Genomic DNA, 71,625 nt, shown 5'->3' on the forward strand with positions numbered 1-71,625 from the left:
ACCAAACAAACTTAAATCGAATATATGGAAGTAAAACTTAACTGCCTCAGAAGCAAAATGACACAACGTCAGATGATTTGCACCAAACTTGGAACAGAAAAAAAAAAGGTTAAAAATGAAATCTATTGAAGTTTGGCAGCAGAAAGTTGTTTGTATGATCTATCATCCAGCTGTTATCAGAGCCAACAGCCATTTGTCTTCATCCCAGTTCAGCATTAACCATATAGAGTCTACATTCATCAGACTTGTTCTACCCAAATGGATTAAATCCAGGATTCATAGCGAGGCTATATTCACCTTATAAAGATGCTAAAACTGTCGAGTGTGTGTAGGCATTTCATTGCAGACATAACGTTACAGCCTTCTGAGTTACCCACAGTTTACAAACTGTCACAATCCTTTAGCTTCATTAAAAAATCATAGCGATGACAAAGTGATGTTTAGATATTTAACCAATCAGCGACAAAGTGGTGTCGGTGTACTGACAGTGGGTTAGAGCTGCGTTAAATCTGAGCTGTGGCAACATTGTAACTCCAAACCTTTCTGATACCCTCCGTAGTAGCTTCCCTAAAAAATATAACTACACGTCACTCTGATGTCACATACGTAGGCTAAATGAAGGCTGACTGTTGATGTTATGCGGTTTTTACAGTCTTAGTCTGGGTCACTGAACTCTTCTTGGTGGAGGCACCTTCACTAAATACAAATTCACAGGTTAGCTGTGTGAGGGTAGGACCTAAATGCACTCTGTCTCTATAGGTTTAATTCAGCTTTGGTTTCCCTCAGCTCAGGAGGGAAACACAAAAAGGATTTCGATCCTCGGTAAACTATTTTGTCAGTCAACCTGAAAATTTATAGGAAGTGAGAAACGGTTTTAAAGAATCGCCACAGTTCCTCGGTCCTGATGTGAATGGTTCCTCATTTTAGGAAACAAACCTGCCCGCATTTGTTTGTCAGCACAACTTTGGCTCGTCCTTCATGAAAACATTCAGTCAGACTTTGCCTCATGTGAAGATGTTAGATCTTCTGCTAGCAACGTAGGAAGAATAATTAAATGTAATTTCGATGCAATTCGGGACTTGCATGCACAGTATGATGCTATTTTCAATATGGAGGAAATGCAGTGATTTAGAGAAACTGTTATCAAGTTAAGCAGATGGTTTCACTGTTTTTCTCCCTTAATAAGCAGCATCTGGACTGGATTATATCAGTGCGGTGTGGGTGTGACTGAAGAGCTGTGTGAGCTGGGTTGGGGTTTGGTAGCGTGAACACCAGAGCCTTGAAGTGTGTTCTCTCCTCTCGTCCACAGCATGTGGGGCGTGGACAAACAGAGCAGCGAGCTGTCTAGCCAGGTGTCCAGTCTGGCTGCCAATCTGAGGTGAAAAGCCACTAATAGTGTGTGCGTGTGTGAAATGTCATGACCTTGTCTGTAGGGGGGGCTGTAGTCCACTTTGCACTTGAATGGGATTCTGTCTAAAACACAAACAACACTCAGTGCGTGCTGCCGTAGACAACGTTTCTTTTATTCTTTTTACTAACAACCGGCCTTAAAAATAAACTTTTTGAGCTTATTATTAATTTTGGGAAGACAGAGCAGGAAGAACTCTTCAATAAGAGCTTTCAAGAATATTTAGACTGTAAAAGAAAGGATTGCTCCGTCTATAATAAAGGCCTTGAAGCTACTCCTCATTTCTTTATGTTTTCTAGGAAATTTGGAAATACATGCAGCAGTTTATTGACACCCGAATGGGAAAAGAGTACATAAGGCAAAAAACTGCATGTTTTGTGTGTTCATCATCAATTTTGACATGATCCTCAACATCAAAGAAGGCCCAAACCACGACAGAGCATCCTCTGTGTTTCACTTAAGAAATCGGAACAAACTCTGTTTTTGTGACAGGCAGCTGGTAACGACGTCTCTAAAAAATACACTTCTAATTGGTTCTTTGCTTAGTTGTCTGTTATGCATAGAAAACATTTAGGGGCTTTCTTATGCTTGAATGATTCACAGGTCAGTGTTAAGTGGTTTAACAAACAAAACAAAACAAAAAATGCTCAGGTACAAGGATTGGACCGGTAATGAGTGAAAAAACAACCAATTTCCAAAGAAACACTTGGAAGGAACTTCAGAAATCCTGGAAAACTACTGTTCAAGATCAAAATACATTAATGTCTTTCTCCTTGGAAGCAAAATATAAAGAAATGAGGGGTGACATAGGTATTTTACCTAATTGTTTTCACAGTGTATTTCCAAATTAGGCCAATAGATATTTACTTAAATTGATCATTTATATATCTTTTTTTTTTTAAAATGTAAACATACGTGGATACGGTGGCCCTTAAGGATCAAACAAAAAGCTGCAAAAACTGAAACAGCAATTGGACAAAAGGCACAAACATTAAAAGTAATAATTTGTACCATGTGATTTACATGCCATCATGTTCGCCACTCTCAAGCTTTGAAGAAAAGAACTTTGTCCATGTCTTTGCATTCGATCTTGTACTCTGTTACTTCTTTAGGGCCACCGTCCACACTCAGGTGTTCCGATTAACACGTGAATTCCTGCATAAACGCTCCACACGTTGTGTATTGTGTATTTGTAGATCAGAAAACAAGATTTTCTTATGGGTTTTGTTGTGCTCTTGCTTCCAAAACATTATGAACATTATTGCTGTTGTTGAAAAGAAAACGTTGCCCGCAATAATGTTTCACACCTCTCTCCACACATGCCTTCTCGTCCACCTGTTCCCTTTGGTTTGGGCTCCAACATTTTGTTTTCTTCCCACAGTGTTGGCTCTCCGTCCAACCTGCTCTTGGGTAGAGATGAGTGGTTGGGCCGGTACTGTATCACACTTCCTTTTTCCTGTGTGTCTGTGCGCTTTTGGCTGCCTCGCTCTCTTAGCATGTCTGGTGCCGTCTGCAGTCAAACAGGAAAAGAGACTTAGTTCCGGCTTCCGCCATGTTCTCTAACCCGAGATTACTTTGTGTTTTCTCATTCTGGAGTTTCTACACCGTCACAGCTGACTCATTGCAAACCACCCTGTCACTTGAATCATTTCACGCTTCTTCGGCTGTTCTGTTGATCTTTTGGGAGCAGTTGGGATCTTAACTCCTGCTTTTAAAAGGCTCAGATTTGATTGTTTTTATGGAATAATGGAGTGTTGCTTTTCCCTGTTGGTGCTGTGCTTCGTAATGTGGGTTATGTCTTCACATGAGTGGTCTTCCAATTTTTCCATATTCTCTTTTGTCAAGTGGCTAATTATTTGTAAATTGTCTCTTGCTTTTCCTCTTTGTTCTGCCCTTTATCTTCCTTCCATTTTTCTTCCTCTGCCTCTGTGACCCCATTCTCAGGCCGGTGACCAACATCCCTCAAGGCGCCATGCTGACCGTCAACACAAACTCCGGCGTGAGCATCAAATCGGAGCCCATCTCGCCCGGCCGGGATCGCAGCACCCCTTGCCCTCCTCCGTCTACCACGCCATCCTCGACCTCAGGAGGTACCATCCTGACTGCTCCGCCTCAATACCCCGGCTCCCTGCTATGCCTGGAGCCCCCGACCGGCCGCTCGCCCGCAGACAGCGTAAGCAGCAACGCCAGCTCCTTCGAAGGCAGCGACCGCGACGACGCTGGAGCGGCCGGAGGTGGCACTGCAGGTGCGGGAGGAGGAGGCGGTGGGGCCGGCGGTGGAGGTGGAGGTGGCAGCTCGGCAGGTCCCACCAGCCGGTCCGTGCCGCCCGACTTCAGCCCGTCGGCCGAGCTCCTCAGGGCGTCGAACGAACAAGACCAGGAAGGAGGAAACATCAAGCGCATGAGATTGGATGCCTGGGTCACATAAAGGCACCAACACCTCCTCTCTGCACCCACAGTGAAGTTTTGGTGACTCCCACAACACGCACCCACACTCATTCTTAGTCCCACCACCACTGCCCCGACCCCACTGTCATGTGACACTATCATCACACACAGTTATATTACTCAGCTACGTCACCCAGAGGCTTTGCCAAAAACCCCATTAAAAACAAGCATAAAAATCCTGATGGACGGCTCCGAGCTCAGCTGGATATTTTAGCCCCTCGGATGGAGGGACAGTAGATTTTTAAAGCCTTCTTGCTTGAATGGACTCCCACATATTGATATTTTTCTTTTTCTTCTTTGGTAGAAATACGTTGTTTAAAGTGAAACCACGAAACAAACATTTCTCTTTCACACGGTTTCCGTATCGCCTCCATGTATTTACATCGACCTCCTTTCATTTTAATACAATGTGACTCGTGGCCTGTCGACATTACGGGACTAATGCCGCACGACTCGCCACTTCCTGCTCTCCAGAATCCAGCGTTTATTTAGGCTGCGTGCTGTCGATTCTCCTGTAAGGCACTTCCAAACTGCACTAAAGGAAATAACTTTATCTGGACAAAGACTGAGCAATTTTTGGCACTGACCAAAACAGACTCAAGCAAAGGTCTTTCTAGGTAACAATATTTCTGCGTCAAAGGATTTATTTTATTTTTATTTTTTTTTTGCCTCTGCTGCCACGACCTCATGCAACCAGGCAGGCCCCGAGCCCCTCAGGTGGCACTCTGCAGCTGTGTGAGTCGAGCACCTCGCCAGAGTGCCAATATCAACTTCTCTTTGAGATTTAAATAAAAGAAGAGAAACAAACAAAATGCCAAATGCCCCTGTTCTCTATAGGGACATGCTATCGCTCGCACTGTCGTGAAACATTGAATTGTATTGGCGGTCACTTTGTTCACAGACTGGGGTGCTCCTCCCGTCCTCTCACCTCATCTCCTCTGGAACTCGGATGGAAATCCAGCCGGTTACTCAGCTTATTAGCAGGAGTAGATGCCATCCAAGTGAAATTCAATAGTAAGAGTTTTTTGAGCCTCTGTTGGCTCTTTTTTTTTTTTTTTTTAATTTGATTTGATTTGATTTTTTTGGAGTAGGGAAGTATTTGGTTCTCTAAGTCCAAGTGTTCTCTATCTGTTGGTATTTTAAAACTCTGTTAGTCGTCCAGAAGTAGGAATTCCGACTTTGTATAAAAATCACTCCTTATACAAAAAAAAGCTTTGATGTCCTCTTTAGCTCTCTATAGCTCTCCTTAGCTCTTTGCCGTGTTTCGAAAAAGTGAAAGGAAAAAGACATTTTTCTATATTTCTACCGCTTCAGTTGGCGACAAAGTAAAAATAGCTTTTCGGCTTCAACGACGTGTATGTACATATGAATATATTTGCATAGACTTTGCTAGGTATCCCTAAAAACAAGCAATGTGTTGATTCTCAGTGGATCTGTTTGCATATATGAGTGTGCATTTGATATGTTTTGAGATACAGGTGCAGGGGTTACGCCACGCTGGGTGGTGCTGGCGGATCGGACGTGTTTCAAGTAAACCTATTTTATTCTAGTGTCGATGGTGTGTGCACTTTCCGTCTCTCACTCACAGAGGCCTGCTTGGTTGTGGTGTCATCATATTCGCTTGCCACAGTTCTTCTTCTTTCTTTCTTTTGAAGAAAAGAACCCACGATCAAAGAAAGAATCCTACACCGTGACATAAACTTATTATCAGGACACTGCCGTTCACTTCTAGCGTAGAGAGGTAAAATACACTTTGACGGACTCGTGTAAAATCTTTTCCACGTCACGGTAAGCTGACAATTTCTTTTTTTTCCCATCGGGAAAACCAAGTTTGACGTTTAAGTGTAGCTTTTCTTGAACAAATCTGTTTTTCGTTGAACCATTTCAAGTGTGTGTATTGGTGTGTGAACCCAGGCTGTTTTTCGCTCTCAATTACTTTACCTTTTTTTTCCCCTGGAGACGATGCTCAAAGTGCAGACCGGCTGTTATTTAAACAATCCTACACCTTTCCGTCAGTGTAGGTGAGCAGCGTTTGACGCCGACTCTGGGTTCATGCTGCGAGTCGGAAAAAGACATTGGGGCCGCGTGGGATTTTCTCCAAAAGACTGACGCGTCTAGCGGCGGCGTTGCTGAGGTATTTCATCGTCATCATCATCATCTTTCCTAGTATGTGTGGAGGGTAGTTTTTCACTCCACTGATTTCAGGTTAGCGCTGCTTTCCCCTCTCAGTCAGCCACGGTTAGCAATTTAACAGCCAACACTTTCAAAGAGCGCTTATTGGAGAAGTTTTTTTTAAAGGAATACTTATACAGTGAGTGGGAACGAGGAGATCTGTGCTTTTACTTATGTGGTCAGTATGTACACAAAACACCAGCCAACACGCCTGATGCTTACCTCTAATGCTGCATTTACATTATTTACAGCTGCAGATTCAAACGTTAAAATACAAATTTCCCAAAAATCACTAAAGAAAGTGAATAATGTGTGATTCCCTCCAGAGTTTGTCAGAGTTGGGAAGTGATGCAAGCATGAAAGCTGTCAGTTATCTTTAGTGTCTCTTAACCTTATAATGCCCTTAATACAGGAGTTTCTGAGACCTCTATCTCATTAACATGATCAATACTTGCCATAATTTTAAAAACTTATGGACAAAACTCTTTTTTTTGGTCTAAAATTAACATTGTTGTTAACAAAAAATTGCCAAAAACACCCAGTGCGTCAAATGCGATACAAAGAAATATATAGCAAGTATATAATCAAAATATATCATACACAACATGATATAGCAAAAACATTTTTTGTGGATTTTGCTATAAGGGTTAATGAACATCTCAGTTTGAAAAAAATCAGAATTTTCTGGCTGTTTTTTGATGGGTTGGGTCTTACAGGGTTAAAAAAGGGTGCCCATTTTTCTCCTTATACACAATATGAGTCTAGATTCGATTGTTTGGGGACAATTAGAGATGTCACCAATCAAAGCATTTTACGTGTATTATTTAAGCATCGGTCTAAAGTGCAGTAAATCCCTGCATCAGGACCCGGAGGAGATCAGGAATGATACAGATCCATCCGCCGTGGCGACACCTTACAATGAAAGGTTTGGTTTCCAGATGAACTTTGAGGCTCTCCAAAGGCATGATAGTTATTCATTTAGAATCCTAATATGTATGCAATATCACATTTCCATGCTGAAACGACTAAATGTGACCAGCTGTGGCAAATTCCGATGTCAGAGAGAAAAATTCCAAGTGAGAATCTTGAACCGTTTGCAGGCCTGTGTCACCATTTGGATAATTTTTACACTTAAAATCAATTCAATTAAATTTGTCGTTTTTATCCCCCGCTTGTATAAAATGTACATACATAAATTTGGATGTCTCCACCTGACACGTTTTGGTGTTAACGACCATAAAGTCAGCTCGAGCTCAGTTATGCGTCGTCTGCATCCATTTTCACAATACTATAAAAGTATCGAGCTCAGGCATTTACATTACACAACTACAAGCCGCGGCACATCTCAGAGTTGAGATGTAAGATCTCAAAATTAATGCAGCACTTTTTTAAAAAAATTTTTTTAGTTAAAATGACAGAGTGAGCTTTAGAGGTGCTGGCAGGCAGAGTGTGACCGCTGGACCGTCGTATCGAGCCTCTTCTCCGGCCCATCAAGAAATTTCAAGATGTCAAACTATTCCTTTTGAACACTCGGGATGCGTGTCCGCCTTCCTGCAGACAGAGCTAACGATCTCCTCTCGTACCACCCGCTCATTTCCACTTTTAGAAAAACTCACCTTCAGTGGCATCTCTTCGTTTCTGTGGGCGCTGATGTTTGACTGAAATGTGACACCACACCGATTGGCTTTGTTCATGTACAAAAGGGAAAAAAAAGGTTCTCTGTCCAATCTAGCAGTGTAGTCACAAGACAATCTATATGAGAAATGAAAACCTGCACCCCTGTTACTTGTTGTGTACAATGTTTTTTAGAATCTCACTATTTTTGGATTAATTTGTGCTGGTGACAGTTCCATTGTCTATTATTATTATTATTATTATTATTATAATGATATTATTATGGAGCTTTTATTTTATTGCTATTTTTTGTGTAGGATAGCCAACTGTTTTTAATTTCCTCTTTCTTATTTTTCTCTTCCGTATCATAAACATATAGTACTGGTTTCCTTTTTTGAGGCAACTTTGCTGACAATTGCACGATCAGTTATTGTGGTATTAGCAAATGCAATGAAGGAAATACCAGTTAAATGCTGCAGTTTTAATTAAGATACAGAATATATTTATAAAAACGGGAAACAACTGAAATTAGTAAAATCCTGAAATTTGAAACATGTAAATGCATGGGATACAGGTAACAACGACATATGTTACGTACAGTAATGATAAGGACATGCATCAGAGATGAGTTTTAAAGCAACTCAGAATAATGTAGCATATGAAATACTAAAGATGAAATTTATAGCTAATATATTGTGTTGAGCTGGTCTGCTTTGGGTTTTGTTGTAAAGAAAATATTTCTTTTTTTGTTGTTTTTTTTTGAGAATGATATACAGTTTGTGTATATTTTCATATACAAAGTATGCACTGATATGTTATTGAAATTCTATACCGCTTTTACAAAAAAGTGTTTGTTGTACCAAAGTATCCAAGTCCCTTGAAACCTTATCCTTTTTGCGTATGTTTTACCGTATTTTATATATTAAATAGACAAACTGAGTGAAATGAATTTGGATCTGTGATTCATTTTTTTGTTGTTCCTGCGTCGAGGTGGGGGCAAAAGTGCTTTTATAATGACTCATCCGGAACATGTGGCGGCACAGCAAGAGGTGCGAAATACCCAGAAATCTTTGTGAATTCAGTCCATTAGTGCATTCACGTGTCTCTTTCCTTTTTTCCTTCACCTCTTCATCCTCTGCTTATTGTCACAGTTACAAACACGTGAGACGGAGGTTCGATTCGCACATTCGACAATAACCAGACAGCCAAATTTAGCTCATCTCTCACAACCTCTAAGGAGGTGAGCAGCAACTGTGCATCAACAACATCTGAGATTTAAGAATGAATAATTGTAGTTTTTCTAAAAAGCCAATATTATCTTTTAAGGCGCTGTTATTGTATATGGACTTCACTCATTGTGATTTAAAGGGTTTGCATTGATGTTTCACAGGGGGGAAACTGGTAAAAGCAGAGAAATAAAAGCTGTTTTTAATGCAAACAAGTGTGGCATTAGATAAAAATTGAATTACTGTTGCAGGACTTTAGATCCAGACTATAATTTACACTCGACTTCTTGGTCATCAGTTTAAACAAAACGTAGCCACACCTGCGAACAAACAAACAAACATGTTTTTCACTGCAGGCTGTTGCTGCTGGATCAATCCTCAAAGTAACCACCTGACCAGACTACAGCCTTAGTAACATTTGTCGGTTCTAATAATTTACAAAAGAAAATAAATAAAATGCAGAGAGAGAAAACAAGTCGGCAAATGAAGGTGGCTCTAAACTCCCTTCAAGAGTAGTTTCCGATCAGATTGTGAGTTTACTGGGATTCCTGGACAGATCACAACAAGCCCAACATGGAAAAGTTTGATATGGAATAATGGGTGTGTACACGCACACGCATGACATGACAAAGGCTGGGGAAACTAAAGCAAACATACCAACCAAGACACATGTCTAAAGAGGCAAAGGTGTGTGTGTGTGGGAGAACATTCAGGCAGCTCATGTCCACCCTTCAATGCTGACAAGCCTTGTATTGTGATTAAGGAAAAGTACATTGTGCAATTTTATTGCAACTCACAAATTTTAGCTCGAAAATGAATCAATAAATGACTGCTTAAATAAAGTTACACAGATGTAAAGCAGCTTTGTGTTGGCACCACAGTTCTGGGATGTTTGAGGGACTCAGTTAGACAAGGACTGAATCTATTGATTTGAACACATCGTTACACTGATAATGTTAATGATTGATATTGGATGGGCAAGTGGAGGGTTCACGATCCCTCTGATAGCAGACGCAGTAATGGACTTCAACCCTGTGGCAGTGACTCAGAGTTCATTCGCGTCCGTCGTTTGCTGGTTTCGATACGCCGCTCCTCGAGCTTCGTCGGGTCACCGCGCTCGTGGCTCTGCAGTCTGCTTTTCAGGACTGGGGGCATTTTTCAGCTTTACATTCTGATGTTGCCAAAACTCAGAACATTGACTCACCCTTTCCCGGACAGAATTGATGAAATGAGGCATTTTAATCTGAATCATCAGCTGCACTGTTATCATGTTTCATAATGAAGATTTATTGAACTCATTCAGGGGCCCAAATATTGACATTTTCTTTACATATTTACCACTCACAGCAGGAGGGGGGGTAAACACAAAACATCCTTTGGACACAAAAAAAAAAAGACAATCCAAAAATAGCATTTCACTTTGTGCTGCTATCAACAAAGAAAAGCCTTTGATCAAAACAACAAAGGTGCATTTAACAGGCACAGTTATAAATATTAAGTTTAAAAAGCCACACAGCCTGCAGCAGCAGTGTGAAAATAAACAAATAAGTGAAAGACAATGATTTGAAAATCTTTTAATTCTCTTATGTCGAGAGTTCAGATATTTTGTTTTAGTTTGTGTATTTTAAAGTTTAAATCAGTAAATATGACCTAAAGTGAAAAAATAACAAGTAGATATACAAACATACAAAAAAGTACTACATCAGCACAAAACATGAGACCACAGAGTTGTAGCTCACTGAGAACGGATCGTCTCATGAGGGTGTCCAAAATGTTAAATCTATATAAACCAGATCGTCTACGTCAGTCTGCTCAAAGCGAAGTTCAAAAACAAGAAAAAAAAAAGACAACTGTACAGAGTCATGTTTTATGATTGGACGGTTGATTAAATGTTTCTGATTTTGATGATTTTGACGCTCCGGTTTTTAAAGTCACTTTCTTCACCCACAACATAACGAGCTCGTACGTTTGAATTCTTTGTAAACAGAAAAAGGTCCGAGGAAACATTTCGCACTAAGTCGTGATCCTTTAGCTTTTCATGAAGTCACTGATTAATAGCCCCGTATGATGAACTGCATCAGGGCTAAATTATACAAAAATATATATATTTTTACACAACACTGCTGATCAATGATCATAAAGCATATTTAATTCATCAGCAGATGACTTCTTTATTAAAACTTGGACCCACCAGGACAGAACGAGCTGTCTGTGAGTAAAAACTGTATCGTTATACTCCAAGTATTATATTACAGGTTTCATTGTCTCTTTCTGCTCCACGCCCTTTTAACCCCACCAGCGCTGCCTGGGTGGAGGAGCCGAGGTGGGCGGCGCCACGTCAAAGACGCCGTCTTGTCCCATCGACGAGCACACGAAGTAGAGGTTGGTGCCCAGCATGACCAGTATGGGGAAGAAGGAGAAGCCGAAGCCGAAGCCTCTGGCGCTGCTGCCCAGGGAGAGACAGAGCCAGTAGATCAGCCTGCAACGAGAGGGGGATGAGACTCATTTCTGTTTGAAGCACAGTCACCAGCAGCTGGACACAATACTGAGAGAAGATCTGATCACTGCCCGCATCAGCCCACACACCCACTCTCTCCTTTCAGCAGGAACATTAGACAGCGCAGCTCCTTTATGCTTTTCATCTGTTTTTGTATCGAGTGCTTGATGACTCAAAGCTGCACTAATGGCTTAATAGAGGCTTTTTTTTTTCTTTTTCTTTTTAAAGTGTCCTAATTTTCTGTCATCGTGTTTTCGAGACTGTCTGAGATCTTTTTCAGGGCACAATGTGATGGAGTACCGGAGATTTGAGGCCCTATTTTTCAGGATGTAGCTCAAAGTGCTGTGGTATAGGAAGAATTAATTATCGTCTCAGAGCTCTCAGCCCGAGTTGGAAATTAAATGTATTCATTGTTACAGCAGTTTTTAGAATCAGCTGCGGTGGAGGCAGCAGACTGCTTATGAAAAGCAGAACGTAGCCTCGAAGCTTGTCCACGTGTGTAGGTGACATCGTCAGCTCAACGAAGACTCGCTGCAGAAGTCTAAATCAGCTGTTACCTATTAAATCTGGTTTATAAAATGCTAAAATGGCAACTACAAAGACATTGCACTCTGCCTTTTTTTTTTAAAGTATATAATAAACTTAAATTTGCTGAATACAATCTAGAAATCTTTTGGCTACTTTGCTGACCTAGCTTCTTGGGACAAGTTTCCAGTATCATCAGTGGATACCAGGGCAAAGACTTCCTGATCTTTTCACCACCTGCTTATAACTGTGCATGGTTATAAAAGAAATGTAAAGGTGTTCCCTGGCTTTTATTCCAAACCGTCCATTTATGAATGCTCAGATGTAACAGGTTAACAGAACATTGGCTACAAATGGGAACCAGAGAGCTTCTGATGCCAAATACAGTGACTTGCAAAAGTATAACCTACCAAGACAAGGCCGTCCACCTAAACTCACAGGCCGAACAAGAAGAGCACTGATCAGAAATGCAGCCAAGAGGCCCATGGTGACTCTGGACGAGCTGCAGAGATCCACAGCTCAGGTGGGGGAATCTGTCCATAGGACAACTATTAGTCGTGCACTGCACAAAGTTGGCCTTTATGGAAGAGTGGCAAGAAGAAAGCCATTGTTAACAGAAAACCATAAGAAGTCCCGTTTGCAGTTTGCCACAAGCCATGTGGGAGACACAGCAAACATGTGGAAGAAGGTGCTCTGGTCAGATGAGACCAAAATGGAACTTTGTGGCCAAAATGCAAAACGCTATGTGTGGCAGAAAACTAACACTGCACATCACTCTGAACACACCATCCCCACTGTCACATATGGTGGTGGCAGCATCATGCTCTGGGGGTGCTTCTCTTCAGCAGGGACAGGGAAGTTGATGGGAAGATGGATGGAGCCAAATACAGGGCAATCTTGGAAGAAAACCTCTTGGAGTCTGCAAAAGACTTGAGACTGGGGCGGAGGTTCACCTTCCAGCAGGACAACAACCCTAAACATAAAGCCAGGGCAACAATGGAATGGTTTAACACAAAACATATCCATGTGTTAGAATGGCCGAGTCAAAGTCCAGATCTAAATCCAATCGAGAATCTGTGGCAAGATCTGAAAACTGCTGTTCACAAACGCTGTCCATCTAATCTGACTGGAGCTGTTTTGCAAAGAAGAATGGGCAAGGATTCCAGTCTGTAGATGTGCAAAGCTGGTAGAGACAAACCCTAAAAGACTGGCAGCTGTAATTGCACCAAAGGTGGTTCTACAAAGTATTGACTCAGGGGGCTGAATAATTACGCACACCCCACTTTTCAGTTATTTATTTGTAAAAAAATGCTTGGAATCATGTATGATTTTCGTTCCACTTCTCACGTGTACACCACTTTGTATTTGTCTTTCACGTAGAATTACAATAAAATTGATTCATGGTTGTGGCTGTAATGTGACAATGTGGCTTATCAGTAGTTTTCAGAGTCCCACAGCACACTCTTTGAACTAGGGATCGATACGATTGGCTCACTGTTTTTTGTAAGCAGTGATGTCCCCACTGCAGATGTTTTTCTTTTGCATGCAAGCATTAAACTGTGGATAAAGTAACTGCAGCAGTACGGGTGATCAGACAGGTTTAGGGCAAATCCCCAGTTGAACCAGATGATGAAAGCAGTTAGATGCATGACGAGTCCAACAGAGAAACAGCAGGAAGTAACAGGTTATATAACAAGTTATTCACCCTCTCTGTGGTTTAGATAATATATCTTGTTTTAATCGTGCTCGAGCATGCAAATAGTTTCACTGTATTCAATTTAGTAAAACTGATCGAGGGGGTCATGTTTGTTTGTTCAGCCACTGACTGAACAAAGAGTGAAACTTTATTTAAAAGGCTGTTAAAAAGGTTTCCCAGGTTTCACAGAGACAACTGTGACAGTCGAAGAGGTTTAAAACTTTATCACAGACAAAACTTTCATGGATTCAGATCATTGTATAGGGACAATCATAGCTAATGGAGGATAAATCGTACTGACGTACAACAGCTCCTGGATTTTAGTAGTAACTGCAACAGTGTTGTCATCAACCCTCCCCCTTAGCATGAACTGTAATAGGTTTGGTCATTATGACGTGCGGACATCTGGACAAACTTTTAGTTTTGTTTGTTTTTTTTAAACGATCCTTCAAAAACTGCTGATGATCCCCTTACTTGGCACCAATTATCAAAAGTTAATGCAATGCATGGTTAAACTTCAATCATACGAGCCTATTATGATCGACACACTGGTTGTGTCAAGCACAATGATGTGACCACCTATACTGGTACTGAGGACATGCAAAACTTGCACTAATTTCCTTAATTTCCTTTTGTGACTCAGACAAAACCTGCCCATCAACACATGTAGAAGACCAGAACTATAAGGTTATGTATATAACCCCGGTTCTCTGAGTACCATGAGTGAGCCTTTCACCAGACAGCCTCCTTGCTATAGAAGCAGGGAAGAGGTGTGACACCATGTCAGCTTATTATACCAGAGGTCCTAGTCCCTCCTGATATTAGTGTTGCTGAGGACATTCGAGCTTCTGATGAGGTCACACAGGAGTGACCATGTTGCACGCAAACAGTGACATCACCACGAACGTATAATTTATCTCAACTATACCTCTGCTGCAGCACTGGTACAGCGATGTAAGTATAGACCAGAAACAGAACATAATATTTTCATCACTGAACTACCAGTTGCTGACAACACGTACACAAACACATACCTGCCAAAAACAAACACGATGGTGAGCAGCGGCACCAGTTTGATGAGGTCCTGGCTGATGTAGGTTGCCATGACAGCAAGCTGCAGGAAGTAGAAGAGGAAGAGGCCGAGCGATTCATTGACGTAGTGCCAGTGCACGGCCACTTGTATGTTCAACAGGTTACTCTGAACGAGGGGCCTGACCGCGCTGTAACGCAGCCGGGCGAGGCCCTGCACCACCACGCCTGCAGAGAGAAAGATCATCGTCACCTCATTTTCTTATTTGCATGACAGATTTGCTTTGGTGCATTACAATTTAAACACAGGAAAACACTAAAGTCTCACCGAGCAGGATGGGCACGCTGGCAAAAAAGGCGCAGCGCAGTGTGTACACCACCCTGAGGGGGGCGCTTTCAAGCTTTGGCGAATCAAAAGGTATTAGGGCGTAACCACCCCACACCAGGAAGGGGAAAAGTATTGCTGCAGCTACCATCGCCAAAACCACCCTCAGTTTCTCCTTGCAGATATGCTCACACAGGTCTGAGGAGGAAGAACACAGTTACGGTTTATGATTAGCCAAAGTAACTCTGCAGGAAGGAGACTGTGCCAAAAAAGATGACACAACATATCCTGAAGCCACAGCATGATTCACCTAAAGACATAATTACGTGTCATTAATTCCAGTTAAGCACCAAAAAAAGGGAGATCTAGGCCGGGTCACCAATGACTTTCTCACTGGGGGAAAATGTGCTCCAGAAAACACGTTAACCTACTTGGAACAGAACCAACATGTGATTAGATCATCAAATTAAAGCGGACCTATTATCCTCAATTACTACTCCATATTTTTATTCTTTGACTTTAATAGAGTAACTTTGCATGATTCACACTTCCTGATTTCTCTCATACTTAGTCTTGATGCAGCTCCTCAGTTCACCCACTGTGTGAAACAAGCTCCTCTTCTGATTGGCAGCCCCTCATGAATAGAGGAGGTGGAGCTTCTGTGCTATCAAGTAGAGCCTCGAGTCTCAGGTAACCATATAAAGACAGATCCAAGAGTACTATATAGCACAATTCAAGATTTTATTGGTGTGAAATTAAAATACCGGTACTGTTCTTTTTGTAAGGTGTGCTAGGTGCGTAAAAGCCACAAATAGGCTGTTTCAGCCAGTTAGTAGGTTGTTAAGGAATGCGATGACATCGTAATACCTGATACCAATGATATCAAGGCGCCTAAGATGTGCCTGTGTGCCAACTTTGGCTGCTCACCTCATGACTGTGATGGAGTTTTAAATACTTTGAAAACAAAAATGAAACAACTTTTCAGAATAAGAGCACTAAGCACTAAGATTTCAGCGGTGCAAAGAGTAGGTCCTTATTAATGCTAATAAAAAAAGTGGACTGGGTGTAGCAGAGTCTGGGTTGGTCGGGATACTCACAGTACTTGTCGTCATTGGCTGTCCACTCCGGGTAAAACTCTACAACGGAGTCGTGCTCCATCTCCGGCTCCACCTCCTTCTCTCCGAGTGGCCTGCTCACCTCGGGAACCTCTTTCGTGGAGTGATTCAAAATCGTGACTTGTGGCGTGAAACCTGGAGATGATTTTTCCGAGACCCATGTTAATCCCCCTTCGTCTTCCTCTTCCTCATCCTCATCATCTGCGAGGGAGCCGTCCTCTTTATCACCCTGCTTCACCTTAATCTCATCGTCCCTCCACCTCTCCCCCTCAGGCATGCTCTCCCTCCATTTGGTCTTGCTCTTCACATCGCTCTCTTCCTGGCTCTGCTCCTCTGACAGGTCCTGGCTCCCTCTGCTGATTCCCGTGTCCCTCTCGTCAAGCTCTGATCCTCCTTTTTCTGACGAGATTCCCTCATCCTGCTCTGTAAGGGCTCTGCTGTTTCTGCCTGCCGACCACGGTAAAGTGCTTGGCTCCAGAAAAGCAGAGCTGGTCGCATCATCATCTTCTTCTTCTTCTTCCTCCTCCTCATCATCTGTAAGCTTTCTTTTGTCCTCCAAGCCGTTGTGTTCTTGTGGCTTTTTACTTACTGGTGTTTGTGGCTCTGCAGTTGAAGCAGCAGGTGAAAATGCCAGCTCCTCACTTGTGTTGTTGATTAGGTCAGCCATTCTTGGTGTTTCTTTACTTCCAGTCAATACCAGCTGCACTGCTGAGAATCTGTTGTTACCAGCTCCTAAAAGTCCTTTGTTCGCATTTCTCTGTGAGAGAGGGAACAAAACATTATAACGATGCTTGAAGCAGCAGCCTGCTTCAACTTGAGCTTCATAAAAACATCAAAGTTCACCGTTTATCATGGGCGTGTTACCAGATATGGCTCACTCTGTCGTCACACATACCAGCACTGTGCATACAACATGTTACTGCAGCTCTGATTTATGTGACAGGATTAATACATGAATCACTACGTGTCTGAGTCGCAAATGCAATAAACGCCTAATCCAGAGGGTGAACGGGAAAATTATTAGGAGATCACGATGTACACTCAAAGGCCACTTTGTTAGGTACGCTTGTTGAATTGATCTTTAATGCAAATATTTAATCAGCTAATCACATGGCAGCAACTTCACCAGCAACTACCGCACTGCTTTGAGCTGATAGGAAGGTAACAGTAACTCAAACAACCACTTGTTACAACCAAGACATGCAGAAGAGGATCTTTGAATACACAGCACAACACTTGAAGCAGATGGGCTACAGCAGCAGAAGACCACACCAGGTTCCACTGCTGGGAATGCCTTGGTGTTCCCAAGGACAAGCGGGAGGAGGTGGCAGGGTAGAGGGAGGTGCTGCCCCCGCCACCCGGCCCCGGATCAATCATGCAGGAGATTGATCTGTTCTGCTGATGTCTACCTTCAGAAATGTTGACGATCACTTTTTGCTCAGTTAACTGAGATACTGGGTGGGCGTATCGTGGCCTGGTTTGAAATGACTCTCATCACTTCTGCCTGAATGGTCCTTTCCCATGACTGCTTCCAAGTCTAGGTCCTATTCTCCTGCCTACGGTGTACCAGAAGGCTGTTTCCATCCCTCTTCAGCACAGCTTGAGCAACATTAAGTACTTTTTTGGATCATTCTATGCAGATGACGTTCATTTGTATGCCTCCTTTAAGCCCCAAGATTTTTCTAAGTTGTATAGTTACTCTTGGATTTAGAAAATATTAAAAGTTTGATGTTTGACAATTTTCTTCTACTTAATGAAGCAAAAACAGAAGCCTTTTTTTGTGCTTTGAAAAGATTTGTGTCTAAGGTTATGGAAATTTTTGATCCTCTGCTACGTTAGCTAAATCTTCTCTCAGGTGTAACTTCTGACTCGGCCTTTACTTTGAATGCTTACGTTAAATCTCTGGTTCACTCTTGGATTCTACTTCAGAAATATTACCAAGTTCAGTTTCATTGTGTCACACTCTGAAGGGAAAATCGTTATTCACACCTTTATTTCATCACATTTGGATTACTGCAATTCATTGTTCACTTGTCTTAAGAAAGCTTCCTTGAAACTTCTATAGGTTATCTTCTAAATCTCCTGAGTGCTCCCACTTCACAATATTGTTAATTCATTCACCTTGACTCCCCATTATCTTCAGAGTCTACTTTAAGGATCTGGCTTTGACTTTTAGAGCTCTGCACAGACAAACTTCAGGTTACATCAGTGAACTTTTACATCCTTGCATTCCCAGCAAGGTCCTGGAGGTCAAGTGATCAGAGCCCGCATCACACAAGGCTGAGAGCTTTTATAACAGTGGCCCCCAGATCTGCAATTACATCCTTCTGAGCCTCTGATCAATGGATTTGATCCCTTTTAACAAGCTAAAAATGCTTCTTTTTAAACTTGTATTTGATTCATTTTATTGTTGCTTGAGATTCTTCTGAAAATGTCCTATACAAATAACATTTTATTTTGAGTCTCAATTTCTACTGCAACATTCTGATTGTACGATCAGAATTTGGCAGAAATGTGAAAGCATGGCTCCATCCTGCCTTGTATCAGCATTTCAGGCTGCTTGTGATGTAACAATTTAGGGGACATTCTTGTGGTATATTTTGGACCCCTTACTACCAACCTGAGTACTGTTGCTAACCATCTCTCTTTGAGACCAGTGTACCCATCTGCTGATAGTTGCTTCTAGTAGGATAACGTGCCACGTCACAAAGCTGAAATCATCTCAAACTGGTTTCTTGAACATGATAATGAATTCACTGCACTCACAGTTACTAGATCTCAACCTAACAGAGCACCTCTGACATGTGGTGGAACAGCAGACCCATCATGGATGCGCAGCTCACAAATCTGCAGCAACTGTGTGATGCAATCATATCAACATGAAGCAACATCTCTAAAGAACGTTTCCAGCACCTCTTTGAATCTATGACATTGAGAACTAAAGCAGTTCTGATGGCATTTCACCACTTTGAGGCCTCAACCAAGAATCAGCTGCATCGTCCATTAATCTGATTTGAGCTGTTCAGGATTGAAAATATCGTGCAAAGTCGTTAGAAAAAAAATCTAATGTGTTATCAAATGTTTTGTTTTCTTAAACATTTAAGAAAATGAGATAGGAGTGCTCAAAGCTGTACACGCATTAAAATATGTGAGGCAGCCGCTGCGATTTCTCAGGAAATACTTCTGCTTCTGGACGACCGGTCCACATTATCGGTATTTCACTTTTTTAAAAAAAACAAAAAACAAAAAAAACAGGTCACTGTTGATCAAGTTTATTGTCTAGAGTTTGCTGTGAAGGCTTAAGGTGTCACAGAGACGTTTCTGGGCCTTTAAATGCACTGTAGAGTAACTTTAGAAGCCCGTGAAAGAAAAAGTAGCTTCAGCCAGAACTTGTTTAGCAACTCTATATTTAGTACGACTCAGCCCGTTGATTCTTCGCCGCACCGGGTTTTAAAATATATCTTTTAAAAAAAGTTAACGGTTGATTTACCTGTTTTTAAATCCGGTCACATCACTGAGACAATCCGTAACTTCGTTTAAAAGTCGCCAGTTTTGCCGTTTCCCGCAAGCGGAAACAAAGTTCCAGACAGGTGAGGCCAGGTGCTCTTCCACTGTTTAAACAGGGAAACGGAAACAGTGCAGAAGTATCACTCCGCCCGAGAAACGTCAACATCCCTGCCCTCTCTCAAAGCGTTATTGTATCGGGGTTCTGATCAAAGTTAGAGTATTTATCTTTATTATTAATCTTTACGGTCTCTACTAAAAAGTCACGTGTTCAGCTAATCAACTTTTATTCCAGAGCTGAAAAGCTGCAGTTCCTCTAGTGAACACTTGAGGAGCTGTCTTCAGAATAGTTCGATCTCTAAATGTTAACATGCCCAATTTTACAGCATAAAAAGCATGTTTACAGCCTCAAATTTACAACAAAAATTTTCCTTTTTCATAACAAACACATTTCCCTTCACAGGCTAATTTATTCACCTGAATACAGAGGCGTGGCCTGTACAGAAACAGAAGGCCAGGAGCCTCCTCTCCATGCCATACATCATAGCAGGTCTCGCTACCATCCTAGAAACGTCCATCTTCATTGTTGTAACTATTCTTCTGTCACAAATCACCACTGACACTCGTCTCCACGCACTCCACCCTAGCACTCGGCCCTTCACCTCTCTTGCAAGCTGTCCATTGCATTGCATTAAACCCAGATATTTAAACTGATCCACCTTCACTACTTCTGCTCCTCGCAGCTTCAGCTTTCCATCTGTCGCTTTTTCATGCACACACATGTTCTATCTTGCTTCTACTAACTTCATACCTCCATCTCTCTGGGCTCTCTCCCACCTTCCTCATGCAGTACCACAGTTCCTGTCTTGGCATCCTAATATAAGCTTTCTCCACAGTCCTCAAATACCAACACACGCTCTTTCTCAGCATTAAGTCATACTGCTCCTCATTGATCATCACCACCTTTTCTTAACTCTTTCTCATCTCTTCATGGCATGGGTTTTCATGCATCCTCTCACTCTCCAAGACTATTAAACAGACTAGTTAAAAATTCCACTGCCCTCTCTCCTAGACATCTCTACAGGTATGTCATCTCAACCGAGCGCTGTTCCACTCTCCTTCCTCTTCATAGCTGCCCTCTCCTTCTCCATAGTAATCCGCTGCACTTCCTTATTCACTAGCTCTCCTCTGCTTTCTACTCTCTCTCATCAGCACCTCACTGTTCCAGCACCTTCAATTATGCATAATATATGCATAATTGAACTGAATAATTATGCATTATTATGCATAATAATTATGACTGCATAATACTCACTGAGTCAATTTTTCATGTGCTGCAGTCTGATGTTGCTTCCAGCTGACAGTATGGAGATATTTGCTCAGAAACAAAAAAGTACCCGTCCTGCTACACACCCGTAACACAGCCATTTCCCCCCCTTTCTCATCCTCATCGTGTTCATGGTGCATATCTCAATAAAGTTGTAGTCCTGATAAATCAGCCTCTAGCTAATGTTTCAGAAATGTATCCAACTTCTTCAGTCTGAAAGGTTTTTTGGTTGCTTTGGTCAAAGGTTTAGGACCTCTGTGATGCTTTACACTATGGAAGATTGTCCCAAAAATCCTCTGTTTGGGTGTTTTTGTAAACTACAGCCTGGTTTCTATTCGTGAGTCTTGCAGTGAATTACCTCATCCCACAGCCATGAAGTCATCAGGTTGTTTTGCATTTTCTAGTTTAAAATCACAGCTGTTTTTTCATAATAGCCCCACCTGTTCATTATTACTGTATCCAAATGCACGCTCATCCCTTTGCTCCTCATATTAACAGACTCCACTGCTATCTTAACAGCATTTCTCTGTGTGTGTGTGTGTGTGTGTAAACTAATGTTGCAATGGCACACAGATGGAAACGAAAAACAATTTTTTTTAAACGCTGTCCTTTCTGTTAAAAAGGCTGTATGTCACAAATAAATCTGTTCTCTAAGCTAAGATTTTATTCTTAAAATGGCAGTAAAAAAGGCATAAATAATGCTCACGTATTTTTTTTTTTTTACCTTCAGATGGTCCATTTTTTGAGATATCGACTGTGGAAATATGTCTTTTCTTGAATTTAATGGATCTACACAACTATATATATGGATAGCTACCTGCTTAATCCAAAAATCCTTGTTGTACGATCAAAGAATTCCAAGGCACTTTTGTTTTTTTAAGTTTACCTTAAAAAAAAACCAAAAAAAACCCCAAAAAACCCTCAAGCACCTTTCAGCTTAAACAATGGCTCATTTGGTTGTCCTTTCACCAACAGGAATCTCCCACCTCGGGTGAGAGTGGAAAATTCCACCAGTGATTCTCCTAAAGTAGGAATTTTTAAAACCTGGACCAGGTGTAGGAGTCTGTCTGGGTCTGTAATTTATAAACATAAAAGCTTCCCTTTGGTTAACACGCCTTTGTCGTGTCACCTGTTTGTCTGTGTGTACGGAGAGATGACAGACAAAGGATTACTCTTATGAAAGTCAAAGGTTTGGACTCATCCACTCATTCATACAATCATAAATAAATAACTAGTAGAAACTGGAGTATCATTGTGAGTGATGGTGTACTGAGGCAGACTCTTCTTGAACCACCATTAATCAGTTTTCTGAGGTTCTCCACTCCTGTGCAGTCATCTTCAACCAGACACCCCAAAACACAATGAGGTCATAATTCCAGTGCAATCACTTTATAAGCTAAAGTTTCTATGGGAAGATTTTCCGCTGGGAGAACAAAAAGGTGTTTGCAAAATAGCAGAACACACAATTAACTATTTACTATTATTTTTAAAAAGAAAAAACCTCTTTCTAGAGAGGCATTCCTGTTATTTGTGATTGATCCTGTCGTGTGTTGCTTTTGTAATTTTGATTTAAATGTGATAAATATTGTGGGCTTTCTGTTAACATTCACAATTGAACATAGAAAACGTTTTGGGTTTTTTTGTTTTTTTTTTTGAATTGATGCCAGCAGCACATCTCAAAAAAGTTTGGACAGGGGAACGAAAGGCTAAAAAAGTAAGACTAACATTAACTAAACTATACCCAGTTGTCAGTAACACCGGGTATACGCAGAGCATCTGAAGTATACTCAGAAGTATAGATGGGCAGAGTTTCACCAGTCTGCACTAAACTGCACCTACAAGTTAGAATAATGTCCCCCAGTGTAAAACTGTAAAGACATAATAGCACAAAAAGTCTCTGTCTGCACAAGGCTGAAAATCAGCTTAGGATGTCTATAATATTCAGGCCGTTGGGCGGTATTGCATTAAAAAGCAGGCATGTCTGTGAACTCAGTTCTCCTCACCATCTACAAATGCAGGTTATAGCTCTATCGTGCAAAGAAGAAGCCAAATATGAACATGATCCAGAAATGCTGTCGCCTTCTGTGAGCCAAAGATAATTTAAACTAGACTGAGGCAAACTGGTCTGTTCTGTGGTCGGGAGAGTCGAAATTTTGGATTCCTTTTCAGAAAACATGAATCAGTGTTTAGTTCAAAAGCTGCATTTCCGATTGTATAAACCTCATACTGCATCTATTTTAACAGCATAGCTTTATAGTAGAAGCCTGCAGTCCAGACCTTTCACCTTCACAAACTGGAAACATTTGACACACCATGAAATAAGAAATACAACAAAGAAGACCCAGGACAGTCGAGCTTCTAGACTCCTACACCAATCAGTCAGTTCCCAGGTTTTTACAGACTGTAGTTAAAAGAAGAGAGGATGCTACAAAATCAAAAAAAAAAAAAAAAAGAAAAAAAAAAAAGCCGTGGGCCAATTTTTTGAGATTACCTCAAAACTACCTCATGTTTTCTTAAAAAGGTAAATTTTCTTAGTTTAAACATTTCTTGTTTTCTGGTGAACAAAATATGAGTTTATGAGATTACCAAACCATTCTGTTTGTATTTACATTTACACAGCTTCCCAACTTGTTTAAAAGTTGTGATTTTTAAGGTCAAACACAAAAATAATAAAAGCGCCATGGAGATCTTCCCTTTCAGAGATGAAGCAAAACAATTTGCATCCAGGAAGCGTTCCTTCCCCCAAAACATTCAAAGCCTTGTTGTTGCCAGTTTCACGCAGGAACTATTTTCTTTCCGTCTACATCTGCTGACAGCTGGCTAACAAAAGAGCTCAGCAAGGGGGAAGACCATTAATTTTTACATCCCGTGTATATAGTTTGCAGGTGTAGTTCGGTAGGGGGAAACGAATTGCTACAACAAACAGATCAAAATAAGCTCGCTGATATTTTTTCTTAGTAAACTGTCCCTTTAAATGTAGCGCCCATTGCTTTGTGCCAAGCTGAATATTCTAATGTCTGCTGGTATTGCTTCCATAGTTTGGAATGACTCAACTGTCACTACACATACTACCTTTGCTCCGGCATGACTCGGGTGCATAGTGCAGTCATAAACAGGACTGGTGAGAGTGGAGCAGCAGCATTCTGTAATGATGAATCTTCCTTTAGTCACGTAAACTGCCTGAAGGCGATGAACAGCCCCAAAATAAATAAATAAATAAAATAATGCTGATGGACAGAAAACAGACCAAAACATCACACCACGCTTTGGGAAATAAAACGGCAAGATCAACATTTTTATTTTAAACTCGACCATAATCTCACAAATTATTGGCTTCTTGTTTAAAACACACACACACACAAAATGCAAATTTCCACTTGAAATGATTCGACTTCACAAAGGCAGGTCAAATATTACTGGGATGTGTCTTTTTTTTTTGTTTTTAACCTCCTTCGTTCACGAAAAGCACAATCCAGCATTTAGAAACTTAAATTCTTATTTGACCCAAACAGAATCAGTATGAACGGCGTACATGTCACACAGCTTTATACAAGGTCGTCCAAAATAAGTCAGGCAGTGTTCGTGAAACCAACCCAACAGCTGGATTTTGATCTCACGACAGTTACAAAGATTAAACAAACAAACGAAAGGCTTCACAGCTACACTAACATTTTGAAAAATTAGTGAAATGATATCTGCAACAAGAGGAAAGTAAAAAAAAGGCTTAAAATGGTACATGTAGAGGAGGAATGCACGGGATGGTACATTCAAAGCTTTAGCGATTAAGGCAAAAGAAAGATGAAGCTACCGTCGACCGTGGACCTGCGTAGAGGACAAATCATGACATCATTTCAAACGTTAGTAACCTCCAGAGGCTGTAAACTCTCCTCTCGGATACACAGGGCCATGTTTGAGAACTTTTCAGTAAGGTTTTCCTGGTTTAATAAAACTTAAAATAAATAACAAGAAAATAAAGAAATCTTTAAAACAACATCAACATTTGCTTTTTGCAATGAGACAAATGGCTAATAATTCAATCTTACCAAATAGTTTCTGCTTTATTAAGCATTTCTGTTTGAATAATTTCATATAGAGTACAAGACAGTGTGGCTGAAACCTGCTACAGCTCATAGGTTTGACCAAAAAAAGGACAAAAAAGTAAAAAAGATCATTTTAATTTAAACTCATTACCAAATAACTTTTAATCATCAAGCACATTCTGAGCTGGATTTATAACCACCTTGCAAATATAAACCCATGACATGCTTTCTTTTACCTGTTAGCTGCTACAAGTGACTGGGTGACAAATTAAAGGAAAAAAACCTAAATAAAGTGCAGAAACAAGTGTTTTCACAGATGTGCGCTATTGCTATGTCCAGAGGTACTCGGATACTTTTTTAAACCAGGAACTTTCCGTTTTTTTGTTTTAAATCCCATCCACACGAGCATCGTTTAAAAACATCATGACACAGTAGCTCACAGATGAGCGTGAAATGACACGCTGACCTTGAGCAGAAATTAAGTGCAGACCCTTTAAAAGATTGTTGTATAATCTGCTAACAACATCCCCACAGGTGGAAATACAACCACAAACGCTAATAACCATCCTGAGCAAATAATAACACGGAGCACAAAAAATAATAATTTTTTGAAAAAAAAAAAAACAGGTGATAAGGGTGCAACACCTTTGAATTTGCAAGAAAAAAAATGTTTTCCACATGAAGTCATGAAAATTTACCTGGAAGGTTTTTTAAAACCTGTTTTCAGGGAGCTGACACGCCTTTTGTATGTGGACAAAAGACTCAGCTTGGACTGTGGGAAGAAACACGAGTACTCTGGGAGAACATGTAAACCCAGCCAGATGATGGACTCAAACCCAGGACCTACTGGTTTTGAGTCTACTGGTCCCATCACCCTTTGTGTGGGTCTCGTCTTTAATTTGTCACCCATCTTTGCATTAAGTTAGTTGCTAACGTTGGTGCAGGCAGTGAGACTGGGCCAAAGTTAACAACATTGGAGACTTTATAAGTCGAGTACGGCTGCAGATTCAGGTGATTTTTCACCTATAAACATTTCTGTTTTCACATCTTCAAACTGCTTTTTACAAAAATATCCGTCACAGCAACTTCAAGCACACAATAGGGGGGGAAATATGTATATAAATAAGTTTAAAATGTTTGGCAAATAGCTCACTGTTATCAGATTTATATTGATCTTACTGCATACATTTATCCAGTTAAATGAGATTTGGGGAAACAAACTAAAATCTGCCCGTCTTACAATCACACTTGGTCAGTCATTTGTGGGACTTGGACAGCAGAGCAGTATCAGTGTAGGAGGTGTGAGCGAGCACGCTTAGCTCTGCATTTTTGTGTCAGTTTATGGCATAAATATGGAAAACAAATCCCTTGAAAACATTTCTTTTCTTTAGGATGAAAGGCTTAATGAGAGACTGCATTGTCGTACAAAAGCTGTTTATAGTTCTTCTTCTCCTCCCTTTCATCGTCCTAACATTTATTTGGACTTTCATCCTGCCTCTAAGTTATTCCCCAGTAACAACAAAACAAACACTACATCTGAAAGCTGAATGTAAACTGGAACAATCGGTCTATAAGAATCACTTCCACATGTCGGCTTTAGTAAAAGATTATTAGTACTTTTGTTTACTTGGATGACGGAAATAAAGGTATTGAAGAAAAAAAAAAAGTAGCACGATAAAAACAAGATGGACACGTTAGTCAGAAAAACAGAGGAGCTGCTGGATATCTAGCCTAGCTGATGGCAAAATGTTAAAAACATGTTTCTGTCGATATGAATGGATTCTATGTTTTAAACAGCAATTACTACAGCAACTTTTCTTTTTGGTCACACCAGGATCGTTCATCAAGCCTGGCTGCTAACATCGAAGTTTACATCCTGATCAATCAGAGTTGCTTCTTCATCGCTTGCGTGCTCGATGGCCGGCGTCTCCGTGTTGTGCTCCATCTCCTCCTCTGCCAGCTCCGCTTCACTTTCCATCCTAACCACAGGCGAACCGCTCAACGCTTTCGAGTGGTTGGGGAAGGTTTCGCTTCTCGATTTATTTTTGTTGACCGAACCTTTAGGGCGACCCCTTTTCCGCGGGACCTCGCCTTGGCTTTTTGCAGTACTTGGAGGACGGCCCCTTTTTCTCGCAGGTTCATCGATGGGGTCTTGCGGTGTGAATGGAGCGGCAGGCAGACTCTTGCGTAAATGAGCGCCTTTCTTAGATTCTGACTTGCGAGGCCGACCACGGGCTCTGCGAGGGGGGGGCAGAGATCCCTCTGGGGGATCCACACGAGGGTATTTCCTCGGTCTTCCCAGCGGCTTCCACACTTTTGGCTTTTTCTTCTCCTCAGGCGATGGCAGGGGGTACTTCCTCGGCCTCCCCCTTTTGTTTGGTGGCTTTTGTCGCGGTTGACCACGTTTTCTTCCACTCACAGGCAGGATATGTACTTTCCGAGGCCGGCCCACTTTACCATGGACCCTATATGCTGGGGGTTTCTTGTTTAAAGACCCTTTAGGCCGGCCTCGGCCCCTCTTTACAGGCTGGGAGCCATCTGTGCCCAGTTTATTTTGTTCAATACTTTTTCTTGGCCTTCCCCTTCCTCTCTGAGGCGTATTTGAGATGCCATTCGACATATCTGCCGAGGTGTTATTCACCACCGCTTTCCTGAGTCGTCCTCTTCTGTCTGAGTTTAGGCTCTCATTTAGATCTAAGATCCCCACAATGCCAAGCTCGCTTTCCAGCCTTGATTTCTTATTAAGCGAGCCCTTCGGTCGACCTCTTTTCCTGGGCGTTACAGAGCTGCCTTCATCATCTTCCCCACTTGTTAAACTCTCTGACTTGCGCTTTACCGATCCTTTTGGACGTCCCCTTTTTTGCGTATCTGAGCCACCGTTCGGTAAGTCCTCAGCAGGAGCCTCCTCATCTGTTACAGACTTTCGTGGCCTGCCTCTTTTCTTAGGAGAATGCTCTGTCCTGTCTTCATCGCTGGCCTGACTCTTGGACCCTTTGGGCCGGCCTCGACCCCTGTGAATTTGGACCAAACTGTCAGCATGGTCATCTCCTGAGCCCCGCTGCTCTGTCTGTTTTGTGCCAGAGATCTTCGGACGCCCTCTTCCCCTCTGTGGTTGTGTGGACTCGCTGTTGGAAACGTTCAGCTTCTTGGAGCCTTGCGGCCTCCCTCTTCCCCTCTTCACTGGATTGCCTACACTGGCCTGCCTTTCATTGCTCACAGGATCTCCTTGTTCTTTAATTTCTTCTTCCATACTGCCGGCTTCAGCGTGGACTACTTCTGTTGGTGTGCACCTGCATATTTAACAAAGAAATTACAGTTATTATTTAATATTGTTTTCATTTTACTCATTATGATTCATTACATAACTGGACGTAATAACATAATAACTACGTGTAGGTACGTGGAGTCCAGACAGACCACAGATTGTGTATGGAAGATGATAACCCCTACCACTATTTAATCTTTTAATTTTTCTAATCAATTTTTTGGAGGGATAAATCCATAGTAAATGTCTCAGAGGTGGAGTGACTTAAGCAGCTGAGGCCTTTCTGTGTGGAGTTTGCCTGTTCTCCCTGTACCTACACGGGTTCTCTCCAAGTACTCCAGCTTACTCCCACAGTCCAAGGACATGTTTGTTTGTCAGTTAGTGATGCTAAATTGACAATAGGTGTTAATGGTTATGCCTATCACTATGACAACCCTGTGTCCACTGTGAAGCCTGCATATAGGCTCCACCCCCATTATTCTGAACTGGATAAGCAGCAGATAAAATTGACGTATAGATGAAATTAATATTAAAAATTTGTGTCCCTGACAAGTGGGCCTACCTTAAGCTCTTAAAATGCAGTTATAGATATAAATGTAAATAAATGCCTTTCTTGTCAATGACTGATAACCTCTCAAACTGAAATTCAGCTATTATGAGTTACTGGCTACTTTTACGATTACTTCTTGTACTGACACATGTGACAAAAGCAATAAAAATGCTGACTCTGTTCATAAAACTGCACATTACTTACGTTTAATAAGTACTGGGCCTTTTATTATTTTTTTAAAATTTACATCGTAGCTTCAAAACATTTCCCATCATCACCGAAAAGCGTGATTATACTCATATAACTTATGATTACACAAAGAAATTTGGTCTGCATTGTAAGACAGCATATATGAACATTGATTATATTTTTTATAATATCATTATGAAGCTAATAATGTAGTTTACTTAATTTTTGTTATTTAACTCACACTGCTCTGACACTGGCTTCTTATGGGGATTTCCAAGTCCACCTTAAAAAGGGCATAACACCTATAGAGGGCAGTATTCAGTCATTTTCATGTTGAGTCAGGGGGACATGTTTTCATCAAAACTTTACATACTGTGATATGGTAATACTGAAGACTGTTGAGGTCCTCTTTAATCATCATAATCATCAAATTACAGAGATCTTAGAGACCACCCAGATTTGCACATTTATACAGATTTAACACATTTACAGGGCAAAACTGGCCGATTTTATTTGCCTCAGCTAACCATCAAAGTGCTTATCCCTGTAAAACAGCAGTTCCGATACCTTTCAGTCAGGACTTTTCCCATTTTAATGAGAGCAGTCTAAGTGATGTGAGGTTGTCAGAGTCACAGTCGTGTTTTTATTGGATCTTAATGGCTCTACACCTGCAATGTATTAAGATTGGACGTATTTATCAACCATGGACAATAGGCTGAGTCTTTCAATGGTCGTTTTTACAGGAACGATTTATTGATGTATTTGCCCATGAGTAAGTTTGCTAATTGTGTTGGTTGAAACTAAAAGAAGCAGTCAACGGGAAAAAAATAATAGGGCTGTCTTAACGGCATCCTCTTCCAGCTGCGAGCAAATGCACCTTCATCAGAGTGCGCCCAAATGCAGCGAGTTGTTTACTCAAACAAGGACAGGCAGTAGCCTATGTTCAGAAAACAACGTCTGCACAAGCGGCACATCCCTTTGGTTACATCCTCAGGTTTACCTCTTTCATCTGGTTTAAAACCAAAGAAATCCCAAATTGGCGACTTACTTTTTTCTTTTTGCCAACTAGTTATTCCATGTTTGGACTTCTGTGTTCTAAATGTGCAAATCAGTCTGTGCATGATTACACCGCCCATCAAAAAGTCACCTGTGTGAATATATCTCCTATAGGCATTTACTGGACTGATGAATGTCGGTTGGAAAAATGTTCATATCACCCAACCTTACAATGTATTACTACACATGCTGATCAGAAATGACATGTTTAAGTCTACAAAACTTTCTTGGAGTTCCCCAAGGCTCCATTTTGGGTCCTCTCGCATTTACCATGTACTAACTCAAAAACACGAATAATATATAACCATGTAATTACTTAATTATATGCAACATTATGTAATAACTATATAACTGCATAGTTGATGGACATGGATTTGAATAATATGAGCAGAAAATGACATTCCTTTTAGTCTGAGTCTTAAATAACAACCACCACAAGACCACAGGCTGAAAGCCCTCAGAACTCCAACAAATTAATAGAAATACAAATAAGAAGCCTATCAATAAATGTGAGTTAAACCAGCTTGTGATAACAAGAAAAATTCTGAACAAAGGTGGCCTCTAACGTCTCCTGCCATATCTTCTACTGGGCTTAGAATAAAAACAGCGTAGTGATTTACACATTCAGCCCACAAGACAAAGATCCAAATAAAGAAGAAACAGAAAGTGAAAAAGAAAAAAAAGTGCGCACCAAAGAGGTTTGGGGCTTCCAACCAAGGAAAATCACCAGGACTGTGATAAATGTTTTATTATCAACGATCAAACAAAAACACAGGAAGTAGCATAAACTAGGATTAACTAAAATGTTACATTTTAAAAAGGCTTGTCTATTTGCAACCCCTGAAAAATCCAGCTTAGACCATAAAAACGTAATAGCTTAAAAATACAGAAAAATTATTTAAAATGCTTTATATTTTTAATAACGAAAAAAGCCAACTAAAGTAATCATTACAGTGAATTTGAATAGATTCACTTAACTCGTGCATCAATTTAAAACGACTAAACGAGTCCCTCTGCAGGCGATTTAGCACTTTTAAGGTGGACTGACGGGGAAAATAGGATGCCATGCTCAGCGTCTTATTTAGGAGATGGGGTCTGCACGGCTACGTCTATTTTCTGGGTTACAACCTTGCAACGGCGGGAAAGTGTAGCCGTGGTCTGCTGGTGTTGAGGTGTCCCATTAATGACGTGCACAATTAATATCCCTGCATGCAAAAATCTGTTATTTTGTGCTTTAATGGTGCAATTTTTACAGATTAAAACTTGTGCAACTTATCGAAAAAAATCACACAGAACCCGTGCATTCTCAGCAATAACTACAGGGTAATACATTTAATTGCATTTAAGGGCCTTTAGCAGATGCTATGACTGTGGAGCAGACTGTTTTTCAGGTAATAGCCTGTTTCAAAATCGACGGTGCTGAAAAGAGTAGCTAACGCTGTGAAGCGCACAAAACAATGCCGTCAACGGGCTGCGTAACTCACCTTACATAAATATCCTGTATGATTTTAGTTTAATTTTTCATAAAATATTGATTCAGCAGACATACCGTAAAGTGAAAGTGCGCGTTTATTGTTGCTGTGATGGCTGTTCAAATTTGCGACCGCTTCCGGCCGTACGTGACATCCACGCGGCTCCGGAGGAAACTACAGCGGAGAATTTCAGTTCCGCCCCAGCAATTCCTAGGGCCCTAGGGGGACCTGGATCCCACTTTTTGATTTGATTTTGTTGTTACTGCAAGATATACATTATCTTAAAGTCTGTCTTTTATTTAACATTAATAATTGAGTAAAATCCATAGACAGTATAAAAGGTTTATATTGTATCTTATCATGCACTTTATTTCATATATGGATAAATTACACAGACAATAAAAAAAGATGTTTTATTTTAATTTTACCTTATATATGGATGAAGTACATAGACAGTAAAAATAAAGAATTTTTATTGTATGATTGCCAAAATTTTAAATTGATGTAAAGATAGCAGCAGCAAATTTTTAACCACTGAAAACAATATTTTTATGTGTAAGTCAAAATTTTTGATTATCTCAAAAAGTTGATTTTTTTTACGTTATTTATTAACAAGTTATTAACCCACACTTCAGAGAAAATAACTGGAAATTTCAAGCTATTAAGTCAAATCTTTTAGCTTGAAATTATGACTTAGCTCTGCCTGGCTTTTGTTTTTTTCCCCTTGCATAAGGGAAGCCCTTTATCAATGTCTAGTGCAGGTTTATCTGTGGAAATATGAAAATCACCACAAAGGGATAAGCTGTGAAGATTCTGGCCAAATATGATGGAAACTAACATGAAGAAAAGAAAGTGAAACAGTGGAAATATTGAGAAACTACCTATAACCGGGTGAAGCTGGCAGAAGGTGATTCTCAGGAGGTTTTGTCTCTTTTGTTAGAGTCATATTTCAGTTTGGCACATTGGAAAATATAGTGTGAAGTGACACAGGAGGTGAGAGTGTCATAACTGATGCTGCAGGAAGCATCCCCAGGTTTACATTTGTGGTGCCAAAGACGAGCCAACTCTGACAGTGCTCAATCAATCAAGTCTTTATCTCAAACAAAAAACAAGTGTTCATACATTAAACGTGAAATCAAAGTCATCATTTTCACGTGGAAAAAATAAAAATGTTGACATTTGCTGTTTGAAAAGGAGGCGGCGAAAACAAATGCTTATGAATTCCTAACCCATATTTTATCTCGGTTTTAATTATACAATCTAAAATATGATATATGCTATAAATAAATATGCCTAACACACAGATTCATAAATACATTTTATATATAAATTCTACAATTATTTAACCACCATATTTCATATTTCCAGAAGTATTGCTTTTTACATTACACACAATTATTTTTTAATGCATCACCACATAAATATTCAATACGCTATCTCATCCCTATTGTTGAAGTTTTAGTTTCACTGTTAGTTTAGCATAGGTGGGAAGATTCAGAAAGTATTTCCATAAAAATAAAACTTTCGTCTTGTCAGTTGTCTAAACCCTATTTTTCACCCTTTCGAAGTCTTTTTTTTTTTTTTCGTACCAGCTAACCAAGTTGTTTTTTCCCCGTGACTAAAGTATAAAGAAGGGCTACTTTATTTAAAGCCTAGTTTTGCGTTTCATATTTTAGTTCTATACATTTCATAAATATTCACAAGTGCTGTTTTCATTATCTTCATTAGTAAATGATGGGTACGAGTGTGTTGTCTCAGTTTTAATTAAAGTATAAGAGTACTTCACCAGATGGATCCCGGTGAAGAGTGACTAACTCAGCTCTGCCCTCCAGAGGCTCATTTGCAGATTTTAGAAAATGTTAGCTGGTAATGGTGCACACAGGCATAAAACATGTTAAAGAAGGACTAAAATGCTTTCACATATTATAGTGTAAGACAAGTCACTTACTATTATTCATCGTGCCAAGCATTAAGCATGTGCAATGCATTTAATCAATGTAGCAAAATCTCTGCATCCAGCAACTCGAGTAAGAGGTTTAGAACAAAGTCCTTTATTTTTTGTGCCTCAAAACAAGATCCCTATAATAAAACACCTTTTCACTGGAGCTTAACGTTTGACACTTTATTCAACAACACAATGATATCTAAATGTTTTTAGTTTGCACAAAATGTTTAATTTCTTGTACCAAGTTTTTTTTTTTTTAAAAGGACTCTGTAGCTTTACAAGCGTCTTCAGCTAAAAGAGTTAGTCTCACATTTTATTTTTTACTCTTTGCATTACTTTACTTTGGATTGCAACACCTTGATTTTCTTTTTTAGGCATTCTGTAGATTTGCTCCAGTTCTTGGGATTATTATCATATTAAATGAACCAATTTCAGTCATCTTTTAGCTGTTTATAGACGATGTGAAGCCATCTGAGTGCACGGCCGACTCAGTGACTGCAACGTGCACATGTCCTGTTGCTGCAAAACAAGCTAAAATCACGACCCCTCCACCACTGTGCTTGACAGCTGGTATGAGGTGGTGAGTTGATATGCCACGTATGGTTCTCTCTGTTCTTCATGGACAAACATCTCTACTTTGGTCTCATCTGGCCAAAGGACATTGCTCCAGAGGTCGGGTGGTTTGTTCAAACCATGCTGCCATGTTCTTTTTAGAGAGAAGTCTCTTGAAACATTTCCAAACAAGTCGGTCCTTTTCCAAGCGAGCTGTTATGAACTTTAACATGCAGTGGCCTGTAGTCTTCAAAAGAAAAAATATAAAACAAACACTTCACACAGAAACCCCAGCACGCTACATTTCAAAGCTTTGCTGTCTAACCTCGAGGTAAATTTGCTAAGATGCCCACTCCAGGAAAGAATAGGGCATGTTAACACTCACCTGCATGCTCCAGAACAATAAAACCGCTGCTCTTATAGAAGCGCTCACGCGTGTATGAAATAAAGAAAAGACTCCTCTTAAATGTACAAAGTTTTATTCAGAAGTAACAAAGTGGACTCTTTATGTACTTACAGAAGTTTCCACAAAAAGAATCAAGGCCCACAAAAGAAAGGCTGAACTGTGATTTGAGGAGGGTGTGACGCACTTTAGATAAACTTTGATCCCATGCAGGAAGAAGTGTTAGAGCTGAAGCAGAACAGAAAAGTTACCTGCTACATGGACAATGATCAGCTACTTTGGTTGAAAATGAGAGGAAGGGGGGGGGGGAAGTAATTGTTCTACGAGCAGGAACCACATAGACAAAGAAAAAGGCATTTGGTGGGGAAAAAAAGTAAATTGGAGGCAGATTATGTTGTGCTGGGAAGTTGGATAAGGGGGTGGAGTATGAAGTAAGGGCAGATCGGTGAGGTCACCATCAATCAGAAGAATGTGAGGAGAAAAAGAAATATGCAAATGTGTTTATGTGTGAGGAGGGGAGCTGTCAGTTCAAAAGACGGAGAGAGGCTGAGAGAAAATGACAGACGTGGCCTGAGGAAAGGAAAGGCGCGTTTGAGAAAGACAACCCCTGGGAGGCTGCACGGTGAACCCACTGCCCCGTCTCAGCCCTCCTCCTCCTCCCCGCCTGTGTGCTTTGCCATGGTTACCAGACAGGGCTCCCAATGCAGCCAGTTAATGCGTTTTTCAGCAGCAGGAGCGAGCTGCGTACTAATGTGTCTCAGTCTGTCTCCTGCACAATCAATGTCAACTGTCCTGGGATGCACAAACACATGGAGGGCTGCGAGCCAGGGAACACAGAGCCACCCTGGCTGAGCGTCAGAGGCTGAAAGAAGGCTGCATCGCTTTCATTTTTAGTCACCTGGAAAGTTTTACTTGCATTATCTGCAGAAGCCTTGAGTCACATGTCGATCTTTCTTACACAGGTATGAAATGTTGAAAAAGTATCCCACAAGATAAAGGAACACAGCTTATTAGTTTGAAATGCTTTCAAGTGCTCTTATATTTATTGGATTCACAAGGCATTTAAATACAATAACACATCACATCCATAAAAATACTGGATGTACCAACATCTAACTTAAAATTTGCCAGTTTTCTGTTAACCTAAAGAGCTAATTTAGTCTTAAAGTGTAGAAAAGAAACATGAATAATTCCCTATCATTTTCAGGAATGTGTTAAAAGGGAACTCGCACAAATTTTCAGCTGCCATGAGGAGCTTAAAACTCTCCCTAAAGGTTCCAATGTTGTAGTTTTCCATCTCTGGAGTTAAAGAAGTCCTGTGCGAATCATATCGGGGTCACGACCATTGGCTGTCTTTATTAAAAGATGGCTGATACTCAGAGCACAAAGCCGGCCAAAAGGTTCTGCCCCCTGGAGAGAACCATGCTGTCTCTTCTCAGCTTTTCCAGGATGAGTGGGAAGGTTAGGAAACTCTCTGGAGATCATTCTGCACACTCTGGAGCTTTTACTTTTGCTGGTCTTTATTAAAGAACATTGTTTTTGGCATCCAGAAGCAAATGCATGCAGCTTTGTTCCCAAGGACCTCACCTGTGACCTTTCATATCATCACAGGTTAAGGGTCTCAGGGACAACGAAGCACACCAAGAGCTGCTCGCAGTCAGGTGTCCGTCAATTCTACGTAATGGACTGCAGTGACGTGTGCCATCTTTTTGTGGTTAATTCATAAGCATGTCATGTTTACGCCACTATTATGCAATTATGTTAGATACATGCCATCTTACATTACGGGGAAAGAAAAAAAATACTTTAAAATGACAATTGATGCGTCACATGAGACGTTACCATTGTTGGTTACCGATTCCGATGCAGTCCGATCGTCTCGTCCGACAGAACTGGATCAAATCCTGTGAAGAGAGACGGATTTGATTAGGACACGAGTCCGCATATAAACATCCGTTATCGGAATGTTACACGTCTACATTTTGTTTTCAGGGCCCCGTCTGGCTGCTTTTCCTCCTGATGTAGCCAGCGCCTGCTATTCAGTGCAGGTCTGTGCAGCAAGTCGTTGAAATAAAAACGCCCCCTGCTGGCAGACAGCATTAGTAGACAAGTACGCAAAGAAAAACCCGCAAATTTATCGTACAAGTCAGGCCTTATACGGACGAGTTAAACTCTAGAGCGGTCGTGCATTTCACATACGCAACGAATCTTTGTGCACATATATGTAACATCCACGGACAGCTGTGCCTGCAACCGCAGACACTGTCGTCTTACATTTCCTACAGGCCTTGTGATCTCACAGGATTATGCAATCACTCCCCCATGACAAAGATGTTCAGCCTTGAGGGAGTAGCACTGATTTACTCTTAGCCAGACAAAAAGTCACACAAGCCTGACACGGCAGATACCACACAAAGAATCGGGCAGAGTTCAAACAACTCATGCACAGCTGAGAAGCTCCATTTGCATCACACGCATGTTGTGTCCAGATGACTAAGCTGTCACCTGCCAACAATCCAGAGCATGTCCTTAATATACCAAAAACCAGCCTGTGGACAGGTGCACGCATGCAGACAAACATGCGACAGTGAGGTGCTCACAATATAAAGCCTTTTTGCAGTCTGTGTGAGAGTTTACACTGCCTCTCCCCATTTCCTCTTTGTCTCTGTGCTTGGAGATATTTTCCTCTGCCCCAGTTTTATGAGCTTCTCTGCTGCTCTCAAACATCGCATGACAGACAAAGAGCGGAGGATGTGAACCAAGGCTGGAGGGGAAATGAAGTGAAATATTCGAGGAAAAAAGAAAAAAAAAAAGACCCTATAACAGAATGAACATGAAGGTGGACATAATGAAGGAATATGGCGGGTGGATGTGGTCAGTCAAATCGCTCGATTTGTTAGACGGCCCGCTTGAGTCATTTCGAACTCACCATTTGTTTGCCTGGTGGTCCCTACATGAACACACTCATTCCCTGTGAACACGCATACAACAAGTGCATGTACACAGAACAGGTATAAGCGCACACACTCTTACGATGAGTTATTGATCCATTCTTGCCTCTTACAGAAAAAAAAAAAGCCAATTAATCCAGCGGTAAAGAACAGCGCTTGATAAAACCTATCCTGCCTCATCTTCAGTCTTCCTTTTCCTCTGAGTGCAGTACAGAGCGGCGACGGCGAACAGAAAAGCTATTCCCCTCTCGCTACCCCTCCATCTCTCGCTCTGCTCTTTTTTTGTCTCTCCTCTTCCTCTATCCCTCTCTCAGGCGCTGTCCCTGGCTCTGCTCTGTACCCGTTTCCCTCTGCCAAGTCACATCATTAATTCTCCAGGCGATTAGAGTCCGAACAGACTATGAGGCAGGTACACCACAGTAAAAAACAGACGATTGCATTGATTCCATTATCTGGTGCTGTACCAATAACCCCACTTCCCACCACCACCACCACCACCCAGTAACCACCAACAGCGCTATGACCCCCCCACCCCCTCCCCTTCATAAATCTGTGTCACCTACATACAAACATTCACTCTCTCACACACACACAGGCAGACACTTATGCAAGCATGCAGTATCTCCAGCTATCGCTCTCTTCTCCTGCTTGAACACCCTCTATCACTCTGTCCCCGCCTCCCCCTGCTTCATCTCAGCCCTACCCCTCATTTTCATCCTTCCCTCCTCATCTCTGCACCCTTGCTTCCTCGCTTTCCAACCCCCCCTTTCATTTTTTCCAGGCCTGACGTCCCGTCTCGCCTGAAAAGGGAAAAAAAACAACAAAAAAAACAAAACAAACAACAACCCCCCTCCCCCCAAAAAAACCCCAACTCTACGTTCACATGATGCAGTGTGTCTCTACGTGGGTGTCTAACTTCGTGTGCGTTTGAACTTGGGCTGCTGTGCTCGGTGCATCTGGAAGAGAGTCAATGTGTTCAGAGGGAGGGGCGTGTGTTTGAGGTGTGTGCGCACTTTTGTCCTCGTGCACGCATGCATCTATGTCAGAGTGTGTGCAGGATAGAGGGGAATGAAGGTGTGGGGGTGGAAGAGGCAGCGTAGGGAGCTCAGACCAAGGCTGTGGATTTTACACAGCGCGAGGATCAAAGCCACAGCAAGCCCAAAGGTGATTAACCTCCCAGCCGCTCTGACCACAACACTGCTGCTTCTCTTCTTCAGTCTTTCATCAACACAACCTGCCTGAACCATCTACGCATCAATTCAGCAGCTTTTATTCCACAACTCCTGAATATATATAATAATAAATATTATTATTAAAAAAGTGTCAGTAAACTCCTTTGACAGAAGAATCTCCGAAATTAGAAAACGAGTGAGAATTTGAAGTGGCAGACTAATAAAGTAACCAGAAAACAGATGTGTTAACGGGGAAAACAGTCACGGTGTGAAATGTGCTAAAAATTAAAGACAAATGGAGACTTGAGCCGCCCTTTTTGTAAAACAGCAGGTGGCAAACAGCTGAATTTGGAGTCAGAAGATGCTGGGGAGTAGTTTCTTTGTGTGCTCGTAGAAAAGAGCAACGATCGGCAGAGATTGCTGATATGTGCTCTTCCCCTCCTCTCCCCCCCTTCCTCGTTTGAGCACTGCAACGCAATGCGGATACTGGGTGTCTGAGCCACTAGCCAGACACACTGGGGGACAGAGCAGGGTGGGGGAAGGGGGTGGGGGTGTGAGGGAGCAGTAGGAAGGAGGCGGAGGCAGTAAGCAAGTTCACATACAGCCTTGTGCTCGAGGACACGCTGATAGGAACGTCTGGGCACACTGTCATTATCTGCCATGACTACAGAGAGCAGCGGGCACAGTTCATTTTGGAGACTTGTGTCAGCCGGATACACACAGCCACAGCTCTGCCATATTCACAAACTGTTCATATACTCAAACTGTTACAATAAGGGACTTAAGGCAAACTTGAATTACATCGTCACTACCAGACCATAAAATGTTTCTGACTCTCAACGAAATATTAAATTTCCACTTTTCCTGCATTTTAGGCTCCTCACATTCCAGCCCAAAGACATCAGGAAATATTCTGCGTTCCTGTGCATGGCGTGCTAACAAAAGCCCAGAAACAAACCGCTATTGATAGTTTGCTCTATACCCCGTTGGACTGCACCAAATAAACCAAAGAGCACTGCAGAGCAAGGTGGATATATTGATGTCTGGATTAGGTGGGTCTCGACAGCAAAACCCGATTAGTATTTCAGATGTATTAGATTTAAAGCGGTTTTGTAGCTTTTTTTCCCCCTCCACCCCCCTCCATGTTTCATTATAATTATTGGTGTGAAATTGAATTTGCTGAAGGAGAAATTATTTTAGATCTGATAACGGAGGCCATCTGTACAGCATGGAGCATTGGTGCATCTTTTTGTCATTGACTGAAAAGCCAATAGAAGTTTCGTCCAAAAGACCTTGAAAGAGATTTTAAAAATGTTGAAAGTGTTGAATATAAATATATAACTACAGCCCTGAAAACTCATTACCACTTTAAAAAAGGAAGTCACTTATTTTTTGTGCTCTTCTTCATACTTACCACATCAAGAGGCACGATGTGGATGCATTCAGGTGAAGTCTGGGTGACTCCGCAGGGAAAGCTAGAAGGTTGTACAGTTATCTCCAGGCTTTTTATTATGCGAAACCATACAACCAACTACCTCACACTGCAGAGCACAGGAGCAGGTCAGCACTGGAGTCTTCTTCCACACAGTCTTCTCATCTTTTGCTTCATTTATGATCTCAAAGCCATCAAAGCTTCAAATGTTTTACTGTACAATATTTCTAGTGACTTCTCTATTGCGAGGAATCAAATAAGCTTCTTGAAGTTTTTTTCCCCTCCCAGTCTCATTACAAGATCAAAGTTTAACACCAAAGTGGTTGAATTGAAATAACGCATTCTGCATTTTTGTGGACTTGTCTCCCTCTTGTGGGTAGACGCAGTATGTCGACAACCACCTCCCCCCACCAGAGGTGGAGGCAGACTTTCACCATCTATGAATACAAAGACAAGCACTTAACCTGCAGTTGCTCACTGTAGGCGTCTGCCTGACCTACTTCTGCAAGTGGAGCTGCTAGAATCTTCCACATCCTCAAAGATTCAATTCAGCACTACAGAGCACTATTCCACCATTTCTCAGAGGTTAAAGTCTAATAATCCTGTGCTGCTGTTTTTATTGTTGCTGAAGCCATACTTGTATTCCAGCACTGCAATCAGCTTTGAAGGTTATCACATATGACCTCCAAAGCTGATCGAAGGAACGTTTCTTTGTTCACTTCTACGGTGGGATGTCGAGACATAAATCCATAAGCATTCTTAAGCCTTTAGTATATACAAGCACACAATAAGATTGCGCACCCCCCGATTATATTTAAGCATTTTGCCTATAAAATTTGCATAGTTGGGGCATCATTGACAAAAGCCCAAAGGGGAATGTTGGAAAAGCTGAAACTGAAGTTTCCTGCAGAAAATAATGTTATTCAAGCGGTTTTGTTAACTGGGTTAAAAACAGGAAATACAGAGACAGGTTGAGCTCGACTAAAAGGGTATCGACTTGATTGTCAAAAGGAAATTGCCAGCTGTTTCAGTTAAATATAATCTTTTGCCTGGTCCCATAAGAGATCGTCATAGCAGATCACCTGCCTTCATCTCAGCCGCTCTTCACTTTTACTTATGTTAAAGATTGTACTTCAGTTTACTTTAAAAGGCATCTTTCAGAACTGCAGTCAATAAAAGACTGATCTCCATCTGTAGTAATTTATATTTGGCAGCATGGGCGTGTTGTGGGACTTCCTTGCCCTTTCAGTGTGCAAACATGGAAAGCAGGTGGCAGCGAAGGTAGCAAGACCCCAGCATAGAACAGGAGGAGGAATCGATGCCTACAGATAAAGTTGGAGACAGGATGGTGAAAAAGAGAAGCTAAAGTGGAAGTGGACTGCAAAGCAACTTGCAGATGTGCAGTCTCAAAACAATAGAGGGGCATCAGTTGAGCCATCAGCTGAAATGGCCTGGCACTGAGATGAGCAGTGATTGCTGCCAAGCCTGAGTTAAGGAGCACCCACATACGAAACTCAGTGACGACCGGATACCACAAATTTGAGGACATTCAGCAACATCAAGCAGCCACGGGCCAAATATTGACTGGAGATGTTAAGTGGGTGGGTCCTGAGTTGAATAGCAGTATCCTTTGGAATAGATACCAATGAGAGCAGTCACCTCAATTGGTGGCAAGGACATCAGGGATTTACGTAGGCCAATGGAGCAAATTCCTTCCTGCATGGAAGCCCATTTAGTAACTGCCCTAAGCCAACACTGGAGTTGATTCCTGCACGTCTCAATTTCCACAGAGAAGAAAACTGCCTTTGTTAAACTCTACATCCAAGGCTCCCTCCTAAAAAAACAACAAAAAAAACCCCGGAAGGTTCCCTAACGTTTAAAAAGCCCCAAAAAAAAAAAAATGCAGCAGCATAGAGCTGTGCAAATAGAATTACATAGAAATAAAATTCCAGCTGTGTTTTACCTGCATCATTTTAGCTCATTTTTAAAATTGACATTAAACCGTGTTTCTACTAGGAGACTTAAGCCATGTCTTAGATTGCCTTGTCCATCCTTAAATGAATAGGTTGTTTGGGTGCAGGGTTGCATCTAAAGTCTTTTGTAATTTCCTGAAAAAGACATGGCGGTCTTGTTGCCAGGCAGTCAGAAATGTGTTAGTGGGCAGCGTTTTCACCCTTTATTCATTGTTTGCTTGTGTACAACCAAGCACAACACGAGAGCCACGTGAATTCAAGGACAGACTGACTGCAAATGTGCTTCATTATCTTACTCCTCTGAGATCTGGCAATTTGCTCCACTGTTGCGTGTGGCCATTTGGAGGAGCCATCGCTTAGATTTAACACCAACTGCTATAGAATCTTCAAATTTACAACATCTTGGTACTTTCCATTAAGAAACAAAAATCCCACTTGTCGCCAGCCTGTGAATTACTGCAATCATTTCTCATCCCTTTAAAGCAATCAGACTAAACTCTTTATGCACATCCCTGCTCTCTATTGTTATCACATAAAGATAAATTATTCTCTGAAAAGTTTCTAAAAAGGCAAAACTGACCTTGCGGCGGTGAATTATTGTCAAGTGTTACCTAACAGAATTGCAGCAGTAGTGAACACATCACTGGCCTTAGGTCTTTATACTAACAAGGGCAAACCGAAACACAAATGTGAAGCACCCTGTGGAGTTGAGCAATGCTGCAGAGAGGCTTGTAATGCTGAAAGATGACTGTTGAGAACAGAGGACAATGCCTCCCAAGAGCAATAGAGGGGGCAAATTTGAGTGCATACATGAATGGAAGAATGAGATTGAGTCTGTAAATACAGATAAAAGCCGCATTTGATGTACATTCTGTCCAGTTGTCGTTTGCTGGTTTATGCATGACTTTCTTCCTCATCTGAATCTCAGGAAGGTGTCAGACACCTCTGTACACTGTAAGAGGATATGCCGATTTATGCTATTTAATAGGGTATTATTCAGTGTAATGCAAAAATTGGTGCATTGTAGAGGAGTTTTCAGTGTAGCAAACAGGATCTAATGGGTGAATAATTGGATGACAATTTGGAGTAACAGCACTATCCAGTCAATCTGCCTCATTATACTCCATAAATAATGGGGCGCACCCACACATTCGACATCTAGCTGAGGTGATCTCCTGCAAAAGCAGCAAATTGGCTGTTGTTAGCAGTCAATGGCTGTGTTTTGACACTGCTCCTGTGTGCCTCAAGGACTCATTGATTACTTGATAGCTGCTGCACAGCTGAGTTGCTAGGCCTTCCATTCAGCTTGGCCACTGCACAAAAAAACAACAAAACAAAACATTAAATGCACAAGTCTTAGTCTCTCACAGAGCTGGATGCAAACACATAAGTGGAAATCACAGATTCCTTAAAGGGTAACTCACTGCTGCCTGCCACAACCATTAAGGGTGTATTAGTATACATTGCCCAGCATAGGTCTATTAGGATGATACATGGCTGTGAAGGGCCCTATCCAATTACATTAGCAGGACTAAAAGTAGTTTGTAAACTGTCTTATGACTGTACTAAAGATTCAAAAAGACTTAAAAGAAAAACGAGCCTGTGTTCAGGAAACTTCAAACTTCAGAGAGACTTGTTTTGGGCCAGCTTCCAAATATAAACTCATTCACCTCACCCCTCTGCCCTCCCCTCTGCCATACTGAAAGGCCCCCACGCTGCCCATCCTTCATTTTCTTCCTTTGGCCATCCTCCCACCTCTAAGTGCCTCTTATTTATCCCTCATCACTGAACATTTCACAGAACAAACTCTTTACAACTTTTTTCCAGACAATCTCTGTTCATAACAACTCCACCGCCCCCCCTTCTCTCTCCGCCCTCCATCCCCTTGATTCCTCTCCTCCCCTTTTTAAACCTCTCACCTCATTCGCAGTCGGATCACGCATGCATGCGGCATGGTTGTGCCAATGCCAGCTCTTTGCCAATCTGCTTGGGTGTGTTTGTGTGCCAGTGAGATTCTGGTGGGAAGCCCCTGCACTGGAGGCCAGGGGTGGCTTATAAGCCCGAACCCCAGCTGGTGTTGGGTTAGGTGAAGCTTCGCGAGAACAGTCGCCCCTTTGGGAGCGCGAGAGAAAGTGAAATTATATTGAGCAGAAGTATAAAGTTAGATGCAAGTTGCCACAAAAAGGTCATCAAATTGAAGAAAATGCACCAAAGAGCCCAGCTGTTATAACAAAGATATCTGTGCAGAGAGCATTAATTAAAATCTGTCAATAATGAAGCTAATCAGTTACTCTAGATTGGTATTGCGCCAATTTAAAAGAAAAAGAAAAAAAGACAACAACAAAAAAAAAAAACACATTAGATTCGCATCCAAGCTTTCAACACAACAATGTAGCCCCAAAACAGTACTAAACGATTTCTCAAATTTAAAGATTTGTTTATGTGACGCTGTACCTGAAAAGGCTATAAATGCTGCAATATTCTTGTACATATTCAAAAAATATTGTTGGTTAAGGGATGAGACAAATCTAAAAAGCTCACATGGTGTTAAATGCATGCACAGGATCATGTAAGTCAGTCAAGACTAAAATGCCCTACAAAAAGCTGTTGAATTTTCCACAATGACCAAATCCAGAATGCAGTTCACTGCACTGGGTTTGAGCGTCTGGTTTTTGTTTTGTTTTTTTTGCTTCTCTAGCATTTGCTGCCAAGTTGGTCGTTTTCTCCTTTTTTTGCTGCTAGGAGTAACAAACTCCCTGAACCCAGTTCCTTGGATGGTTTAAGTTGTTTGCTTTATGACAGCCAACCTCCACTCTTCAAAATAAAGCAAATCTTAGCTTGCAATCTGATACTTTAGTACTCATTTCCTAATTTAATGTTTCTACACCTGCTAAAGTACCCCGAGATTAGTACTAGGAGTAGTTTTATACAAGTACAAATGTCCAGTAGGATTAAATATTTATTTTATATATATATATACTCTCAAAGATATATATATATATATATATATATATATATATATATATATATATATATATATATATATATATATATATATATATATATATATATATATATATATATATATATATATATATATATATATATATATATATATATATATATATATATATATATATATATATATATATATATTATATATATATATTACATACATATATATATATACATATCATATATATATATAAATAAATAAAACAAAACTGAGCAATAGACGAGTTATCCAGTCAACTAAAAATCAAGCCCACCACTTTTCATACAAATGATCAAAACATTTACACTGCCTTCGAAGACAGAACAAAGACTTCAGGTGGCTCTCAGCCACTCCTTGGCTTTGAGAAGTGATGCGCAGAGTACGGCACCACCCAAACAATGTAGGGGCAGAGTCTAGCGAAATCTGCCCAGTGACAGCAAATAAACTGGCAAGTGCTAGCTCAACAGGAATGCAGGCCTCAGACGGTAGTTCTCAACTTCAAGGTGAGGGAGCAATGCCGGCCTATTTGATTTTTTGATTTTTCCTTTTAAACAAAAAACCCCAAAACAAAACAAATGCACGTCATCAGAGCAAAAAACAAACAAACAAAACAAAAACAAAAGAAAATCCCCAAAATGTTTGTTAGAAATCTCAGAGGAATTAAACTATACGAATCCATGTTATTCTCTAATCCACATTTTAATAAGATCTCTGGAATGGGTGTGTATTTAAAGAAAAAAAAAAATGAATATGACATGCATCTGTGCAGCCCTCCTTAAAAATCTGATTGGACTGTGTGTGAAGAGGACTGACCCCAGATCCCCGCTGATGCTGAAGCACCCCTTCAGTAGGAATACAGCTGGCTGAAGCACCAGATTTAGTATCTGCGAGTCACAAACCATAAATTATTAGCTCCCAAGATAAAATGAGACTCTGTAGTACAATTTCTCCAACCCCACTGCCACCACCACCCCTCACTCTCATCGTACCTTATTTACAAAGGCAGAAAATGTAACCATGGGAACACACTACCAGGCAACCTCAGTGGCTTGGCATGATGCCCAATGGTTGCTAGGGCACTGTTGTCAATGGCTATTGGGTTGTGTGGGCCAGTGTGTGAGTAGGAGAGATTGAACACTCTCACACAAATACACAAGTTTGTAGATTACACACAATCTCTAGGCATTAAATAAATGTAGACCAACATGGTAGTGTTCCATTTCCATAATAGGGGCTTTTATATGCATCTAGTGTGTAATTATTTTAAATAATATGGGCCATTTAAAAAAAAATTATTTATTTTTTTATTAATGGTTTGACTGTGGCTGACAAATGATGCAAGGCCGCTTTTGTTGGCTAACAGACAAAAGGAAAGATTAAGCCTGCAGGCAGTTACATGAGGCCCCGTATTCGATTATGTTGAGTAACATATGCAGCAATGATCCATGCGTTTCAGTCTTCTTCCAAAAGGTCCTAATGTGTTAATAGTGTTTTTAATGATGGAAATTCAAATTTGGGATCATTTTCATAAAAAGTCAGGCTAAAAGGCATTTAGCCATCATTACCCTTGATCTATTGCGCCATTTACCTTTGAGTCACACCTCTGGATATCAATAAGGAAAGACATTGAAGTATTTAACGTCACAACCAGGAATTACATGGAGCTTTATTTTTCCATGGCGCTACATGGAGCTGCTGGATGGTTGACCTAGGCATTCCTGAAAACTGCAGAGCGTTGTGTAGATTATTAGCATACCGCAGGATAGAATAGGGAGAATCAGTAAACAAATTTAAACATCCAGTTTGGGTATGTAAATAAACAGTGATGTTTAAAGCAGAAGTCATTCTGGACTCATCCCAAAGTATTTGTTCATGACCAAGTAAACCATAATGGCCCTGCCTTTGGTAGCACAAAAATGTATAGCAATTTATGCATTTATGACACAGGAAGCCTCAAACACTGTGTTGCAGAGTATGAAACAGTTGAAGTGGAAGATAATGGTGAGAACGAACACTGTGCCATCAACAAAGCATGAATGAGAGGGTGGTACAAAAATTCATGTACAGCGGAGACAGTTGAAGACAATGGCAATGAATAATACATTAATAACGCTGGAAAATAGAATCCAACGTCATAAATTAAACAGCATTCACCCAAACAAATGCAATAATTATGACACTGCAATACAATGAAAGAGACAAATGCATGGCTTTTTTGTTGGTGTGCACCAAGATTCCCACATGTTGATGTATATATGGGCTTGTGTGTTCCTGTCTGTATGCACTTAAGGCTTAAGCAGAGTACTGCCTGTGGTGCATCTTATCTAATATAAGTGCAGACACAGCCTCCCCTCCCCTTGCTTCTCACTCCCCTCCTCTGGCCCTTTGAACTCAAGCCGCTGCTGGAGATGCAGTCTGACTGAGCACAGCATGTCCTGAAAGGAGGTCAGAGGGCATGACAAACAGTCTGGTGTCATGGCAACTTGATGCCGCCAACCAAAAATTTGGTGTGGCTGGTTGGTCTGCAGAAACAGTCCACCTATCAGTGGACAAACTCTCGGCACCTGGTTATTATAAAAAAATAATAATAATTTTTTAAAAAACTCATTAAGAAATCAGTTAGGAACATGCCGATGGCACCATTCCTTTATGATTGACAAGGACAGTGTAGTTATGTTAATCCTGCCTGATGTAAACACAGGAACCACTTCAACTGTATGTATCACAATCCAAGCTTCTTTAGGGAAGCCTTTTTGAAACTGGAAATGGCTTGTATTCATTCCAGGTTTTTACAAAGAATTAAGTTTTAAGCAGAAACCAATAGCCACCCAAAGATTGCACAAGAGATGGACTAGCGCCTTGTTGGTTTTGGTCTTTCCACAGTAAGGGTTGGGGTTATGCTTGAACTAGTTTGTTTGCTCTTGATTTGCAGAGTAGTTTGAGGACACATCATACAACGAGTGAAAAGCTGTCCGTCAACACGGAGAGGGAGGGGTACAATATTGTTCAAACATGAGACTAAGGGCATGCAATCTCAAATATCTAGCAAAGACATTGTTTGCAAGAGAAGCGGCAGAAACAGTATATTACAAATCAATGCTCAAATACAGCAAGTGTTAATGTTAAAATTTTAGTTGTGCAAATTCCTTTCTACGCAACTGCTGATACTGGAAAAGGTAGGCTGAGATTTTTGGAAGTGTTTGATCACCAATTCCTTAATCCCATTGTGTGCTTTAGCTCCTTTTCCCCCTAACAGATGATAGGCCATTATTACATTTCAGTATTTGCTATGAAACCATTTTGGGAAAGCCCATCAGCATGCAGCTCTAACCTTGACTGACTTAATTGTAAAATTTTACTCTGAACTCACTGAATAGTTTTCAAGAAATATGCAATTACTGCCACAAATGTCACCTCGGCTCATTTACCTCGCTACACAATTACCACCAAAATGAATGCCTCTCATTTGTTGTTCTAATGATTCTGACTGTAATTCAGCAAACCTGAGAAATGAACTGCAGCTGTACTTGTGTCGCCTGCCACCAGCAGCCCTAGACTCACTATGTTTTCATCTTACTCTGAAAGTGTTGGATCAATATAGAATCCAGGTTCCTTTGTAAGCCATTAGCTTGCCTGATGCTTGAGCTGAGACCTCTCCAAACCACCGTGTTCTCAGCCTAAAAGCTCTCATATCAGGAGAGTGTGATTGCAGGTGTGTGCACAACCTTTGAAGCAGTTTATGTCTTATAGGTTTGCAAATAGTCGTGTTTATCCTTTTGTTCTTTGCATCTGCATCCGAGAGGTTTGCGCACGTGTATTCGCACATGCATGTGCTGCGTCTGTAAGCTTCTGCGTGCACGGTATGTCCTTGTGTTTGCTCAATGCGGCAGAGGGTGGAGTGGCAGATCAATAGGAAACAAATGAAGATCAATATTAAGCCAGGGAGTGAAGGAGAGAGAAGGAGAGATTGAAAGCAAGTGAGTGGGGTGATGCGCCACAGCAGAGGAAGGGGGAGGATGTGTGATGGTGGGTTGAAGGGTGATGTGTTACCAGCAGCACAGCTACTAACTGTCCACTTGGGAAAGACCACTCATTTCTACAGCCTTCTACAACCCTCAGCGCTTTTACGTCACCAATTGTTAAGCAAGGTAGAAGGAAAATTAGAAAAAAAATATACAGCATTTCAGCATCAGTGGTGATTTCAAGCAGTAAGTGAAATTTAAATAGGGATTCTCTTTGTTCTAATTTTTTTTTTTTTAAAGGAAAGCCCTGTCAAGGTTACAAAACCCTTGACACACCACAATCTCCAAATGTACATACATCTCTCTATATATGAAAAGAGACAGATGGATATACATCCATCTGTCTCTCTCCCTCTCTGCAGCAGTAGTAAGTAGGACTATGATTTCTGCTTTACTTATATTTTATGCAACAGTTTTCCCCGTGTTAGTTTCTTTTTGGCAAGATCCGATTTGTTGATAACCAGGGCGAGAAGGTCATGGCTGCAAATAAACAAGGCTGAACCCTCCAGCTGTAGCTGAAATGACCTTTGACTTTTTCCCCTCACTTAAATTCTGTGTCTAAATAATGAATTTGTCTCACCAGGCGCAATAAGAAATCTCGATAAAGGAAGGATTTAATTCTGACCTTTCAACTTAAACTCCCAGCTGGAGCTTGACATTTGCTCAGCGACATCAGCAAGGACCCAACATGTTCAGATTGGAAAAGAGCTAAACTTCTGCCCAATTTCTCATTTTAGTGATTTTTAGTATGAAGAATCCTAAAACTTTGCTTGGTGTCAATTCCTACTCTGATCAGTAGTTTTTACCCAAAATTATTAGAAAATGGCAAATTAAATCAGAGTGGCAATTTTCCACGAATAATTCTGTAAACAGTAAGTCCAAGATATCATTTCAGCCTTGAATGTAAAGTTTTAGCTTGCATCACTTAAATACTTAATATGGACAGATGCTCCTAATCTAATGTGTTCATTCTCAAGGACAGGGTACTCTTAAGTTGTATACTGGCCAACTTCATTTGTCTAGACAATGGAGAAAGCAACCAGATTTAATTAATTAGAATTTCAAGGTCTTTCTAGGCCATTGTGTGTGCAAATACCTTCTGGCATTTAAACCAGTAATGTATTTACTTGCGACACGTACTGCATCATCAGTGATTTTAACCTGTGCTGAAAACATGTTTGACATCCTCTCACTTTGAAGTATCACCTTGAAACCGCAAACAGGATTGCTCCGTTTTGTGCATCAGCTCATCTCTTGGCTGTGAGATCAAAACATCAAGAGCCATTTGGGATTCGGAGCTCAATGTGACTTTCAAGTGATAGTGGCGAAAAAACAAACACATGGGTGCTGAGTGCCTGCGAATGAGCACTCTGCACTTTCAGCTCAAGGTTCCTCGGCTCTAGAGATGGATTTCAATCATAAATGCATCAATTAGCTTTGAGTGTAGTATTTATGATGCCTTAGAGACGATACTGTATGCTGTATAGATATTGTTTAATCATACAGCTACCTATAGCAATGCCTTTTACGAAATTCACTGTTTGGCTTTGTAAGGCAAGCCTGATGGACATGAAATAACTTTCATTGAAATGGGGCAAAACAAGTTAAAAATCATGTATTTGTTGGATCAGCTGGCAGCCAGATTGATATAATTATTACTACTGACTTCAATAATGACAGTACTGCTGTGTTTTGATGTGTATTTTTGTCAAATTAACCTGTGCTGAGGACAGAATTTGGTGAAACTAAATCTAAACATCTGGCTGCAGAATATAAAGTGTGATTTTTGGTGATAATTAATTTTTGCAAAGCTTGACATAAACACATTTTACACAACTGAGTAAAATCGTTGCGATGGGCTATTAAATACCCAGGTCAAGTTGACCGTCCAGCTGCCGGACTGTTTGATGCAGGGTGCAAGCAAGCCACCTGTGTTGTTTGCTTAAATGAGGAAAAGTGGTTGTTTTATCTGTTCCAATCTAAAGAAAACAAAAAAACAACACAAAAGTATGTGCAATCTAGATCATCATAATCTCTAAATTTCTTCTACACTTCTGGAAGCAGAGAGCAGCAAACCTTAATTTCTAGCAGTGACACCTGCAGCATACAAGGAAGTATAAAGAAGGGCACAGCTTTCATTCTACTGCATTTAGGCCTTTGTTACCATTTTCAGAGGTTTAATATACAAATTATAGATTTGCTATATTCTTATAAATTAATGTAGGTGTGTAAATAAAACTGCTTCTTGTGGCTCATAAATATAAGGAGGAGACGGGAAAGTAATGTACTGACCCAGTAGAAGAGGGAGGTTAGTCATGTTAAACAATGGTGTGTAGGTGTGACTGTAATGACACCAAATTCTCTCTCCTACATTTGCATCAGTGCAAATTTTTCTGCATCATTCAGGTTGTAGATCAAACATCTTATTGTCTCTCGGTGCATCTGAGCTACAGAAATGTTTCTACTGCCTCACATGAATCATCACAAATTGCATATTTCGTAGTGCTCAATGGACCCAGTGGAGCACAGGAGGGAGTCAATCTATCAGACATGCATGGGAAATAATGTCTGAGGCAGCCAGCTCAGCAGTCCCTCAGCTACATCACTGTCGCTCATTTATCCCCTTGTTGAACTCGCACTAGCATTTTCACCTTTAGCAATTTCACACCATGAGGGGAGCTGACAGACAGTGACCATGGATATAAACAAGATAAAGTGAGACACGAAAAAAAAAAAAAAAGGGTGAGACATTACAATTATTTTTGAATTGATTTGCTTTTTTATTGCTTTACTTTTAGACCTTAAAAGTGATGATATATGCTACGAAAGTCCCACAGACAGGAATTAAAATTTTAAACTTAATGTTGTAGTTATGTAGTATGCACCATAACCATTACACCAGACCCCTCTGTTGATTGAGGTTTTACCCAATGATAAGCCCTTTTGTCAGAAGAAATTTTCCAACTCTCCCAATTTTTCCCCTCCTAAAACGAAGAAACACCACACCAGTGCATGAAGGGGATGATAGCGGCCTCTAATATTTTTACCCTGTGAGCTCTAAGTGAAACATCTGTGAATGTAAAGTGCAATGGTGTCATCACTGTTCTTAGAATTGTCATATTTAAAAAAGCGGCGAATCCTCAGAGACCAAATGTTTGACCTTTTCCCATCGGACTACTTAACCATTATACATTTGTTGTTCAGCTCATTTCCTTTTACATCCAGAGACTCGTCTGCAATAAACACATGTGACAGAGTGAATCCAGCAAAGAGAGGTTGACAGTGAAACCCGAGGCTGTGATGTAGTACATCAACTCAAACCAGACAGTCTGCTGAAGGAAGAAAGAAAGAAAACAAAAAAAAAAAGCAGCATGGCGAGCCAGACTTCACCACGTCTCTCAGCTTTTCTCTGTCCTCTTTAATCCGACACCCCCCACCCAACCCGTCTGTCTCCCTGTCTCTCAGTCCCCCTGAGGTGTGTTCTGTTTGTTCCCTCGCTGCTGCTCTCCGTGTCCCTTTCTCTAATGTGCTTTGGCGTGCGTTACCCACGGGTGCTTGCACGCTGCTGCAGCAATCCTAAAGCCGGGTCAGGGGGGCAGCTAAAGCGGCGCATTGCTGTCTGTGACATCAGTCACTGCTATTACTCACGTCTCACCTCTCCTCACTGTCTGAAACCACCAAAGCTTTAGTCCAAAGAGTGCACACAAACAGATTTACACCTATGCTGTCAGATTAGTAAATACAATTTTACTGTGCGTCACACAATCTGGTGTCAAATTCCAACATGCTGGATTTATTTAATTTAGTACAGTGGTTTTAATGCAGGCTCCTGAAATGAAAGTGCAAAAATTAACATGCAAATAAAGTTACTAAAATAAGGATTTCTTTTTTGCAGCTAATTTTTTATTTCACAAACTGGTTTACTTCCCATTCTATCTATAAATGGTTGAAATACTAAAATGGAACATTGTTAAAGCCCAAGATGCTTGAAATTGCTTATATATTGTATTTGTTGTATTCAAGTCATACAAATCAAAATAGGAGAAAACTAAATGTCTAAACTAAAATGAACTGCAGATATTTTTTAGCGACCCACCAACATATTGACTGGCACAAAATGGATGCTAAACACAGACAGCAAATCTTGTTTGCCAAATATTGAAACACTTTGACAAGGAGCTAAAAAGTTATACATTAATGTGCAATAAATGAAATTCTTGTATTGATTGCCAACTATTTTAGGCAGATATCCTTATTTTACTTAAAAATGATCAATTACTCATCAGTCGTTATCAACTATGAGCTGTTGCTAACAGTTTCTATAGGGAAACTATTTTCCTATCAAATCAAAAACCTGCTTAAAAAACAAAAACAACAACAAAAAAACATCACTTCTTTCTCAAATTTAAATCACCCCCAACCTCATTATCATTCCTAGTCTAGAAAATCTCCAGATATGCCTGCGTGATGTCTAAAAACTGCACGTCTGAAGTGCGTGCTTCCACCCAGCCAGCGTGTGAGGATCAGACTGTCAAATCACCACATCTGCCATCAGTGGGAACACTTCAGTACCCGGGGGTTTGTCTGTCACCCCTGCTGTTAGCCAATGAAGAGGTGAGCCTGCAAACTCCTTCACTCAGGAATACTGATAGCTGGTATGAAAGCCCTCAGCCTGTGTGTAAGAACACCATATAAATCATACATGACCAGCACCAGGCACCACATGCATGTTACTGCACTGCATTAATAAGCAAGCCAGTTGAGCCTGTGCTTCTTTGCTTCATATGCCCTGTTGAAAGCACCTGCAGCACTGAACTCAATGTGCCACAGGAAAGAAAAAAAAACAAGAAAGGACAAAGTGAGAAAAACAAAAGGAGGGCGAGTGGTTTGAGAATGGATAAACCAGACAGTGACAGTATAATGACGGCTGGAGTGTAAATACCTACAGGCATGAATAACTGAAGAAATACGAGCACGAGTGCATGGGGACAAATAAAAGGCAGAACAAAGAGCGAGAAAATCAGTAGGCAAAGTAGGACAACAAAATAGATGGTGTGACTGAAAGACAAGCAGACAGATTAACTAAAAGACAGCAGAGAGAGCAAGAAGGTAGAACAAAAGATGAAAGGATGAAATGAAAGGAAAGAGAAGGGCAGACTTGGAAGAGATAAAGAGGGGAGGGAGAGTTAGCAGTGCGCATGCTAAAATAGATGGCAGACTCTTGCCAGTGCAGTGACCTAGTCTCGAAGGACTGAGGAATTCTCAGCGCTGACCCGGACACATTCCTCCAGGCCTCAGACGTTAACCCATGTCACACCTCCAGACTGTACGGACTGTAAAAGGGAACCAGAGCACCACTGAATCGACACATCCTACAGAAAGCACGCAGTTCATAAAGCAGCGTTAACATTTGTCATTTTGAGAGCGTGTTATTTACAACGCACCGTGGAAGCAGAGTGCTACAAATCTGAGCAAACACCTTCCACGAGAATTGTAATATCAGGTAAAGTGCACAGCAGCGATACCGGCTCTGAATCAACAGCCTGTGCTGCCTGCAGAGGACTGTGTGCATGTGTGTGCACACCGAGGGCCCTGCAAAAACATTGTGAAAATATCAGGGCAAGAAGGGCTCTATTGTGTCACAGAGGCAGAATGTAGCTCTTATCCTCGTGCTGGTCTGGGGGCATGGGGTGACATCAGCACAAAGACACAAATGTAATGTGAGGCATCTCCAAAGCTAGCTTCAAGGCTAGACCACAGGCCTGTCTTTATACCCATGCTCTCTCACTTTTCAACAGCATCTGATATTCAGGACATGACCAACTGATGACCCTTCCACTTGTTGCTTACTAAGATCAAGCCCAGCTGACAAGAGTTGCACTAAACTGGTTTAAAAAAAGAAAGATGTGCAGTTAAAGACTGCATGTTTGCCGCTTTCACGCAGGCCCATGGTTAGCAGATATCTGTGTCACAACAGGATGACTCAGGGAAGAGTAATTCAATTATTGTGATGGTGCATCGGCTTTTCGATCGGACCACAGACTAAAATGGCTGACCAAGTGTTCCTGACTACTGAGTGCCAATAAGCAAAACTCTGATCAGTAAAGCACAAACTACAGAATTTTTTGCTTCTTTCATATCCCTTTATAGCAAGAAATTTCCTTACCTTTTAAAATCCCATCCTGATGATCTGGCTGTTTCAGGTTCAGTCTGAAAGAGACAAATCAGAGTAAATCACTTGAAACAACTTTCAATCAGTATGTAGTGAAATTTGGAAAATGTGAGTGAATAAAAAGATTGTGGGTTATTCACCTTTAAAGCTAATCTGAATCTACAGCTTAGAATTTCACACCATTTTATTATAGGTTATTTATTATAAGAGCTAAAATATCAAAGTAAAATTACCCCCCCCCAACTGTGCCACTATTTCAAGGTCTTTAGTCCTCTGCTACAGAGCACACTTTGTCTCTTGCAGAGATTTCATTGTATAGTTTACATTTCACACTAAGCCCGATTCTTTTGCACTAGCACTACAGTTTCCAGGTTAAAAGGAAAACCGTCAGCACCAAAATTCAAACCTGCTACAACGGCAGCTTGCATGGGAATTCCTGAGGTCTGTTCTGATCCAGTAATGTATGCTGCGCGGTTGAATGCCATCAATTATGAATGAGAAACACATGAGATTCACGGAGAGCTGGTAGAGGATCGTGGGGAAAGCAGAGGGACCGCAATAATCTGGATATTTTCAATATTACAAACGAAGGTCTGATAGTAGATTATTTAAAATTAAATTCAGAGATTAGTAAATCATTTAACATTAACTGGCTTCTATATTATACATTTTCAGATTAAAAGAGAAGCACAAAAACAACCTGCTACAAATTGGGTCATCGTCCTCAGTTTGATGCACTATGTATGGTTGCTGTAGCATCCTTTGTGCAGCTTCTCCTTTAAGTCCCAGGTAGTCAGGAGTGTGTTGACCCTGCCAGCGAGTTCATACCATAAGCAGACCCATATAGCTTCTCCTCCAGAGCCCCTGATCACGAGCCTGCTGAGCTGCCGCCTCAGTTACGTAAGATTACATAACACCAGGTCTGTCTGAGTAATATTTCATAACCTGGGGGTCCCACTACACAGGGCAATAGACACCAAATCCGCTCAGAAGTGGAATCAAAACATGCTTGGCAGATTTTAGCCAAAGTTGAAGGGGGAAAAATGAATTTAAAATAAATAAGAGCAGGTTGAGGGCTCTGGGCAGCTTTAGCCAGCCTATCCTGTTCTGTGTTTTTGCTAACCAGAGCAGATATGCGGATCCAGCAAAATTCTGACATCAAAGGCTTTTCCCTTTCATTTTCTTAAGAGCTACAGTACAGTGGAGGTCATGGAAAGGTTGACCCTGAAATGATGCTAAACAAAAAGCACCCTCCCTATTTGGCTGATCGCAGGATGCAGTGATGCTGTCATCTCATTGCACACAAATTGAGCACACATTTAGTCACAGACTATTATTACCAAACTAGGATAGAGAGTGTTATCCAACGCTCTCGGCTACACAATTAAACCAGTCTACAAGATGACAGTTTTGAATTCACTTTACAAAACTACGCAGTCTTAATGCACAAAAAGGTGATTAGGATTTTAAACTTAAGGGGGGAGAAAAAAGAAAAAGCATAAACTTGCACGATCAAGAATTTCTGGGATTATCGTTTGCACATTCACATCTATAAAGAACGACGACGCAGGAACACACATATACGCACCCCTTGGAGCAATACCTTGGATTAAGATAGCAACTGTGGTACAGAATGTGACATAACAGAAGGATATGTAAATAAAAGAAAAAACAGCAGACACATGTATAACTAAGGAAAAGAAAGGAGATGCCAGAAGATATCCAAGGCTAATACCGCAGGCAAAAAAAGTAGTCAGGGCTGGATGGACTGCAAATGGACGATAGGGGACTTGTTATATATCCTGAGTCTCTCAATTGTCTGACTGTACTTACCTCACTGCTCTTACATAAAGTTAAGCACTTCAAAAGTCATGGTTCAGATACAAAAGTTTAAAAACCTGTTTGCCATTTAACTGAAATCTTTATACTAAAAATCACATCTTGGACTGGGTTTTGTCTTTACAAGCAGCCAGAGAGATTGGGGATACCCGGATGAAGGAGGGGGGAAAGAAAAAAAAAAAAAAGAAGAAGAAAGAAAAAGGGAGCCATATGGGAGGAGAGAAACATCTAATGAAAAACAAAACAGCAATACTTTAATTCTCCTCATTTCTCATCCAACTACCTCCGCTTTCATTTCTATACATTTTTATAACTAGCAGCATGGCACAATCCCTGAATACGAAACGTGATCATCGAGCAACTCCACGCATGCGTAAGTACTGCCGGCTCCCTTAACTCTAAATCACACTCCAACATATTACAACACACATGCACAGACACACATGAACAGAGTCTCACACATGCCTCCTTTCGAGTGCTGGCCTCCCATTCAGGGGCCCCCCTAAAACTGGATGCACTCAGTGATCCCTTTCCAAAGCCCTCATCTAAATGTGAGCAGAGGTAATCCTTGAAGGAGAGGCAAGGAGAACAGCGATAACCCACGATAAGGGGCAGAAGGGGGGGAAAGAAAGACGCCGAAAGAAGGTGAGAGGTGGAGCGAGAGATGGGATAGAGGAGCAGGATTTTTTTTTTTTTTTTTTTTTTTTGGGGGGGGGGGATTAGCAACCTAGGGAACACATTTTTCAAAAGAAAAAGGAAAAGAGTTGGGGGGAAAAATGAAGTGAGGTGAGGGGGAAGAGGAAGAAAGGAAAGACAGAATATGAGAAAAAGGACATGTACACAGTATACTCACAGATGAATGATCAGAACTGATGAAAAATCATGTCTGAAAACAAAATCAAAGGCGGCCACATAGTGCGAGTCTGAGTTTGGAGAGAAGTCCAGTTTCTTCTCGTTCTAGAGTTTTTTTCCCCCCTTTTTCCCGCGATTTTTGTCAATTCCTATGCAGCTGTCCCTCCTTCCCAAGTCTATCCCCTTACTGGTCCTCTCTTCCCCCTCCCGTTTTTCTTGCCAGTACCGGTACTCTCCTACGTCTCTTTTGCTCTCTTTCTTGCCTTCTCTCTCTCTAAGGCCATGCTCTCCATTTTCCCCTCATTCTTTTGCCTCAGTCTCCTTCATGTGTCCATTCAGACATAATCTTCAACCCCTCAGCTTCAACTTCAAAATGCAGATAAGATTTTCTACAGAGAACGCAACTATGGAGTTGAAAGGAGAAAAAATATATATACACTGCAGAAGGGAAGAAGAAAAAAAACTGTTTACAGGAAAGGACATGGCATGCAGTCTAATGCAGGGACAATCCACGGCCTGCGTTTTTCAGGGCTGCCACGCATAGTGAGGCGGTGGCGCCGCTGCTGAATATGAGGGTATAAAAAGCAGAATGGCGAGCAAAAGAAAAAGAAGGCAAAAACTGAGCTTACTGCGGTCGGTCTCCAGTGAAAGTGAACAGCATGAGGGAAATGAGTGGGAAGGAGTCCGGGGCGTGTGCATGTGTGTGTGAAGAGGTGGGAGGGGAGAAAAAGCCAACCAGAGAGAGGAGAGAAAGCGAGAGACTGGAGGTTAATGGAGGGAGGGATAGGAGGAGGAGTGTGGCGGTGGGGAAAGAGGAGGGGGCAAGAATTGGAATACATTTTTGTCTTATGCTTGCTATATTCAAATTTTGTGGTTCTCATTTTTTTTATGGGGCTAATACCTTCTCTTTTCTCTGAAGAGAAAAGGAAGAAAGAAAGCTACTGTGTCTTTTGTCTCCAGCTCCTGCCGTTCCCTTTCCTGGTTTCCTTTCTGCTTCGACTCTCCTCTATTCAGCCCATTTTCTGCACGTGCACTTGAACTCCAAATCCTGTCTGCCTTCCCCTCCCCTCGCTCTCTAACTGCGCATCTGTGCGCGTCTGCCTCTCTCCCTCCCTCTGTCCTCAGCACAGGCTTGAAATAGTGCTCGCAGGCAGGAGAGCAGCAAGGGGAGGGAAAAGGAGAGGGGGACAAAAAGGGGAGAGAGATGTTGAGAGGGGGGGAGGGGAAGACGCTTAGACAGGCTGACACAGAGAGCAGAGCTGCTGTGTATGTGTGTATGAACATGTCTGCACATTTGTAAACACATTTAGCTAGCTTTGATTTAGATACAGTGCTTCCACACGCTGGTGCAAGACATTAGCTCAAATGCCACATAAGATGCGACTTTACGGACAAGGAAAGCCACAACGTTCTGCATTTTCAGCACTTTGCCACATAAGACTTAAACGAGCATCGTCCAAATATGCATTGGTTCTGAACAGCTGAAAGAGGATTCAATACGTGTTTTCCGCAGTATTGATACACCGATACCAGCTGTGCTTCCTCACTCTCCTCTTCGACAGTTCACACATACACTGCAGTGGCCGCTTAGCCCCGCCTCCTCTCTCTAAAAGTATACAAATTCTTATAGTTTGGTTACCCAACTTTTATCCCTTTCAATGTCAGGCTAATTATTTAATTTGTCTCAGTGGAGATTAATGCAGAAAGAAGTGGACCTTAAAATAAACTGTTACAGAGCCGTTTTTTGTAAAGCCTGTAAAAACTGCACGTAGCCTGCAATAGATCATCCAGCCACCCGCTTCCACTTGCGTAGCCATAGAGGTGGTTAGCGTCTTTCCCTGCTGTCCTAAAGTGACAGTGGGCTAGTTTCAGTCATTGTGCAAGTGTACTGTTTATAAGGTTGGGGAAACCTGCAGTCAGCTGAGACTAAAGAAGTCACTTGGATGAGCGACGAAACGTTTCTTCCTCACTGAAAACGCTACGTCCAGAAGAACACAAACAACCTTTTGGTGTCGTAAAGTGAGTGACAACCTGAAAAGGACAGAGTACACTGTATCACTGGGTTCGTTTATTTGAGACATTGTACTATTAATTAATTATTCTGAATTCATTTTTAATGCATCGTAGTTTCATGTATTTTAGGTAGTGAATTTGCAAGTGTTTAGTTTGTTAAGCCTTTCTCTAAAATATGAATGTATGTCAGGGACAAGGTTTAGGTTTAGAAACTGTACAACAAGAACCTAAAACTTCAGTTGCACCAAACCTTTAAGAACCCTGTTAGGTTGACAAAACCTAAAAATGAGGACATTTACATTGTTATTGTATTTTAGTTTAGATCCTGTCATATAGTTTGTCTTAACTGAAATACATATAAAATCAATTTACCTGTGATCTATGGTAGGCTAACACACTGCACAGCAACAGAAACCCAGCCACATCCAAGTGAGAGCTGCATGTCAGCCTGGGGAGTACGAAGATACTTTGATATCCACAACGGAACAGTACTGTGCAAAAATACGCAAGGAAATTGTTCCAGCTACAGGTGAAAACCACTTGAGGCAAATATCATTGAATACAACAAGGCTATGAAAGTAAGCAAGTAGGAGATACCAGGATGACATGCAACCCAAAAGTAAACAAATGACTCCACTTAGTATGGAGCTAGGAGCACTCACTAGTTAAACAGGATCAGCAAAAGGTGGATGGAAATTACACTTATGTTATACTTGCACTTAAGACTCCCGTTGAACAAACTACCTAGGTTTCTTTTGTTCTGACATTTGACTTATTCTGCATCACTACTACTGCACTGTAATGCTGCTGGCACTTTAAATTATAAAGTTCATTGGAAAAGGATTGAAAGTGCCCTTCATTGCATAAAAACTAAAATAATGCTGCCTGTAAGCAGCAATTACATAAAATGTTATTTTTCCCCCCCATGTCATCAAATATTACACATTTCTTTGAAATATTGCAAATTATGAGGCAATAGAAGTAATGTTTCACTTAATTTATACAGTGATAATAATCTTGATATTTCATTAACACAACTATAAAGCATCTTTAAAAATGCATTTACATTGTTCTGTAACACCATTGTATGCATAGAAAAGTACGTGGTCTCGTCATTTTGTTGGGATTACATAATGCATTTTTTGAAGCAACTGCACGTCTGCTTAAAAAAATCTTTTTTCTACTTGAGACTATGTGGCCTAGTAAGATTTCACTTTGCCTTTTAAACGTGACAATTTTAGATGGCAAAATGTTAAACGCCACGCTAAAAACCCAAGTTTTATGCCCTCAGAGAAAGGTATTGATGAGATGCCTTCAACCTGTACATGCTTTTGAACTGACAATAAAACCCCCTAAGAGCCTGGACTTAAAGTTAAGAGAAAGCTTCAAATCCTCACATTTAACAAGCCATTTGTTTTTATCAATTAAGTGGCTTTCAGCTCAAAACCAATTTTAGTCATTTTTATTTTAAACTTGAGTACAAGCCTGTAATCGTCATTTCCCTTGAAGTGTATTTGATGGACTTTTTTAACATTACAATATAAAATTAAGCCTAATGTAATATCCATCAAATAAAATAGTTTGTTATGTATCTGATAAAGACTTATATGGGTTCTGATCTTTGTTATATTTCTGAACAAGGCCAAAGCGTTTAGTTTGGGGGATGGTGACAGATGCTGACTGCTTGGGTAGCTCCAAATCTAATGCGTTGTGTCTTGATCAACCGTTGAAATGCACTCTTGTGTTTCCTTCAAACACGGAGCACAGGCTCTGCAGCCGCAGAATGAGCTCCATTTAACGTTTGACAGCCAAATAAAAGCAACGTTGACTGTATTTGCATAAACTAGAGTTCACTGCAGGTGAAAAATTAAGACGATACCAGCCCTCTGGTGCTTTCCTCCCCCCCTCCCTGACTGCAGAGCACTTTCTGAAAAGGATCCTGATAAACACGAAGTGGGCCAGGGTGTAAAGAAAGGTGCCACAACAGTCCCCCCTGCTGGGATTCAGCAGGAGTACTTCATAAACGGCATCCTCATATTCAAAAACTCGCTTTTTAATATTGTTTCGCCACCTTTTTTGACCCGTAGGATTACAATACAAGTGGAGAATATTGCCGTCAGTGTTAATTCACCCTTTAAACCTAAGTAAGATGGGATATTAAGCGGCAGGCGAGGTTAGTTTGGGATAAGGTATCTTCTTTTCCAAACGAGGGCAGTCTCCCTCCATCCCTCTTCAGCATCCTTTTTTGCTGCAGTCACTAAGCTGGGAGTCCATAACCGCCTGCCTGTCGTCTCTGTGGGGCCTATACAAAGTAAGATATTTGGTAATATATGATAATGACAGGTGTACGTTTGAGTAACAGAAAGAGGCGAAGTGTCTGCCCCGCTTTCAGTTACTTTAGCTAGGCTAGCTTAGAGTTTTAGCTAACGTTAGCACGGACGGTACATCAGCGCTGATTTTCTGCTCGTAAAGCCGCAAACAGTGTATCATTTTCAGCTCACCCCTGTCTCCAACTGTCCTTCTAGATGCCCAGCGTCACGGTGAAAGATGTCAACCAGCAAGAGTTTGTCAAAGCACTGTCAGCTTTCCTCAAAAAGTAAGTAATGCACCACAACCTGCCTCTGCGCTTATCTGATGACGGGCTGATGTCCACCTGTCAATCAAGCGGGATGATGGGGGATTTGTGAAGGCTGGGCAGAGGCTCAGACAGCTGCAATACGCGGTGAATCACAGGGAAAGGACAGTTTATTAATGCAGACACCGAACTGAGGGCCACCTAAGATTATACTTTTTTTTATTTTTTTATTTATTTATTTTAATTAAAGGACGATAGAGGGAAGAGAGGAGGAAAACAGAATAAACACTTGAAAATTAAACTTCGGAGATTAAAATTGTAAATTTGAAAAAGAAATGCTTCGAAGGAAAAAAAAAAACCAAAAAAAAAAAAAAAAAAAAAAAAACAACCCAAAACTATGCGTCCTAGAAAAGAAAAATTCAATTTGAGAGATGAAGTTAATCGGAGAGTGTAAAATTGTGAGTGTTTAGCTAATTTTACGTCAAAGTAGCGCAAATTAGAATAAACTGGCAGATTTATGAGGGATAAAAAAGGTAAATGCAGAAGAAGAATTGACACTTTTTTGTGGAAAAAAACTGGCACATATTGGGTGGGATTGTGAAAAGAAATGATTAAAACTGTAGATTTGAGAGGGAAAGCTGCTAAATTTACTATATTGAACTATATTCCAATTTTTTTAATTGAATTTGTGTCAGACCTTATTTATTTATAAATCAAATTTATAATTTTTTTTAAAAAGCTACAAGTCTTCCTAACATGCAATAATTTTACAAGTTTTGTTTTTCAGCGATTACATTAATCTTGAAGACTTCCTAGAGAGACCCATGCAAAATAATAAGAGATTGGCATGCCGAGGAGACAAAGAATGGAAGAAACCCAGGAAGAAAAGCAGACCACAAATACAGGAGTGTATTTACACAGAGGGCTAATTTCAAACAAGACACAGGTGGGAGCAGAGCTCAGGCACAGACAACTAAATAGAGGTGAAAACAATGAAGGAAAAAAACAAGAAAAACTGGAAGTAAAACCAAAATAATATACATGAGAGATCTAATTTGGTTACAATCAGAACCTGAAGTTTTGATTGCATAGTTTTCACAGCTAGGTTTCAGTAAAACACACACACAGATGATTTCTTAAAATGTATATGCATGCATAGACAATTATATTTGTATAACTTTAATAGTACTAAAGAAACAACCAGTCTCGTCTTCTGTATTTAGATTAAAATTTTTGTAAAATGTAAGTCACTCAGGAAAATCCAGTTCATAGTTAAAAAGTGATTTAATATAACTATTTTAAAGGGTCTCAGTCTCCGTAGCAGAGTAAAGGAATGAAACACACATGGGCTCCAGAATGTAGTAAACCACAGTAGCAGCCATGATGACATGATGCTGTATTTCAGTGCGGCTTCTGACACATCACAGATGTTCTCTCTCTTGTGGTATGTGGCCATTCTCAGTTGAGTATTGCTGATTTTCTATGTATATCACTGCTGTCTTGTTCACACGTATAAACAGTTTCACATATGTTTCCCTTTCACTCACCACCGTGTGTGTGTCAGTGTTTATTGTGTGGTTTTTACTGGCCGATAAATCACATTTACAACCAGTGAACCTTCAGAGTACAGCCCGACTGACGGCTGATATTAACTGTTTGCCGATATATCGGCTACAGTTGCAATAGCCGATAAATTAAAGTGAAAATGTAAAGAAGAGAGGGGCGAGATGCCCTTAAACACTGAGTGTTGATGTTGTATAGTATGTCTACAAAAGGGCGCTCTCTAACTTCCATGTTGGCAACACAAATGTGATAACCAGCTGATCCGAACTGAGTGGCAGTGAGTAATCTGTGACTTGCTGTGACAAGAAAACTAGATTAAACTGCATTTTCATATTAGCTTAGTAATTTGAATATATATAACAAATATAATAATTTTCTTTATGTTTTGTGTGTCTGAAAGAAAAACTATTGGCTGATGTATCAGGTTCTTAGTTTTTTTTTAACTATGCTAAATATTGGTATCAGTATCAGTCTTAAAAATCCTATATAGGTCAGCCTGTACTCCAGAGGGAGCTCAGACTCATGCAACAACAATAATACACCCCCTGAATGCTGAAAAAAGAAAGCAAAATTCCAGCTTGTTTCATTTTCTTTATTGTGCTTTATTTTACAATAGATACCCCACTGGTCTTTCTGCACATCTGCTGTACCTCTACTGCCATACTTTTGCCTGCATGGGATTAATAGAGGCTGTATTTTCATATTTCTCATGATGGAAATTTCTAACTTAGAACTACTTTAAATATGTACACTGTTAGTGCACTTAAGTGGAAACATCCTACAAAGAGCAATAAAATATGAAGTTCTTACTTTGACTCTCATCCAAATCGTAATCAAAGCTTTTTATGACCAAAAAAATCTGCCTTACTCTACACAATGAAGTCTTTACCTTTATTATCATATATATGAGTTGGAAAAGCAAACAATTTAATATGTATCACGCTGTTTTTATTCATCACATCACCTACTAATTGATTTTTCAGGTCTGGCAAACTGAAGGTCCCAGAGTGGGTTGATACCGTGAAGCTTGCCAGGCACAAGGAGCTTGCCCCCTGTGACGACAACTGGTTTTACACCAGAGCAGGTTGGTTTTCGTTTCCACGTGCAGCTGGAGTGACAAATAATCATAAAAAGTAAATGAAAGTCATGAACATGTCAGGCTCAGTCCTCTCTAGTGTGTGGATGTGCAGTTTCTCTCTGTCTCAAGCTGTTTTAATTATTGTTCAGACAAAATAAACAATTACACACCGAACAATTACCCAAACAGAGTTGATTACAGTCAACATGACAAGCAATCATTAGCTGAATTGACTCAGTGAACTGAAATGTTTAACCAGAAGATATATTTTATTTGATAAAGTTTGGGTTCTGGAAATCGCATCTTAAGATGGAAAAACAATTCGGTCTTGGAGTTATTTGTACCTTTTTTAGGCATCCTTGTGATTTATGATCATACACAAACAGCTGAGTAACACAGGCAGGCCTTTCACTGTGGCTACCATGAACCTAGGTGCAGTACAGTCAAATCTGTTCTTTGTTTCTGAGCCCCTGATTTAGAGAACATTGTCTTAATTATGTCATTTTATTAATTCTCCTATTCTTCATGATTTCTTTTGAGTTTTGATTTATGTTGTTTGGTCTTCTGTTTATAATGTTTTATGTTCCCTGGTCCATTGGAATCTCTTTGTCATTTTTGCCCTTAGTTATTTGCTTTGATGGTAATAAGTTTGTTACTTCCTTTTGTGATCCTTCTCTGTTTGCCAGTCTTGTCTCTGTGGTCATTTTCTGTGTAGTTCATTTCCTGTTTTATGTTTGTGGTCTTTTGTCCCTGATGGTTTCTATTTAGTGCAACATCTTTTGTCCCATTATCCCTGATTTGTGTTGTGTTTTCCTTCTCAGCTGTGTATTGGATTGCCTGGAGTTATGCTTTGCTTTGGATTACTTTCAGACTTTATTATGCTTATATTTAAGGGCTCTACTTTATGCTTTACTCCTGTGTCCCATGTCTGGGTCTGCAATCCTGACACTTTCTCCTGTTTGTTAACTTAGTTTTCCATTATTGAGATAGTAGCATGCTGCACATTGTGCTTCTGCCTGGAATAAAAATTTGTTATATGAATAAAGCATATTCGCTAAATCCAATAGAAACGCATGCACTGCACACTGTTCCTTTACCTGTTATGTCCTGTACTGACTTATATTAGCTCTAAAATATGTTGACTTCTTGTATTTTGAATGATAAAATAAGTTCATACTGAAACATACTGCACTGTATATGATATGTGCCACCAGCATCCACGGCCCGCCACCTGTACCTGCGAGGAGGGGCCGGCGTGGGCTCCATGATCAAAATCTACGGTGGCCGCCAGAGGAACGGCGTATGCCCCGCCCACTTCAGCGTAGGATCCAGGAACGTGGCGAGGAAGGTCCTGCAAGCTCTGGAGGGCCTCAAGATGGTGGAGAAGGATCCCAATGGGTGAGAAGGGTGAATGCTGAGACGATGTGATTCTGAGGTGGTGACTTCACAACAACTGTTATTTTTAAATGTTTTAAAATATTTGTGCTTACAGCGGTCGTAGACTGACCTCTCAGGGTCAGAGAGACCTGGATAGGATCGCTGGGCAGGTGAGTTGTTAGACTTGCAGTACATGCATATGTGGATTTATCTGTGCATAAAAATGTTATTGTTTCATTCTCTGTAATGTGCATATTATTCCTGCAGTTAGTTAAAGACTGTAATTGAGAGGGGTTAATCAGAATTTGTATTCTTTTTATGGTGTAGAGGATAAAAATAATACTTTTTTGTAGCAGAACTATAGTGACAGTGAGCAGGGGATCATATCTAATTGTCATAATGTTGTTAAATAACTCTTTACAGTGGACCCCTTATGGTCTTTGAGGTCCATGTATGTAAAAGTAATTCCTTTGAGCCAAACGCTCAGGCTTAGAGTTTCAGTCTTTTTCTAGTCTTGGATCTGTACGATATCACAGAGTAGGGAATTCCCTAATGTGGTCATCTCAGACACGCAGCAGCCCCACCCACCTACTGCTCAAGCCTTTTGTTTATGAAGAAATCAATTGGATAAAAGCTGGTTCAAAGGCTGTGTCTCAGACCCAGTTGTTTTTTATTCAGTATGAGATGCTACTCTTAAAAGGTAAGAATAAATGGAAGCTCATTACATTTATTTTTTGCTGTCATAGTAAAAAGAAAGCACAGCATCTGTTAATTCTGAGGTCTAGTTTGTTCAGATGTAGCTTTGCAAACCTGAGCTGTGCTGGTATGTGTTTAGTGTTTTTCTAATTGTAGTGTTCAGTGGTTTACACATTCAGCTAACAAGCGAAATATCCCCAGTTCAAGACCAGCAGAAGACACAAATCCCTAGGAGGGTGGCGTCAGGAAGGACAAAAATCTGTGCCAAATCAAATATGTGGCTTCATCCTCTGTGGTGATCCCTTGTGAATATGCAGCCGAAAGAAGGTCTCTGCTGTCGGGAACTTTAACACTTAACGCGCTAACTGAGAGTTTATCCAAGCTTTGTACGGATGACCTTGCGGTGAATTTGTTGGGTTTTCCACAGCTGCCATGAATGTTTTCCACTTGTGAATAATCTTTCTCACTGCAAAATGGACTTGAGATTGTTTTGAAATGATCTCATAGCCCCTCACAGATTGACGGGCAGCAAGAATTGCTTCTCCAAGATGATGTCTTTCTTTCTTGGCATTGTGTTAATGCACCCGAACGCTCCAGAGCATCAGTCTGGGAAGGGTTATGAGATTATTACCATACAATCCATCATCTCCTTTTATAGAGGTGTTCGTATTTGCATAATTTTAAGACCTGCTAAGGGCCAGATGATTTATTTTTCATGATCTCATTCGTAAAACTCTAGAACTGAAAGAGTGTGCGCTTCCTTTTTTTTAATATCATGACTGTAGACACATTTGATACTTGCAGGGGGCTTCAAAGACATCAGAAATTAAATGTCATTATTGCTCAACCCTTTACAGCACCAGATGTGCAGCATACAGTTGAAGTGGCTCCCCCTAGTGTTGTGTCTCAGTTATGGCAACAATGTAAAACATATAATCATATGTGAGATATTTCTTGGGATCTCTAAATAAATACTGCATGCCTTGTGTGCAGAGTATAGCTTCTCAGTTTGTTACATCAGCACGACTGTCCTCTCTCCTCTCTTTTTATTGTCTTTTGTGTGCTCAGGTTGCCTCAGCAAACAAGAAACAGCGGAGTTTACAGAGCGCCATCTGAGGACGTTATATAAGAATCCTGAGAAAAGGAATGCAGTTATGCCTTACCGCCTATTTACTCAAGTTCACCCTCCTCCCATATCAACCCAGTGCCGACAGTAACCGAGCACAAAGAGGCACTTCATAGCGATGCATGTGTCTAAAATACAGCGAGTGCAAATATCATACATGAATGTTTTGCAGCAGTCAGAGGTTGGCGGTGGCCTTGTAACATTAAGGCGCAGAGTGGAAACAAAAGCACTCCGAATGCAGTGTTACAAAGCAAAAGCATGTTCGTATTTTTGCTTACAAATGTGAAGCAATGGAGAGAAAAAGAAATGTGAGAGCAGATGTAGAAAGGAAAGAAATGCAAAGAATTCTCATGCACATTTTTATTCATTTTCTAACTTTGTGTTTGCAGAATGGTATTACTGAGCACATATACGTTATACAGGATGCTCTGAATAAAATGAGTATGAGCACTGACTGAATGTCAGTTTTTATATGGGCCTGTGAGTGACTCTTGCTCAGTTTAGTTGCTGCTCATGACGCTGCTGGTCCAGCTGATGTAGCTGCACACGCGGGCATAAAGAGTGGGGTTTCCATTCATGATGCAGTCGGAAGAAATGGACATGACTCCCTGCAGCTCGCCTTTACACACCAGAGGTCCGCCAGCATCTGCCTGCAGACAAAGACAGGAAATACACAGTAGACTCTCTCATCACAAAATACTAACTCACTGATAGTTCCAGCTTTCTGTGGTTGCAGTGTGCTTTGTGCCACCTGTAACCACTTGGCAGTTCACAGGTGTGAGCAAGTTACTTTAAGTGCTTTAAAACTTCAAAGAAAAGTAGAAATGATCATTATGGTGGAAAGAAAACATTTGGTTGAGTTTAAGGTATTGGGCAAGTACAATACATATTCAGTAGTCAAAGGAGCTTGCAAAGAAAAGCGTCTGGACTTCTTTAAGTTGCTTGAAGACGTTTCACCTCTCATCCGAGAAGCTTCTTCAGTTCTAAGGTCTGAAGAAGCTTCTCGGATTCTTCTCGGTGTGTTGTGCACATTGAAGAGAACGGCAACCTCAACATCGAAGTTTACCAGGAAGCCCACACACACGGACCAGTACCTCCTCTTTGACTCCCATCACCCTCTGGAACACAAACTTGGAGTAATTAGGACCCTACACCACCGGGCAGAACATGTTCCCTCTAAGCCTGAAGGGAAAAAAGAAGGAACACACACATGTAAAGGAAGCACTCAAAACGTGCGGCTATCCTAAATGGGCGTTCTTAAAGTCAGCAAAGAGGCACAGAAAAGAAGACAGACACCAGCGAGGGAGGATAAGAAGGACAGACGCAACAACATTGTCATCCCCTATGTAGCCGGTGTATCAGAAAAACTCAGGAGAGTTTTCTCCAAGCATGACATCCCGGTGCATTTCAGACCCAGCAACACGCTCAGACAAAAACTGGTTCACCCGAAAGACAAAACGCCAAAACACAACTTAACAATGTGGTGTATGCTGTACAGTGCAGCGAGGAATGCCCAGACCTCTACATTGGAGAGACCAAACAGCCACTTCACAAGCGCATGGCACAACACAGAAGAGCCACCTCCACAGGACAAGACTCAGCAGTCCATCTGCATCTTAAGGATAAAGGACACTCTTTCGAGGATGCCAATGTTCACATTTTGGACAGAGAGGACAGATGGTTTGAAAGAGGAGTGAAAGAAGCCATCTATGTCCACTGTGAGCGACCATCTTTGAACAGAGGCGGGGTTTACGACACCAACTCTCTGCCATCTATAATCCAGTTTTGAGATCCCTTCCCAGACGCCTTAACGCCCACTCACATCCTGGGCCATCTCCTAGGAATTCGCATGATAAGGTGGGGCCAGGTTTCACAATGAGCTCACCCGAAACTCTGGCTGATTGGGACCCACACCCAGTTTCACACCTTGGCTCAGGCGATTAGAGGATCATCAGGGGGTCCTTTTGTCCCTCTGTGGGGGGATACTCCCACTAGGTTTAAATCTGGGACTCTCCACCATTTGACCTTAGAACTGAAGAAGCTTCTCGGATGAGAGGTGAAACGTCTTCAAGCAACTTAAAGAAGTCCAGACGCTTTTCTTTGCAAGCTCCTTTGACTACGATGACCTGGATGACTGAGAACCTTCATAGACATACATATTCAGTAAACTTAAATATTCATTTCACAGAAGGCTGGTCAGCAAGCCTTTCTTCTTCATCATCTTCAGGGTTTGCACCAGTGTACTGCAAGCCCTGCCAGACCTGAACACCAGGCTAAGACCCGTACATTCTTTAGATATAGGCTTCAATCTAATGTATCTTATTGGCATACTTTCGCCTATTTTATGAAAGGTTTAATCTATAAAAGCCATAACATTCAGTTTAACAGGCTGATGATCAAATTAGGTAGCTTAAGACAAGCATTTTACTCCAAATACTTTGGCCCAGAGATCCAAACAATGGATCTCAAACAGAATAACAGCACTGTATGAGATAAGTGACAATTAGAAGCACAATAACACAACAATTCAAAGAATTTGAATTGTAAAAAACAAAACAGGATATGTTCCATGTACTAACAGAAACTTCCCCTTTTTCTATAATTTTATACATTTATTACAATTTAAATCATGCTGACACATTTTTCTCATTTACTACAGCAGCATTTCTTTACCACGTCAAAAACTAAGAAAAGCTGTTACAAATGGCCTTCTTTTTCTTTTTTCTAAATATGTAGTTAAACTTCTTTAGTTTCACTGGTGCTGCCTGCTTAGGATCAAAATGGGCTGTAACGTGAGTCTCCATGTAAAATGAGTGCATCATACCTGCTCTAACACAAGACAAATGGCTGAAAAAAGCGAGTGAAATATGAGTTATGGAGCAACTGGCTCATAAGATAAGGTTTTATGAGGACTGGGTTCGAGAGGAATAGAAGCAACATGTCAATGACAGGGTGAGGTCACAGGAACATAATGGTAAACAAACCAGTATATGATGTAAATGTGCAGAGCGGCTGAAAATAGCAGCACTGCGAGCACATAATTCTCACAGTGAATTGGCTAAAAATACTCAAGATCTATCCAAACTGAACCAAGGACACACGAATCACTTGATTTTATCTGCAAATGTGTATTTAAAAAGTATAAGGACTAGTAGATGCCCTGTCTGAGCTGAGCAAGACAACACCTGTAACATTTCTCTTCAAAGCATCACAGCATGAAGTTGTTAAACGTGGGATCAGGTAAGTTAGTTATGGATAAAAGATTTTTCTGAATGTAACTGATGACATCTTTTCTGGAAAAAAACATTCTTGACATGCAATGAGTAAATTAAATCCCAAACAAACCACGATGATGGCAGATGTCATAATGTTACCCATGTGATTGTGATGAAACCACCATGCTGACAGATATTTGCTACATTTGGTCACTT

At 40.9% G+C, this 71,625-nt stretch overlaps 4 protein-coding genes and 1 long non-coding RNA gene across 10 annotated transcripts in view; 2 read left to right on the plus strand and 3 right to left on the minus strand.

The window, feature by feature from the left end:
* The window catches only part of LOC102290412 (myocyte-specific enhancer factor 2D homolog), a 32,556-nt gene extending 23,965 nt beyond the window's left edge, over nucleotides 1–8,591 (plus strand). For 2 of the 5 annotated variants that reach the window (XM_005927556.2, XM_005927557.2), the window contains 3 exons: nucleotides 1,310–1,378; nucleotides 2,790–2,840; nucleotides 3,353–8,591. In XM_005927556.2, the coding sequence (XP_005927618.1) occupies nucleotides 1,310–1,378; nucleotides 2,790–2,840; nucleotides 3,353–3,836 (604 nt within the window). In that variant the 3' untranslated portion in view covers nucleotides 3,837–8,591. The remainder of the gene's footprint in view (nucleotides 1–1,309; nucleotides 1,379–2,789; nucleotides 2,841–3,352) is intronic. The other 3 variants (XM_005927559.2, XM_014335240.2, XM_005927558.2) reach the window with 2 other exon arrangements.
* Nucleotides 8,592–11,014: 2,423 nt separating this feature from the next.
* On the minus strand, nucleotides 11,015–19,772 carry LOC102290104. Its single transcript, XM_005927555.3, has 5 exons — nucleotides 19,546–19,772; nucleotides 16,038–16,812; nucleotides 14,944–15,138; nucleotides 14,621–14,843; nucleotides 11,015–11,347 (listed from the first exon to the last, which is right to left on the minus strand). Exons 2-5 carry the CDS (start codon nucleotides 16,720–16,722, stop codon nucleotides 11,155–11,157), a joined length of 1,296 nt encoding a protein of 431 aa, XP_005927617.1. The 5' UTR covers nucleotides 16,723–16,812; nucleotides 19,546–19,772; the 3' UTR covers nucleotides 11,015–11,154.
* A 4,388-nt stretch (nucleotides 19,773–24,160) lies between these two features.
* LOC102291334 (origin recognition complex subunit 4) lies at nucleotides 24,161–31,668 on the minus strand. 2 transcript variants are annotated; one of them, XM_014335242.2, is made up of 2 exons: nucleotides 31,471–31,668; nucleotides 24,161–28,216 (listed from the first exon to the last, which is right to left on the minus strand). In XM_014335242.2, the coding sequence occupies exon 2, from the start codon at nucleotides 28,174–28,176 to the stop codon at nucleotides 26,770–26,772; it is 1,407 nt and encodes a 468-aa protein (XP_014190728.1). In that variant the 5' UTR covers nucleotides 28,177–28,216; nucleotides 31,471–31,668; the 3' UTR covers nucleotides 24,161–26,769. The 2 variants fall into 2 exon arrangements, with proteins under 2 accessions (XP_014190728.1, XP_014190727.1); XM_014335241.2 differs by having other exon boundaries at nucleotides 31,536–31,662.
* A 1,331-nt stretch (nucleotides 31,669–32,999) lies between these two features.
* Nucleotides 33,000–41,785, minus strand: LOC121814829. The gene is made up of 2 exons (XR_006054596.1): nucleotides 37,288–41,785; nucleotides 33,000–36,262 (listed from the first exon to the last, which is right to left on the minus strand). It is a non-coding gene; the product is annotated as an uncharacterized LOC121814829 (long non-coding RNA).
* A 20,009-nt stretch (nucleotides 41,786–61,794) lies between these two features.
* Nucleotides 61,795–68,649, plus strand: LOC102291633 (40S ribosomal protein S19). The gene is made up of 6 exons (XM_005927561.3): nucleotides 61,795–62,090; nucleotides 62,305–62,375; nucleotides 64,901–65,001; nucleotides 66,210–66,393; nucleotides 66,488–66,542; nucleotides 68,137–68,649. The coding sequence occupies exons 2-6, from the start codon at nucleotides 62,305–62,307 to the stop codon at nucleotides 68,182–68,184; spliced, it is 459 nt and encodes a 152-aa protein (XP_005927623.1). The 5' UTR covers nucleotides 61,795–62,090; the 3' UTR covers nucleotides 68,185–68,649.
* Nucleotides 68,650–71,625: the final 2,976 nt, after the last annotated feature.

Source organism: Haplochromis burtoni, unplaced genomic scaffold (genome assembly GCF_018398535.1).
Source record: "Haplochromis burtoni strain Fernald_Lab_line unplaced genomic scaffold, NCSU_Asbu1 Contig_90, whole genome shotgun sequence".
NCBI lineage: Eukaryota > Metazoa > Chordata > Actinopteri > Cichliformes > Cichlidae > Haplochromis > Haplochromis burtoni.

Bases quoted from the DNA above. Each gene is read 5' to 3' on its own strand.
- LOC102291633 (XM_005927561.3), top strand. From the start codon at position 62,305: ATGCCCAGCGTCACGGTGAAAGATGTCAACCAGCAAGAGTTTGTCAAA. The intron at 65,002-66,209 runs GTTGGTTTTCGT...ATGTGCCACCAG, and splicing joins CTGGTTTTACACCAGAGCAG to CATCCACGGCCCGCCACCTG. The intron at 66,394-66,487 runs GTGAGAAGGGTG...TTGTGCTTACAG, and splicing joins GTGGAGAAGGATCCCAATGG to CGGTCGTAGACTGACCTCTC.
- LOC102291334 (XM_014335242.2), bottom strand. From the start codon at position 28,176: ATGGAAGAAGAAATTAAAGAACAAGGAGATCCTGTGAGCAATGAAAGG.
- LOC102290104 (XM_005927555.3), bottom strand. From the start codon at position 16,722: ATGGCTGACCTAATCAACAACACAAGTGAGGAGCTGGCATTTTCACCT. The intron at 15,139-16,037 runs GTGAGTATCCCG...CTTCCTCCTCAG, and splicing joins AGCCAATGACGACAAGTACT to ACCTGTGTGAGCATATCTGC. The intron at 14,844-14,943 runs GTGAGACTTTAG...TTCTCTCTGCAG, and splicing joins CAGCGTGCCCATCCTGCTCG to GCGTGGTGGTGCAGGGCCTC.